The following is a 55,531-nucleotide window of genomic DNA, read 5'->3' as shown; positions in this document are numbered from 1 at the left end:
TAAATAATTCACTTTTGATTACAACAAAAAATATACCTAAAAATAAGTACTAACATGCTTTTAAAAATTAAAAAATTAAAATACATTAAATTAAAAAGTTTCAAATGCATTGAAATAAATTAAATTACAAATAAACCAATGGGGCCATACTAGTATATTATTCAGTTTAACTAACTATATAAGATATAATTATATAAAATCTATATGATCAATAATTTAGTTATTATACATTAGTATTACGTGTTATTATAAATTTATTATTTATATATTAGTGTTTATCAATGAGTGTTACATGTTATTATATATTAGTATTACAATGTTACATGTTATTATGCATTTTAATATTTATACATTAGTAATTTAGTGTTACATGGTAATAATATTGAAATAATATAATGTTTACATATACTAAATTATTATTAATCAATTTAGTCTATATATTATAGTATAAATATATTAGTTTATAATAATTAACCCATTGGGCCATGCTAGTATAGTATTGAGTTTAACTAACTATATAAGAATTTAAGATATAGTTATATAAAATCTATATAATCAATATTTTAGTTAGTATACATTAGTATTACATGTTATTATAAATTTATTATTTATATATTAGTATTTATCCATTAGTGTTATGTGTTATTATACACTAGTATTATAATGTTACATATTATTATGCATTTTAGTGTCTATGCATTAATAATTTTGTGTTACGTGGTAGTAATATTGAAATAGTATGATGTTTTATACACTAAACTATTACTAGTCAATTTAGTCTATATATTATAGTATAAATATATTATTTTATAATAATTAACCCATTGGGCCATACTAGTATATTATTGAGTTTAACTAATTATATAATAATTTAAAATATAGTTATATAAAATCTATATAATCAATACTTTAATTATTATACATTAGTATCACATGTTATTTTAAATTTATTATTTATATATTAGTGTTTATCTATTAGTATTACAATGTTTCATGTTATTATATATTTTGGTATTTATACATTATTATTAGATATTCTTATTTTTATATTTATATGATTAATATATAGAAAAACACGTATATTTTTATAAAATATGTACAATATCGGAGAGGAGTAGAAGTCGGATCAATGCAATCTCCACCTCTGATTCTGACTCCGACTTCAAGTGAAATCGGGGTCGAATTTTCGAATTTCTGTTCGACCATATATTTAAGTTTAGAGTGAATATTATTATATTAATAATGCTCCCATGAACAATTTTTATGGTATGGTTCGGGTATAACGTTATTTTTATTTTGAAATATTTAATAATTTTTCTTTTTTTAATTGTCTGATCAAATTATATAACCTATCTAATGAGGGAAAACTATACAATACCGAGTGTTTATATATAGTCCATATTATTAAGAAATCTTGTCATCATACCGTCCACATGATTTTTTTTTTTTTTTTGAAAGATACCGTCCACATGATTTGATATTATTAATTGGAATAAATCTTTATAAGTCAATGTGAAATCGGATTATAAATGAATCTATCTATTCGATAGCTTGTTAATCAAATTTGATATGTGAAAACAAATACCTACTCGATTAGTAAATAATACATACCTAACAAAACTCAACTCAATTTGACTAAGGCTCACTCGTTTATGCCCAAGTCGACTAGTTAATTTGACTCAATTAAAACTCATTCATATATTAATATATATATACACATATATATATATATATACACATAGATATGTATTAGCTAATAATATATATAGTACTTTTATAATTAAATATATAATATGTAACCTAATTACTTATGTCTATATATTAACTATACTTCATAGTTATATTCTATAATTTTTACAATAATTAGTCGATAATATTTAATAATTTTATATACTAGTATACGAGAACCATATATAAAATAGATATCTACTATCATACTATGTGTATATATTAATAATTATTATAGGCATATAATATATTATTATTATGGATAAATATCAATTAGTTAGATATTAATTATTTTTAAAATTTTAAAATATTATAATTTAAAAGAGGTTTTACTTATTATTTGTACAAATTCCATATTAGATTTTATTTATTTATCTAACTTATTAGTTAGTAGATCTTATTGGAAAAAAAAAACAATTTAAATTGAGCTCGAGACTTGAGTTGAGAATTTAGCTTACTAAGTCGAGCTCGAATAGAGAATAAATAAACATATTGAACTCAAACTCTAGTATTTTGAATCGAGCCAAACTCGGCAAGTTAAAGATTAGCTCAATTACAGCCCTAATGTAAAATTATTTTATAGTTATTATATTCTCAAGTTAATTTACAGAGTACACCATCATATCACTTAAATGGTAATACTTAATTTGTAAAATTAAAAATTTAAAGAGAAAATATAATTATAAGCATTATTTTTTACACATCGTTGATGTGAAAGCTTTCCACTATAGCTCCTCGCACCTCCTGGGCAACCCCTAGCCCCACCCCCATTTGCAGGGGCTAGGGGTGAGCACCGACTTTTTGGAGTCGGTATTGTCTTCTTCCGACTTCGACTTATTCGAGCGGAGTCGGAGTTAGGCTTTTTTATTGGATTTTTTTCCTTAATCTATTTAATATTTTAATTTTAAAATTTTGGACTTTAATCGGATTTGAGCTTCCAAATCAATTTTTTTTTAAACATAATTTCTAATTTCTAAATTATTTAACCAAATTTGTAAAAAGAAATCATTTACACAAGGATCCCTCATCCTTAGAACTTGATACACACAATAAAATCTTGAACACTGTAAAATAAAACAAAATTCAAACCTGCAACAATAAATTTTCCAACTATGATACACACATTAAAAATACATAACCAAAATTATAAATTAAAATCATTTATACAAAATTACAAATTAAAAATACATTACCAAAATTACAAACTAATTATCCATCATCATCTATTTTCTCAAATTATCCAACCAACTCATGGCTCATCATCCATCAAGTTATAATTCCATTAACAAGTTACAACTTACAACAAAAGAATCAATACAAATTGCAACGAATTTCATTCCAACTTATGCTTGAAGAAAAAAGAACAAAATTAGTATTACATGTTATAAGTTATTATAGAATCATAGATTGATTACTATAGTCTATACATTACTACTACATGGTATATTAGGTGCATTAGTGTTACATATTATTATAGTAAAAATGTATTATTTTAGGTAAATTTGTTCATACTAGTATTTAACTCACTATATAAGTTATAGTTATATAAAATATATATGATTAATGTATAAAGAATATAGATATTGTTATAATAATAATTAACTCATGCTAGTATATATCTTATTGAGTTTAACTAACTATATAAGATATAACTATATAAAATCTACATAATCAATACTTTAGTTGTTATTCATTAATATTACATGTTATTATAAATTTATTATTTCTATATTAGTATTTATCCATTGGTATTACATGTTATTATGCATTTTAGATTTTAGTGTTTATACATTATTATTACATGTTATTATATTTATATGATTAATATATAGAAAAGACATATATTTTTATTAAATATGTACAATATCATAGTGGAGTTAAAGTCGGTTCACCTCCCACCTCTGGCTCCGACTTTCTTTAGGAAAAAAATTCTGAATCCGACGAGCGGAGTTAAATTTATAGATTTCTGCTAAATCTTACAGGAGGCTTGGCCTCATCTAGATGTGGGGGACGGACTAGCCCCAGGATCATCTGCTGATTGCCCATGGCAAGAGAGAAAGAGTTTCCATAGAGAGCTTTTAGGAAGAGAGAGAGAGCGCTTCTAAAGAGAGATTCTTGGGGTTGGGGCGATGGCAAGATAAAGAAAGAATGACGACAACAACAACAGGACAAGATGAAAGAGAGACTGAAAGAGGAAAGAGGAAAGAGAGAGATCTACATAGGGAGGGGATGTTTTAAAACAAAACACTAGACAAAATGACGTATTTTTATCATATACATACATACACACATATATATATATATATATATATATATATTGGGCCCTGCGAGCAGGCCGGATGCTGCCCAACCCAAATTATCACATCAGCTATAGTATAAAATAATTGGTGATTTAGTTATTTTATTTTATTATATATATATATATATATATATATAATCGGTCTCATTATAAATGGTGTACTAACACACCAACATGTATATTGTAAAAACTCAATTTAAAATAGAAAATTATGTTTTCAAGTTGATACGTAAAAACATACAATAGAGTACTTACATAACATAATTTGATTTGGATTATAAAATTAAAAATTTGAATCTTATAAATGAAGTCTTACATTTTATGTAATGTAGATAGTATGCTCTATATACTAACATGAGAATATAATAACTCTTTTAAAATTTATCTTCTAAATCAAATTATGTTATATAAACACTTCATCAAATATACTATACACACGTGTTTGAAAATTTAAAATTTTTATTATTTTAATAAGACCAACTCGTCTTCATTCTATAATTATTTGATAATGAAAAATTATACTCATTGTCTCTACACATCACATACCATATATAATTTATTTATTTATTTTTGTTCTCTTATAAAATGTGTGGTGTATAGATGATGAGTAAAAAAATTTAATTAATTTCAGAAAAATAAAAATAATTTTAAAAAAATAAAAATAATTATGATGTGAGATATGTGTGATGATGAGTAGTAAAATTATTTGATAATTAATTAAGAAAAGTTAGAAGAATTTTCTTAATTTTGGGTAAAATGGATAGTATTCTTTTAAGATAAAACATGGGACCAAAACATAGAGAATAATTCATACTAGTATTACTACATCCACAAAAAAATTTCATAAAAATAATATCACAAATTAACGTGTTTGCATCTAATCTGTTAGATTTAATTTACAATAAAAATAATTTTATAATATAATGAATCACATTAAACTATATTAATTTATAATGTTACTTTTATATAATTTTTCGTTATTAGAATATTTTCCAATTTAAACAAGTAGAGAGAATATTTATTTAGAATAATTTACACAAAGTACATACTAATCAATGGAATCATAGACTGGACTTGTTGTCCATCCCTTTCCAATACGGTAAGCCCATTCATTTTCCCGCTGACGAGCCCACTTCCTTCTGGGCCATGACGAGCTCGGCAAGATGACAACGATGCCATTGCCAAGTACACCTCACGCACAGAGATCCGCGAGAACCAAATTCAAAGCCGGTCTGTAGAAGAATTCTACCATTCTAGTCAGAGAGTTGAGAGACAGCAGAAACAAATCCCTACCATGTGTCCAAGGGTTCTCGCTTGCATCCTCTGCTAAGAGCAATCGTTGAGTACACACAACCTTTCAAGTTTCGAGACAGAAAAAATGAGCGGCGACGATGCTAATCGGAACAAGGATAATCCCTGGCCGTTGCCGGACAGAGCCTCTCAAGAAAAAGAGGAATACACGAAGCTCTGGGGGTTTTTTCTCTTCAGTCTAATCGGCGCCACTGCCACTACTTTTGCCGTGAGTTATTTATATAATTCGATGTCTTTTCTTTTTTTTTTTCCTTCCTGGTGGTGTTTTTTTTTTTAAATGTTAATTAAAATTTCTTAGCGTAACATGTACAATACGTTTTGCTAACTTACAGGCTTTAAAATTAGCAAAAATAAACATTGCGTTGGAATGTTGAGTGAACCTGAATATAATCAGCAGCATTGTTTTGCTTTTTCGTGAAATTGATGGTCGGTTATACTATAAAACTTAAACGCCCTTTAAGCCATAGCTCTCTATCGTTTTGCTACCCTGCGATGTGTTCAACCAAATCTTAATGTTAGGGTTTGCTAACCTGCGATGCGTGATTAATCGGTTATTGGTTTTTTGGCTCGTAAAGTTAATATTCGGTGTCTGCGCTAGAGACTCGTATAAAAAAATTTGTTGGATTGTAGATGTTAAGGTGCTGGATGGAAACCATAGCTGAGGTATTTGTTTCCTCTTCCTTTTACATTGTAAACGATGAGGGACAAGTGTGCACGTTTAAGAATTTTTATGGCACTTTCATTGCTTTCTTTATTCACAACTGCTGCTTTTAAACGATTTGCAATTCTTTTTACTTGATGTACATTATGTTGCTTACCGAATATTATCTCATTATCTAGGAATGAATGCCAACGTCTTGGCTTAGTGAAAATAGAAAAAGAAAAAGAATGCTAATGTTTTGGATACATCTGAAAAAGTTTTATAATTATATGGTTCCATTATACAGTAGAAAAAAATAGTTATCATCCTGAGCACCTGATCATCCTGAGCACCTTATCAGGTGCTGTAATGTTTACTAACTGAGGCATCTTTGCTACATGAGATTATGAGAACTTTGCTTTTTTAGTATTCTTCACTTCGTACATTCTGTGAAGTACTTTTTTTTTTTTTTTTTAAATTTTTGTGGCTATTTGGTAGGTTGGCCAACTTCGGAGGACTGCTGATTGGATCTATGTTCAGGTGGTACACATGCTATGTTTCAAAATTTTCTATTATGCCAGGCCTGTGCTAGTGTTTCTCAGTCCCAAATCCTGGCAGTTCAGTTCTAGTTGTTATGATGTCTAATCCTTAATTTAACAAACTAGGGTCATGCTTGCTGGTTTTGCCTGCAGCTCATACGGAGCCATGCCTTCTGAAATAGAAAAGAGGAAAATTATGGAGATGTGTGTGTATGTGCAGTTGCACTGGGTTTTATTGAGGCTCTAGTTTATCAACTCTGTGTTGATTTGGTTGTAACAGCATAGTCCACCAGTTAATGTGTCCATGTCACTTATCAAAAAATAAAAAAAAGTGTCCATGTCAGCATTTCAAGATCAACTAACGTATATTAGGTTAATAAGCAATTCGTTTCAGTGTGGCAAATGATTTCTGAGTTACATATACTGTTCCCTTTAGCAAATTGCTTCTTTTTAGTCAGAAAAAAAAAAAAAAAAAACACATTGTAGAAGATATGTTTTGTTATTCATCTGTCTCTATATGCTAGCCAGGTTATATTATCCTCCCTTATCTGACTTACATGCAAGGTTGTTTCTTGTAATATATTGTTATCATCCATGCTACTTTTTCTACAAGGATCTTGCTGATAAATTTATTTGCAAGAGTGGTGGTTTCTGCTGACATTAAATTTTTGAATTGTTCTGGGGTCTGATTGCCTTTGTTGGGAAATAATACTTTTTTTTTTTTTTGATAAGTGAAAACAATACTTTGAATGACTATGTTTATTATGTTCTTGTTTACAATAAAAAAAATTTAATTTTAATTGTCAAAGAAAGAAAAATATAAATTTGAATGTACCGAGGAAAGCTGATCTTGTATTAACTGCACCACAAAAGCTGACCAGGTCACAACCATCGTGGAAAGGAGGAACTGGCAGTTCTTTCCGGTCAAGCTTTCAGGAGGAAGCACGGAAAAAGTATAATCGCCGCATTCAAGAGGAGTATGAAGAAGAAATGGAGAGAGTTGTGAGTTCTTTCAACCATTTTGTAACTTTTTCTAATGCATTTTTTCTTTATAACCTAAATTGCGATGATGAAACTAAAAAAAATTGTATTGTTAAATATCAACCATTTTGTAAACTTTTGTCTGTTGCAAATTCTCTCTTTATTAAGGGAAGTGTTATGATAAGCAGTGTAGAAGCTATCCAGTCAAATATTTGTAATGTTGTTCCTATTTTGAATATTGACTAGTGTTGGATGTGCAAAGAAGTGGGGAAATGGTTGGGCGAATTCTAACCGGAAAAGATCTCTCTATCATGTTGAGAAGAGAATCATTCGTTTGATTGATGAACCATGTGGGATAATTGACCTTCTTTGGATTTTCAGCAATTTTAAGTAACAATTCTATATAACTCGGCTATCGAAAACTGGCTGGTCATAGACTAGTGCATTCGGCAGTCTAAAATCAAGTTGCTAGTTAATCTCTCTGGTTGTGGTTGCATTTATTTATTCAACTTGACACGCAGGAATGATTTAGTGCATGGGGAGTGTTCTGGTAAACAGTAGAATAATTTATTATACAGTAAAAGTTCTTCCCCAACATTTTTCCAAACATACAAAACTCCTAATCAAATGTTTCACTTCTTCATTAAAAATAGATTATTTTAATAAAAGACGTCAATTTAAAATAAATAATAAATCATAAAACTTTCATCTTATCTTCATTTTTTAACTATTTATCAGGAACTTTCCAACTTTTTACATCCAAACATTATCTTACTCTTCTAGTGGCTCGGCTTGGCCTTACTCCCTTCTTGCGCTATTCCTTCCCACTTACAAGAGCAATTGATAATCTCGATAATCTTTCTGAATATCTATCATCGTGGGGTGATAAAATGATATTGCTGCCTTTTGATGTTTACTACATTCTCGCAACAGAGGTAGTTTTTTTCCTGTTTGTCAGAACCATGCTTGGCTAAATTTCTGAGTGAAATTCTATGTTTTGTTGGTTAGCTCACCTGGGGGTGTATAGAAATTGACGCCACCGGCCACCACCGACGGGAACCGACCAGCCACATTAGGTCAGCGTACCGTAGAATTTCTTCAAAACCAACCTACGTCGGTTCGGTAGCGGTTTGACCCTGTCTCAAATCGTTGAACCGGCCGACGTAATAAGTTATATATATTTTTGATTTATACCTTACTTAAACGATGCCGTTTCACTTAAATTAATATATGAAATTAGAAAAGAAACTAAATGAAACGGCGCCGTTTCACTCTAGGGTTTAAACTCCCTCACGCACACTTCTTTCTTCCTTAATTCTTTCTTCTCAGTTCTCTCTTTCACAATTTTCATCTCTCTCTCTCTCTCTCTCTCTCTCTCTGGCGTCATCGCCTGCAAATAGCCTCCGTCGCCATTGAAGACGCCGACGAACCGACCGGAGTGATGCCGAGACCAATGTAGACGGTTTTCTTCCCCTTCAACGGCTGGTTTCGGTCGACACTTTCATGATTTCAAGACATCGGTGCGGTTTCGGTTTTGGGGGAAAATCGCGCAGATACCTTTGGTTTTCACCCCTACTCATAGCCACTTAACTTTTTCTTCATTATGTTGATTTATTCTGGTCTTTTTCTCCTAAAGAAAAAAAGAACTTGTTATTGTATGACTCTTCTACTTATCAAAAAAAAAAAAAAATTGTATGACTCTTCTGCTCTTTGTAGGAACGTATAAGGCGGATGCAAAGTGTGTTCAACAGAGAGAGGAACAAATACAAAAGGGGCTATGAGAGCTGGAGGGAAAGTGGACCTGGTGCATATCATCAACATTTCCAGCGAGATGATTGGTATTGGAAAACCGATACGTCCCATAAATATCAGAGATCCACTTACAAGGAAACTCCTAGAGCAAGTGCTGGTTATTGGTTATCACATCATTATTCAGTTTTAGGTCTTAACAGGTGAGGATGTGTTGCTGAAACTTAGTTGCAATAAGTACTAGAAACTGTCTTCTCTTTGTTTTATTCTTATCAAGGTAGTATACCCTGCCTATCAAGCTGTCCAAAACAAAAATTATTGAAATTTTATCACACCATCATGATTCATGGAAACATCTTTAATGAAAAACTTAAAAACTTCTTTTTACTTTTTTTTATAAAAAAAGCCTCTTTAATGAAAAATGCTAGCCCATAAGTGATTCTGAGAAGTAGAGTTTATATCGAAGACTTGGGGATTGTTGGGTTTTTTCAATCCATCTTATGGCTCATTGGGAATTCTTTTCATCTATAGACAGATCTTGTCAAATATGCTGCTTTGGAAGGAGTAATGTTCTGTAGCAGTTAGTTTATCTTCTATTATTTGGCCATCTAGATAGGTATGGGTTGCGTAATCTTTAGTAGTGGCTGGAGAGAAAACATACTAAATCTGATCAATTGACACTCTTGACAGGTTCACATTACCCCCGTTTTGTCTTAGTATGTGAGAAGTACAGTGACCTTGCATCAACAAGAGAGTACATCAAAGTTCATAAGCATAAAATTTTTGACGCATAGTACTTCTAAGACCATAATACAATCTTTCTTCATGTGGTTGACCCAAATAATTTAACAAGAAACCTCCAGTAAAAATGGCGTATGCATGAGTAGATTAGAATCGTATTCTGAATTTTAGGGAGTTTGCAAGACTGTTGCTGATGTACCAGAATTCACTCTAGACATGCTAATGCACTTATGAAATCATATCAATCCATAGTATGAAAAGCTAATGCATTGGACAGCCATTCTTTTAATTAGATAAAATAAACCCAGTGATTGGCTTTCTTTGCAACAGGTGCAGAACAACACCATATACTGAAGCTGAGATTAAGGTATTCCTCAAATTCAACATGATATCTGTGGCATCTATGTTAGAATGCTGTAGGTTCTTTTATTTTTTGTTGTTGGGGAGGTGGTTTTTTTTTTTTTTTGGGGGGGGGGGGGGGGGGGGGATACGGAACAAATCTTAAACTACTTGCGAGCTATAACTTACATTAAAAAGGAGAAAAAACTACTTTGCCAGCTATAAGCTGTCATTGGGTTATATCATCCATCAAACAGTTACGATCAAAATTTAAAATCACCGTTTGATTTTCTTTTTGACTCGTAATTTGTTGGTGGATTTGAAGGTTCTTTAGGTGATAGGCTAATGAATTTCATGTTTGCAATCTTTGTACCATATGATTCTAATTATAGCTGGTTTATGGTATTACATAGTGGTTTCTGTTTGAGTGTAGTTTGATTTGGCAAGTTATATAAAAAATTTCCTGCAGGAACCTCTTATATGGTGATTTCAAGTCAGAACTTTCATAGAATCACACTGCCATTACTCTGTTTTGCACTTCTTTTTATCATTTTTTTACCTTTTCTATTCCCTTTTATACTTGCAGACAGCATTTAGGGCGAAGGCAAAGGAGTTTCACCCAGATCAGAATCAGGATAATAAAGGTGGGATGTGGTTGGCCATTACTTTATGCAACTGAGTAATCCGAGGCCGTTGGTTTTTTTTTTTTTTGTTAAATCTCTCCGGTTTAATTCTATTGCTCTTTTTTTATTCCAGAGGTTGCTGAGGCAAAGTTTAAAGAGGTGATGACGTCATATGAGGCCATTAAGGAAGAAAGAAAGAAATTTGCGTAAACCGCTCAAAATCCAGTAAGACTGGGAAGAATGCTGGGTATATACAGCTTGATTCAACCATTTATCAACACCATCAACCGGCGCTAGAAAAAATGGTTAAATTAAATAGAGATTATATGAATGTACAGGCTACATAGGTTGAAATGATTCCTTCTTTTCTCACATATAAGTTGTCTATTTATAGAGCCATGCCACCAATGCGTATCGCCAGTGTAATATGTGGTGTAACAAAATTCTAGGGTTTTTTTTAATATATATATATATTATAATTCTTTTAATGAAATAGTAAGTAATAATTCAATTATGATTTTTAGCTGTCTTACTCAGTACTAATGAACTAAAATAAAAGAAAGAATGGTCATTTTACTTATGAGAATAGCGTTTAGCCATGAAGTAAGCTCGAAGAGTTTATCTTATGGGCTCCCACAGCGTTATTAAAGCCGCATTTGAATGTTGAGTTGAGTTAAGTAAATAGAGTGAATTATATAAAATCTATTTAAAATAAGTTTAAATGTATTTTGATGATGTTAAGATGAGTTTAATATTATTTTTGAGAAATTGAAAAAAACTGTAAATTTTACATGTAAGAAAATTTTGATTTAAAATAAGTTTAATAATTTAAAAATTAAGATATTAGATTTAATTTAAAATTAATTAATTTCAACTGAATGTCGCCTAAATTTCACTTGACGATATTTATGGACATTTAGGAAAATTGTACTTTCTTTAAGCTGTTTAGTCAGTCCAAGTCCAACTGACTCTGGGCTCGAATGTAAATGTCAGATTGAGAAACAAACTATATATACTTGAAGAATAAGAAGGAACAAGTCCTACAACCGAAAAGCATATTGATACAAAATCTCATTTTCGAGGTATTGATACAGATTGGCCTGGCTGTCTCTAATGGTCCCTGCTAACAGGTGGAGCTCTGTAATAAGCTGGAACGGTTGCAGGGAAGAACATTTGCCTAACACCTTCTGCCTTGATTATGGGGAAGATGATTGCAGATGCACCCTGCAAGAGAAAACTCAAAAAAATTCATATATATATATATATATAGAGAGAGAGAGAGAGAGAGAAGCTCGTACTGACCGAAATTAATCTGGCTCCAATCCAGATGCGTGAGGGTGAAGGGAAGGGCACCAGTAAGCGGCCAACACCGTAAACTGCAACAGCGAAAAAATGGAGAACCAAGCTCAACGGGCGAGGGTTCAACCCCGAGAGTAGAGAAACTGGCCCCATTGAGAATACACCTCCAAGACTTAAATAGTCAAAGCAAGCCTGGCGCATTTCCTTCCTCGCTCGATCAGGTGATGCACAAAACACCTTGTACAAGGCCCCCGCCAAAGTATTAATTGTGGATGCCACCGGCTGCAATTGGAACATTTTAAGAGATTCTATGTTTACTTGAGAGAGGAAGTTATCTTAAAAATACAAATAATAATAATATAAACATTCATGTGAACGTGTTTTCCTGTTGCTACTAGCGAGTGGTAAAGTTCAAAGTAGAGGACCACTAACAGCTGCATATCATTCCAACTAACCTTACGCAAGGTGTAGAAGGATTCAAGATATTTGCAGAGTGTGCGCGCATCATTTAGGTCTCGCAAAGGCTTGAGCAGATCCCGCAGCACGACAATATCAGACAATGCTACCGTCATTCCTCCACCGGTTAATGGGTGGCGCATGTTAAATGCATCCCCCATTAACAAGGCTCCAGGAGTAGGATGGGGGTCAGCCGGCATACTTCGGTTCGGCATTGTCCGTATGTTACCTCCATCGACAGCAGCTACAAATGAATCATATATTTCAGAGGGAAGCTGCAATAGAAATGCACTTGGCCTATCAGATCTTTTGATTTTAAAACATGTCTCAAGGATGAAAAGGCTTAAAAAAATTAAGGAGGCTGAAACTAAATGGAAACGGGTGGAGCACTTGTATACCTGAGGGGCCACCATGTTCTTCAAATACTTTTCCATTTCACCATTTGCAATAGACGGAACTTTCTTTCCAGGTACATCAACCAGACATCGTACCTCTGTGCTACTAATAGGATAAAACAAAATGGGGGAAGGGTCTGCTAGTATGACATGCCCGTGATTTGCATATGGAAGTTCGCAATTCTCCAGAACCAAACCAACAAAAGACGAGGGCACATCAACCTGCAAAGAAAATATATACATGATTAGGTTTCTAAAACTATTTATAGTCGCAAACAGGGGATAAGCATTCTCAACCGGTGCATGCATATGTCAATGATGATAACTAAATTTTAAGATGTTAGGTACTGGGAAAACAAATATATATGAAGTTCGAGTTTTAGAAGTGCTTTATCCTCCATGGGTGAGATTAAGAGGGAACCAAACCTGAGGATTGCAAAGTGAGCGACGCAAATTTGAGAAACAGCCATCACAAACAATGGTTAGAGGTGCATTTGCTGTCAGTTCATTGCCATCTTTAGTCTTGTACTGCACACCTTTAACTGTTCCATTTTCTTCAAGCAAAGAAGTAACGGTTCCTTGCTCCAATCGAACACTGCAGAAGATTGAAAAAAGGAGGCATAAATACAAGAAGATCCTCTAACACAATAATATAGAAGAGAATTACTAACTATATCATGACACCAAGGCAACAGCGGTAAATGTGACTACAAAAAATAAAAAAGACTGGTATGTAACTTTGACCAAATTTTTGTAAAGTGGTTTTTACTCACACCCTAAGTGAGGAATGGATGTTATAGCTTGAATTATTTGCTAAAAAAAACTGATCAAGTCAACAATCAAATTGGGGAAAAAACCACTAGAAAACCCAAAAACTTGCATCAGAAAACCTCACGGATCATTTTCAAATCCTAAAGCTATAGGCATGCAGAAATTCTTGGTAATTAATTATTAATACGCAATGAGTAGTAAACCATTTAAAAGAAGGGAGTAAATATATAAACATCCTTCTGCACATCGGTAAAGGATTATAATTTTTACTTCGGAAGGGATGCAGCCTTCTCCCGCATCCTCTGTATGAATCGCCCATTGTGAAAGCTTCTTCCAGACACATCTGAGTGAAATTTCTCCAAGGGATAAGAGAGTCGGGTGTTTTTTCCATCCTTAAAAAGAGCATAACCAAACACTCGCTGAGCATCAATGTCCTCCACACAATCTGCAGTTGGAAATGATATATCTTTCATTCAACAACTGAAATCCTCGGTAATTGGGGGTAAAAACTCATTTCCGTGCATAGTCAATAAGCTTGAATTAAACCTACCTTCAAGCCCCAGCTCAATTAACTTGAGGTAGCCTCCAGGTTGTAGCAATTCGCCAACAATTCGGTCAGGCTCCGTTAAATCTCTTTCAATCACATGAACTCTACGTCCATCCTGCAACTTTGAAGTACAAAATCAATACCTGAAAAAATCTTCGCTGGGGAACCGTTTTATTGCTATAGAGACAAACTAACGGCTTAAATCCAAGATGAATATAGAGATCAACCTAAGGAGTATGAGTAATGTTACATGTAACATCACAATTAAAACACCCACATAATACAACAACTGATGTGGGAGACACATATTCGCCATAAAAATTTGAAATTTTAAATTTTAAATCAAACCATATTCTGCTTGCCAAATCATAACGTTACATGGATGTTACACTGGTGGTGTTACAAGTAGCATTAGTCACAGAATATATAATAGAAGTAGGACCTTGCATCGAGAGGGTTAGAGATTTAGGCATATGTTACAAGGTTTAAAAAGAGTGTTCTTTTCATTAGACAATCAAAATGTCGTTTGTATTATAAAAATTTATTTGAAAGTATGTTATTGAAATCCTAAGTAATTCACTTTTCTTTGAAAGAAACGTGATAAGATTGTACGCATGTAAAAATCAATACCTTAAATACTTTTATTTTTACTTTTAAAAATTTCTCAAAGACTCTTCATTTAACATTATTAAATGAAATACTTTTCCTTTTTATTATTTAACCCCACGCTTAATTTCCAAGCATAATCCAAGTCAAAGTATATAGACACTCTCAGATTATGGCAAGCGCCATAGTTAAAAGGATAAATTGTGTCATTAATCCTATGGTTAAAAGACCCACTTGTCTTTATACACAAATAGAAATTCGAAATAAGCCTTCAAACTTTCGAAGTATTAAAAGTTCAAATTCCCCGTTCCCGCTATGAGTCAAAAATGACTTCTACCGGAAATAGTTTTTACGTACAAGTCAGACCCCACTCATCACCCAAAATTTTACCTATTGAGTGATAATATACATTTAAGTTCTGTTTGGTCACTAAAAATTCTTAAATAAAAATTTTGAATTTTAAAATTAAATATTAAAATATTATATTTTAATATTATTATTATTTTAGAATTTGAAAAAGTAAGAAAAAAGTTCAATTGTTTATTATATTTTGCATGGAAATTTAGAAAAGTTGTAATAATGAGATGAAAATTTTATGTTTGAAATAAAAATTGTGTGGCCAAACAGTACTAGGGCCTCGTTTGATTACATAAATTATCTCATCTCATTTTATTTCATCTTATTATTATAATTTTCTCAAACTTTCATACAAAATACAATAAACAATTCAACTTTTTTTTAATCTAAAAATATATATATTATTAAAAAATTATATTTTAATAATATTTTATTCAATTTTAAACTTTCATCTTATCTGTATAACCAAACGGCCTTACGATCCTTCATATTTGATCAGCTCAACGAGGAAATAATGTAAAACTGATTAAAAGCCGACTTCCAACCTAGTGAAAGCTACAATCTGAGCTTAATTGTTTTTCAAGGTATAAGAATATAAACTCGGCGAATTGATTAGATCAACGACGCAATAATGTCAAACTGATTGTGTGTATCGTCGAATGCTTCTAATTTTTAAGGCCATATCTCTGACAGACAGAAAATTGAAATTGTCAACCACAAAGAGAAGGATCCAGCTAGCGAAAAATAACTATAATAAGATTTATGTAATGGAGACTCAAATATTCAGCAACGCCGTGAGAAAATAAATAAAAAACCACTACACAAACTCCATGTTTGCAACAACTTAATTCATTTGGTTGATCGAAACGCATATCAAAGGATATTTTGTAATTTTGAGATTTCTCTCCCAAACAAAAACGCATGTATAATGAGAAAACTCGAGTACAAATTACTTCGACGAGCTACATATTAAGAAAATTAGAAAAATCTATAGCTCATGGAAGACTGTCACAATTTAAAAAAAATATATATATATACAACAAGTAATTCGGCATATCGTATCTGTAAATTCTCTAAACAGTAAACACTCGGAAAAGAAAAACACCTAGTTTTGCATCGGAAAGTACAACACACGGCAGGACACAGTTTTTTATTCTTTTTCTAACAGAAACGAATTCTGTTGCCTTGATAATTTAAGCAAGCAAATCCAAAATCATTCGAGTTTCCAAATTCCAGCGCGAGTTTTCTCGTAAAGAACAGACAGAACGCCAAACATAAAAATGTATCAAGATTATATGATTTGTATGGATGCCAAGAAACTGCAAGAAAGCGAAAGAAAGGGAAGGAAAGCGAAAAAGAAAAAGAAAAGGCTGAGAACTAGAAAATATGATAATCACCTTGCCAAGAGTATGAGCGAGAGCGGAACCGGCGACTCCGGCTCCGACGATGATAACGTCGGCATCACCGTCAGTGGATCTGCATTCTCCTCTGGTGATCGTGGTGACCCTCTCCACGCCCTCGCTTCTCGTCTCCGAAGAAACTCTGCTGCGGTTCTTCTTGTCCACCAGAATGTAAAGCGCCACAAGCCCCATCAACACGGAGGCAAAACTCCACCCAAGCGCGTACGGATCCACCATTCTCCAAAATTCGAATCCTGGCACGGTACAGCACCGCGAGTCTTATCACGCGAACGCTCTCTCTCTCTCTCTCTCTCTCTCTCTCTCGCTCTCTGTATTGGTTTTCAATGAAATGAATCAACCGTTGATCCAAAGAATTCGAGGAATCTATGGGCAGATGTCCATCTATATTATATATAGGAAAATGATAGGGCCACCGATGGTGGCTCCGCTGGGGCCACTGCTGGCCTATTTTAATTTTTTTTTTATTTTTTTTTAATAATTAAGAAATTTTTTTTAATATTATTATAATTTTTTTATTTTTTTAAAAATATTTAAAAGTATTAAATAAATATTTTAAAAAAATTTATTTTTACCTAACGGAGCCACAAACGGTGCCTGTAGCACCGTCCTTGTATAGGAGGCCTCACCAATCAGGAGGACAATTCACGGACTCACGGCTCAAGGTCTATGTTTCCGTGCTAACTTACACCAGCCAAGCTGGGTGTTTTCCCTTAAGCTGCGCACCATTGTCCATTTGACTGCAATATCAATATGTGGTTACTACCTTTGGGAGCCAATATATAAAAATAAATAAAATACGAGTGTCCAAAAATAAATTAAAACACAAACAAAATTTCGAATTAATTAATTAATAAGATATATAATTAAAGAAGGCTATTTTTCATCCTAAATTCTATTATTTTTAGTCATATATAATGATTTTCATATTTCAAATAATTTCTACTCTCAAGTAATTAAGTGGCATATATTTGAGATTTATGGCACTATCATGTATGACTAAAAATTATAATAATATTACTGTATTTATCACAGCATCGTATGCTTTATATTTTAATGATAAATGTTGTAGGCAAAAAGAAATTTTATAAAAATGTCTATTTTAATTGGCATGATTGTTCACCGTAAATAATTTAAAGAATAAGTGGACGCCTCTGATTAAAAGCCATCTTTTTCTACCCATATCATCATCTATAGAAACAACGGGTATATAATCAAGGGGCCAGGATATATAAACTGGCATGCAAGTAAAAGTCCTCACCTTCAAAAAATTTATTATTATTATTATGAAAAATGATATTTGCAGTGATGAAATACATAAATATTGTGTAATTATTTTTTAAAAAATAAATAAATATAAGATCTACACGATAAAAACCAATTTTTTAATAGTAGAATACACTATTTCTTAAAATGATTGTACAGCTTACGCACTCCACAACTATATTTAGCATTAATTAGTTGCAATCGTGAATTTGTAAGTACTGTGTAATCATTTTAAAATAATTTAATAAATACGAGATTCATATAAAAAAATTAATTTTTTAATAATAAATCTCACTATTTTTCAAAATAATTATACGACACTTACGTACTTCATGATTATATGTAACATTAATCATCTATAATTATTCAATGGTTGCAAGTTTCCTTTAATTTGTTATGGAGTGACACAATGACCCCAAGAACAACATCACATAAATGAATGAAGTCAATGTGGAGTTATACATTTTATAAAGTACAATATTTTATAAATGTTAATTAATAAATCGTTGTCCCCTGATGATGTCTTTGTTCACGATCATCCTTTGATTTTTTTTTTTTCCCCCCTGTATGGTGATTTGAAGTTGCTCAGCGACTAGCGTCGGTCAAGGATTTTAAAAAAAAAAAAAAACAGCAACAACAACAACTGTGGTTATAAATAACCATTAACGCAAACAAGTCAAAAAATCATAAAATATAAACACCAAAGTAATCAATTTGGAAGGTAACAACCATAATGCTTTAAAAAAAAATAAAAAATACAAAACGCCGATCAATGCTGGAGATCATTGCCAAATATACATGCACGTAATTATTTGAATGAAGCACTGTCTGATCTGTCCCTAAATAAGTATCAGTGGGATACTGGTATTTGTCGTTTTCAGCTTGATTGGTTCAAGTAATTATACTTTATGTTAATTAATTAGTGTCGTTTTGGTCAAGCAAAAAGGTAGAAATTTGACAGGAACGAGTCCTTACCTACTACCATCGGGGAGCGTCATTTCTGTTTTCTAGTTTCGTAGCTCCATGTTTTCGTGTGTGTGTATATAATATATATAAAAGAAGTGTTACGTATTATATAAAAATAAATTTGTAAATTGACATATTATATAAAGTTTCGTTAATTTTAAAATTTATTTTATATAATTTTTTTTATGATTAAAATACCTTTTTCTATATATATCTACATATGTATCATAGAAAACGATTTATGATCAATGCAATAATTGTTTATTCTATTTTATCTTAATATGTAAATGCTAATGATACATCAATTGTTGAATTTATTATTATAAAAACCAATAATTGCTTCAGTGGTTGATGAGCAATACAAGTAGCATAACTCTATTGAATTACTTATAAAATTCATTTCATAAGAGGAAAAGATTTCCATCTCACTCTAGTTATGTCCATGTGGCATTGTTGATATGCTTGAATCCATTTTTTTTAAACAAACACTTTAAAGATTAAAGGGAAACTGCCAAGCAACTGAAGCAAGTTATGAGCATGCCTAGGAACCACAAATATATATATATATATATATAATCTTTATAATTATTTCATATTAATGTAAGTATATAGTTTGATTGGAAATAAATTTAATTTTTATAAAATTATTTTCATTTAATATAAGGTTGTATAAACCTGTAAATTAATCATTTTCCTTTATAAATTATATCTATATCCGAGAGTATGATAAATTTCCAAATGATGATATAGGATGCTCTCTAAATATGTCTCCAAAAGTGCTCATTGTGTATTTTATTTTTATTTAATGTAAAAAAATACACAAATTAACTAGTGGTAAATTTTTTAAACATTTGAAAAAAAAATTACACTAAGATTGCATTTGGATGCTAAACTGATTTGAGTTAATATATAAATAATAATATTATGTATATCCTATTAAAATGTATTTGAATGTAAATATGTCGATATATATTTAAATGTATGAATAGGTTGAGATAAGTTTTAATTTTTTATAAAAAAAAATAAAATAATGAATGTTATCGTTGATTGAGAAAAATTAACATCATTTCATATTCCAAACACAAGTGAGAGACACATTTGGAATTAGGGGGTGTAAGGAATTTGGTCTGGGGAAAAACTAACCGGACCGAACTCCAAACTAGTTGGTCATAATCCCATAAATTATAGACTAAAAATATTCAATCTAGTCCCGGAGTTTATATATTTTAGACTAGACCAGATTGGATCAAATTCTTATATATATTTTAAAAATATTTTTAATAATTTAATATACTATTTTTATATATAAGTTAATGATGTGATTTTTATCTAATTTATTATCAGTGGTCATATAAAACTATTTTTTTAATGAATTAGTTATATAATTCATATTAATAATTCATTTAGTTTGGCAATTTAAATAAAATAGCTTAATTAATTTATTTGGAAAAAAAAAGCATTTGAGCCAGATTGAACGTTTGGTTCCTATAGATGTTTGGTTCGGTCCAAAAAAAATGATGTACTAATTTTTGGTCAGGATCAATTTGCACCTCGAGGGATACAACTCATGATTCCACACCATTCATTTGATATATTTTAATATTATTTGTATTTTATTTTATTATTATTAAACTAATTGAGTTATTATATTTATTATTTATATACCACATATTTATTATAAAAAAAATATTTGATGTAGAAGGATGAAAAGTAAAATTACACCCCAGGTGCACATCTAAATTAACAGAAACTTTTTATTGATTTTAGAGTTTTGTTATATATAAATAAAGTTGTATATTAATATGCATATTAATATTAATTTTTTTATATTTAAAATTTAAATTAACATTATTTTTAATAAAATTTATTTTTTAATTAATTACATTTAATTAATACACAATTATTATTATAACTAAATTTTTTCATATTTTCATTGAACTACAAAACATTTCCTTTTCAGAAAAGCCAGTAGCCTAACAGCAAAGGGCGGTCTTCATAAAAATTACCGCGAACTTTACAATTTGGCACGCCGGGAGAGGCATACGACAAGTGGACTTAGCGGAGGGAGGGGAGAGGAGAGGAGGGAAAGGTGTGCAAGGGGAAGGAAGGAGTGAAATGAATTTAGAGTGCTCTGATCCCAGTCTCTGGAAAGAGGCTCTCTCGTCCTACTCAACTCGCATTCAATCCCTCAACAAACCCAATTTAATTTCCCTCGACGACTTCTACTGCAACCAACTCCCTCCAATTCTTCACCAACGAAACCCTAACCCCTACATCACCACCACTGAACTCTCCACTCTCATGCAATGGAAGCTCACGCGTGGCAAATGGAGGTACTCTCTCTCTCTCTCTCTCTCTCTCTCTCTCTCTCTCTCTCTCTCTCTCTCTCTCTCTCTCTCTCTCTCTCTCTCTCTCTATACATACATGCATATAGATTACCTTTTGCGTCTGAATATTATTGACCAGAATATTATATGTGAACTTCAGGCCGCGTTTGTTGGACTTCGTTTCTTCTTTGGATGAGGCCCTGGTGAAATCCACATCCCAAAAGGCATTTCAATCTCTTCCCGATGTCTCCAAGGCTGTGTCCGAGCTTACGGTGCTCAAAGGCGTTGGTCCTGCTACCGCCTCCGCTATTTTGGCCGCTTACGCCCCGGATTTGGCACCGTTCATGTCCGATGAGGTAAAATTCGAAATTCGATTGTAGTCAATATATGTATTGTTTCGGTCCATGTGCGTGATTAGGTACATCAGACACGAGTGAGTGAGTGATATCGACATAAGTTGGCTAAATTGTTAATTTTGGGGTTAAGATGGCGTCAAAATATGCTATACCACGGAAATTTCGTTGCTGTTTATCCTAGATTTTTAGGTGTAATTATCGATTTGTTGTAATGTTGGTGAAAAGGCTATGGCGGCGGCCCTTGGGAACTCAAAAGATTATTCACTCAAGCAGTACCTGCTGTTTGCTGATAAACTCCAGACTAAAGCAAAGGTCAGTGAATGTCCCTCGTTTAACAATATGTTTAATACTGGCAAGTGTATTAAGGGAAGAAAATACTCCAAGCAAGTCCTTGCCGTTATAAGTGACGCACGAGTTAAGGCCATTCGCCATTGTTGGATTGCAATAATCAACTATGACTATTTTGTTCGTCTACCAGTTTTTAGACAGGATGTGTTATTTATGCTACAGCTCGTTAGCTAATATTTCCACATAAAACACACACTAATCTCAAATGTATGGCAAGTATATTCTTTTTGTGACGTAACATTGAACATGTATTGTGTGCACAATTAATGGCACAGATCGAAAGACTAAAGAGAAGAAATATTCGGAGGATTTTTTCCTAATAAATCATAACAGGATGTTTACTTGTCCAAAATTAATTTTTGGCAAGCAGCTAGTCAAGAATAAGGCTGTTGTGGTGACAAGATTCTTTTTTACATCATAACCTTTCTTTGCTCTATTTTAAGGGTTGTTAAGGTGCAAACTTCTTGGGGAAACCATCACTCTTTATGTAAATAAAGTTATTGCTTACCAAAAGAATCCCTACATCAAAATAAAGTCATTTCATCGTTATAGGTGCAAACTTCTTGGGGAAACCATCACTCTTTATGCAAATAAAATTATTGCTTACCAAAAGAAGCCCTACATCAAAATAAAGTTATTTCATCACTAGAAGGCTTGGGATGTTGATCATCTGGTGAAACTGACACATTAGAAAACTAGGAACCAAAACTTTGAAATGTTTTACTTGGTGTAAGTGGCATTTCCCTATATAGACAAATGTAGTATAAGGTTGTGAGAGGATCTTTATAAGTGATGTTGATATGGGCTTTTTGTTCATATCAGCCTTGGTGGTGCTTGGGAGATAGTTTGGTGACAGGATATTAGTTGTGATGGTATCATAATATCAACATTTTCTGCAGAATCCTACGAGGCTGAACCTCTGCAACAATGATTGCTATTAACCATGTGATAAAACCGGATCATTTGGAGAGCAATGTTGTGGCTATTATTAGTTTGCTTACCCCATTGCTTCTCATGTCTCCTGGTGGATAATAGCTCTGATATTTGTGTCAGACATAGTGCTTTTGTTGTTATGGTTTTTAACTCAATGCTAATAGTGGGTCGGTAGTGCAATAGCAATGTTAGTTTTTGTGAATGATTAGTGTATATAAATACTAGTTCAGAGTGTCAGAGTCGGAGGCTAGTTTACACGCCAACTGCATCTCCGACCCTTCCCCTGCTGACCAACATTTGTCCCATAAACTGGAGCATGAGTTTCTCTTGGCTGTCTGGTAGTTTCTATTGGGATTTGGCCATTTTTGTTGCGAGTTTTTTCTGGGTGGTGAGGACCGGAGGGGGCTAAAATGTACTCTTTACGAAAGCAAAAAATGGACCTAAAAATGCAAGAGAATAGCTGGAAGGAGATAGGATCTACTGGGAATTTAGAGTGCCAGTGAGAATGGGAGGGAGGGATGCCCAACTGTGGTCTGGGGAGGGGGGGCAGGTGTCATTTGGGTTTTACAAGAGAGAAGCCTATGGAGAGCTTTTCTCTCTACTTGGTCTCGTGAGCCTTGATCCACTTCAATAAGTATTAATTATAGTTGTAGTTTAGTAAAATATACATACACTTTATTGAAAAAATTGCTTTTAATCAAAATTAAAATTCGGAGTTTGTCGATTTTGTGTCTGACTCCAACTCCAAGTTTGATTGGAGTGGAGTTGAATTTACTATTTTTTGCAAATTACTTCCTGTTTGTTTACTCCTACTAAAATTCAAATAATTTTTTTTTTTAATTTTTAAAATTCAAATAAAAATTTTCCCTCTATTTATATATTCAAACATGAAGTTCAGGATGTTAACTAAGAATTCTTTTTAGCTTCTAGATAATAGATATACAAATCTCAAAGCCTCACTATAGTAGTCCATCTGGCTGCTCTGGCTGAAATCATTACTCTTCATTCTCCTGTGCCCTCTAGCAATTGCACTCCTAAGACCATTACCATGTAGTTAGGTAGGGACATTCAATCCGTAGTGACGGGAAACTAGGAATGAATGGGGATCCGTATCAATAAAAAAAATTAAGAATGCACTTGCTCCATGTTGGTGCCTGCCTGTCAAATAAATTGTACCAACAATCAGAGTTGAAATGTTCCCCACTTTTATGGATAATGGCTGTCTTTTTAATTTCTGATGGAAGATCATATGCAGGAATTAAGTTCAGAAGGCGATACCTTCACTCCATCAGATGTAGAAAGGGCTTTGTGGAGTGTTGCTGTAGGGGCCAAGATTAATCCATGTAAAACCTCCAAGAGGAAGAGAAAAAGTTGATTTGGCGTCGAGGAAGTTGACCACAATGCATATCCAGTTTTTCTAAAATTATGTCCTCTGTAAGTCTTATATGTTCTTACAGCTTGTTCAAGGCCCTTACTCCTGACGGTTGTAAATTTTCCTTTACTTAATGCTGAACCTTTTTTCTTTTTACTATTATGGTTTCTAGCCCTTGCTATTATGGCTGCACTTAAAAAGTTTTAGACATTGTTGCTTTTTCCACTTCATTAAGAAAGAACATGAGAGTGCGAGTTTGATTGGTGTAGCTTTTCCCATAAAAGTGATGTTAGTTACAAGTCCCAAATGTACAATTTTTTTTTTTTTTTTTTAATTCTACATATCATAAAATTTGCATATGATGTTGAAAGTTCTATATGTTTTGCAATATTAATTACTAAGAAAAAATGCTATTTTCGAATTAGTGTGTAAAGTACACTTGGTAAATTGTTTACATGGTATAAGTTGATTTGGAATATAATTTTTAAAATTTGAATTTTATTAATTAAATTTTAATATTTAATTGATGTGGATAGTGTTGTTCTATACACCGATTTAAGAACAAATAACTCAATTATTAATATTTACTTGTGAGCCAAGTAAACTCAATTATCGACAAGGTAATGTCTCTTGATTTATCAATTTTCAGTTACATTTGTTCATGTTTTTAAAAAATTTTAAGTTAAAAAACTACTATGTGTCCTTTTATTAAAAAAATTTATTCTTCCATTAAAAAAAAAGAAAGAAAGTATGAACATTCTGTCCTTATTCTACCCTTCGTTAAAAAAAAAAGGCGCCTTTCAAGAAATCTGCACATGGGTGATGTTGTTGTTGTAGATTATAGGCATTATTTATTGATATCATCAGCAAGAAGTGGTTGCGGATGGGTGAGAATATACTGTTACTCGTGGATGACGGTGTTCTGATGTTCGTATCCTGTATCATGGCGTATGATTAATTTCAACTGCATAAAAGCAAAGTTCGGTTGGGTACAAACCTAGATTGTACATTAAATTGAGTGTTTTTAGATTTACATACGCTAGCTCAGTGTGAGCCCTGCATCCATCAATACCAACGAAGTTTATATATTTATACATCTATATGCCTTTATGCGTATGTAAGGGATAAAATACATCAGTTTTAAAATGATTAGCTCATTAAATGGTTATCCCTAGAAGACAAAAAAATAGAGAAAAATAGGACAGAATAAATGGAAAGGAATTTGTATGAGGAAAAGAAATGAGAGGACATAAATAAGGAGTGAGGTGACATAAAGTAAAGAGAATGTAAGAGATAAAAGATAGAGTACATGCAACTTCAAGAACTTTTGGTAAAGTTTCTCTAAGAATAGTTCTTCAACCTCAATATAGGGGTTCTATCGATAGGGTCTAGATATGAAGATAGACTTTTGAAATTTATTATATAATGAGGATGAAAGACTGTAAAATTAGTTTATTATAATAGATTTTCCTCTCTCCAAACTCTTGTGAACATAGGTTCAATGTCAAATCACGTAAATCTACATATTTATTTTTCTTTATTTTTCTTGTATTTATCTACTGTTATCGCTATAAATGTATGCACAAATACCGTACGAACGCACCAAACCATTGCTGGAGGTCCATGCAACACCAATTCAGGCATAGAATAACTTTAGCAGGGCTGATAATGGATGCTTATCCCCTCCAGATTTCTATGTCTTTTTTAGGCGCTAACAATATATATGTGTATCTATATATATATATATATATGTGTGTGTGTGTGTATGTATATTACACAGCGATCACACATCTAACATTCTACTTTATGACAGGTTAAACTTTTATACTTCCTCAAAGGGAACTCAAAGTAATAAGATGAAGGATTAAGATTCTGTTTGGGCATAATAAGTATTTTATTTCATATTTTTCATCTTATTTTATGATGATAATTTTTATAAATTTTTACATAAAATATAATAAATAATTTAACTTTTTTAAATTTTAAAATAATGATATTATTAAAAAAATATTATTTTAATAATATTTTATTTCATTCTATTTATAACTTTTATCTAAATCACTATTCAAATTGTTACTAAAAATGTTAGTAGATGAAAAGTAATATATATATATAGAGCTTGTCTTGTAGTGCTTCTTGAATCTTCTTTATGATTATATGTGAGGTGAGTCATCTCATGTCATAAATCAGAGTGAAAACTCAATAAAATCACTCTGTTACTTACGCATATGACTCATTCTTTTTTTTAAGACCTCTGCCATTCTCGTCATATACAAATCATATCAATTATTGAGTAAGTAGAATAAAATGCACACCTTGTCTCATGTGTCCTCACTAATCTTATATATAAGACAACACATAAAAAAATAGTACATTTACACCTAATTTCTACAAACTCTGTAAAGTCAGACACTGGTAATGTTTTTGTCTTAATTGCGACAATCCTCCATTTCATTGTCATTTATATATAATAATAAGTTGGTAATTTGCGTTATCGAGTCGAGTTTGTGTGGTTTAAAATCTGGTTTGTGTAGAATATAGATTGACCCTGATTCAAAATTATTTACTTAAACCAATAAAATCTTAATATACTAATTATATTTTGTTGTTATTTACTCGTCACGTAATTATAAAAACAAATGAAAAAAAATTACTATTCATTTTACATAATTTTTACATATTTTATTAATATGATTGATTATTTTATTTTATTTAAATATAAAATAATTATTTTAATCAATCACGTCAGTTGAATACACAATAAATATATAAAATTAACTATATATATATAACAATTGAAAATAACTACTCTTGCTGCTAAAAAAAACACGATGGCTTTAATTAACACCTTGTAATATGATAGGATAAAAAATAGATAGTAACAATGAATTGAATGAGACTCTTCCTATAAACAATAAAAAAATGTACATTAAAGATAAAATAATTTGTATTTGTCTTAAATAGATAAATTGCGCACAAGTCTTTGTTAAAAAAATAAATTCCATCTTAAAATGATATAAAAAAAACTATTCATTATTAATAAGAACCACTTTATTACAAAAAATTGTAAGAATAAAGTGTATATATATTTAATTATAATTTGACTAATATGTCTATTATGAAACGTGTCCGGTCTAGGTTTAAACCTAATTTATTTCTATATGCCAAGTACATTTATCCATTAAAGATTCCAACCTATCATTGTACAGCTAATCAAACTCTTTATACAGCTAATCAAACTTTTGATTTTTATCTTTTATCTTATCATTAAATTTGTTTAAATTTATATAAATAACTTTTTTAAATTCTAATTAAATATTTTTAAATTTTAAAATAATAATAATACTCAAATATAATATTTTAACTTTTCATCTCAACTTAAAATTCTCTTATTACTTTTTTAAATCTGCCCTTAATAAGTTATTGAATTTAAAGCGTGACAAATGGTCCTTTATTCACACGTAAACCCTTTGTAAACGGAAAAAAACAATCCGAAAGCAATCATTCGGAGGAGATCAGTTGTCATCCATTAGTTTTATTTCCGGTCAAATCCTGGACCCAGTTGTTGTGTGTGGAACAAGATGCTTATCTGACCATGAAGCAGAAACGCGTTTCTAAAGTTAATGCACAATTTTGACTCGATGTGAATAGTGGGACGTGTGATTTGATAGTGGCTGAATTGTAGAAAAATTATTGGAAAACACTAGTATCACATTTGGAATAGGAAAAGTGTAGCTACAAATATGTTCTAATTTATGCTTTAATCTAATATAATTAATTAAAAAATAAATTTTATTAAAAATAATATTAATTTAAATTTTAAATATGAAGTAATTAACATTGATATGTAGATTAATACATAATTTTACTTGTATGTAGTAAAACTTTTTAGAATATATCGTTCCACTTGACTGCTGGCTTTTTTTTAACTTAATAATTAAAAAAATAATTTAAGTATATTGATATATATTTTTTATTTTAATAAATAAGAATGTGATTAAAAAATATAAAAAAATAAAAAAAAAAATTGAGCAGCACATCCAACAATATACTCTAGGCTATAGTAGTCGCACCCAACTCTATTATTAAAAGTTGTTATTTTCACTTTAATTCAATCAAAATACCTTACCATCAACAGTTAATATATATTTTAAGAGATTATTATTTTTAATAATTTTAATATTAAAATTGCATAAGAGTGATAATTGTATTAATTTTTTAAAATTTTTTTAGCTATAAATAAATTTTATAAAAATAAATTTATAAATTAACGTGATTTGATATAATATAAAATAATTTTTATTATACAATAAATTTAACGGAACATGAAATAATTTATAACTTTATTTTTATAAAATATAGTAATATATGTAGTAGTAGTTTTTATATATATTGATATATTTGGAGAGTGGTTTCAAACCTAAAACCTTAATTTTAAATATTGAAAATTATGCCAATCAAGTTACATGATTTTGATGGCTTTAAACTTTTTATTTAAGACTTGCTAATCAATAAAAAATTAAAGTAATTCTATTGTATATAATTATATATATATATTTAGTTACATTTTATTAATATGATGGAATTTAATATTTATTTTTATATTAAAAAAATATAATTAATTATATCAATAAAATGTATCAAAATAAATATATAAAAATGATGGCAGAATTAAAAATTCTCGATTCTTTTAAACCTACTATTTCTAGATTAGAAACGTAGAAGGAGGTAGGTGGGTTACGAGCGGGGTGTGGTAGCGGAGATTGCGCGCAAATGCCTGCGAGCACGACAAGCTCCATTGCCGGCTGTGGTGGCCAGGTTGTTCCCCTGTGTCTCGTCTACACAGGACCACCGCTTCCACGTGTCCCATTGTTTGCTCGTGGTGTACTGTTCTTCACGTGCGGTTCGTTCGTCCCTCGTCTTCTGCTGTGTCGTGTCCAAAACTCACAAGCTACACCATCTACGTACACCTTCGACGAATCCCGTCGGTCAAACTTCTTAGGTCGATGGAGTCATGGACCCGAAATCCCTTTTCGCTCCCCCGAATCTCCTTAAGCATTAGCATTTATTTCTTTACATGCATCTTTAAAATCATAATTTTTAAAAATTAATTCTATATATAAAAAAAATTCTCATATTAAATTATACATTTTTAAACTAAATAATAATAAAATATTTTTTTTATATATTTTATAATTAACAATGTATTCAAAAATACAAATTTCATATATCTAAATATTACTAATTTTATATATTAAAATGACTACTTTTATTAATAAATATTAATATATATTAAAAAAAACATTTTGTATCATCAACTTAATATATTAAAATTATATTAATACAAATTTCACAAAATTAATTTTAATAGATAGGAGAGAGAAAAAATAATAAAATAATATTTAAATAGTAAATTGTGATTCTTCAAATTTAAATAAATATTATTCATAATTATATAAAATTTTAAAAATACATAATCTAATATAAATCAATTTAAAAAAATATTATTTAAATATAAAAATAATATAAAATCAGAAAATATATAGACCATTACCAATACTCTCAGATTCATGAAAGACACCTGAACAATTTAGTTCTTATTGAAATGTCCATTTTATCCCTTATCAGGTGTGTCCTCTTGCAGTTGAGTCATGAGTGAACAAAATTTTTGAATTTTGAATCGGCGCTCACGGTACTCACGTGGCTTCGCAATGAGTCGTTATTACCGCGAGAGATATACTCTAGTGCAGCTCGTCAGTATGAATGTTCGTCTAAAGACAAATCATTTACTGCAAATCAGGATGAGTGTAATAATTGGTGATCAATGGCGGACGTACTACAGTTCCGGATTTCCGTCGGCTAGTTTTCCTGAAATGACCCAAATGCCCTCCGATTGAAACTGTCGGTGGCCGCGAGGCTAATTTTGGCGATTAATATCTTATCTCATAACTTTTAGCACTAAATTTGGAGTATATCAAGTGCACCGGCAATAAGAGCGCGTGTGCTAGCTACATTTTAAAATGAATTAAAAAAAAATGGCAATTTTGTTGTTAAAAAATATACTAGAAAATTGTACAAAATAAATAAAATGAGACTTTCTCAAAATCTATATATCTTAGATGATAAAACTAAAACCGAAAACCAATTAAGATTTTTGCACGGGAGCTTATAAACTAATTCTTCGTCCAATCTCTCAACGTATATATTTGACTGAAAGAATAATGCCAGGTACACATTTTAAATAGATAAATTATATATAAATTTTTTGTAAAAAAATAGATTTTGAGACTTGTCTATTTAGAATTTATACAGTTTTATTTTTTTTGTGCTCTCATTTTATACTTGTTAAAAGGTGGCTTGAATCTTATTAAATAAACGTCTCTACAGACTTCTGGTTTGAGTGGTGTCTCAGTAACAAAGACACCACTATATCAAAGCTTCAACCCGTAAGTTCGTTTATCAATTGCTCGACAATAAGCTCAAACTAGACATAACTCGTGAGTTTGCTTTACACCTATGAGTTCGATCAACTTCAACTTAATAGGTAGCTCGAGCGTGATGCAAACCCTAATGTTTGCTCGCGTACCACTTGACACAGTAAAATTTTTTTAGAGCTCCCCCAATTTTAGCATAGATACAAACTATTTTAATTGTATTTGATACTTATTTTTGGCATTTAAGGAAGCCGTACACTTACAGTAGTGAGAATCTCAAAATTGTGTATTGAACTTTTGAGATTGAGAACTTCCTGATTATTTTTTGTACTCTACTTTTATTAATAGTAAATTCATTGAGATTGACTCCACCAGTAGACGTAAACTCACATTAAACAAAACCATTTAAGTATTGGTATTCTATGCGTGATTGTTGTATTTTTTTTTCTTTGTTTGCTTTCGTTATTTTACTTCAAGTTAACATTTGATAACTAATTAATCACAACAATACCATCATGGCTCAATTTAAGTGATGGTATTAAAATGGGAAAAATGAATTAATATGCCCTTAAATATATGCAGATATTATAACATTTAATATATCATTACATGTTTAATTTATTGAATATAAACTATTATCTTTGAAAAAGGTAATTACTAATTAGTGATTTTTAAACAAAAACCATCAACATATTCAATGAGCCAATTTAGAATATTAGTAAAATAAAAATCGAAGAAATTATCTTTGAGGATTGGGTTTATACGGTAGAAAGCATAACAGTAGTCATTAAATACCATAGAAAATTTACACTATCGGGGCGGGTTGAAATCATATTCTCCATTCCAAAATGTTGTAGACCAAAATTGAGTGATCCGTTGACTGTGTCTCGCACGTACTCAGACGGAGCGTGGATGGAAAACTGAAAAACAATCAGACTTGGAGCTTCCAGGGACTTGGTCATAAAATGACTTTCTAAATTGCTTCCACCAATTAAATGACAGAACATCAAAAACAAAAACGTTCAAAATACGACAGACAAATATTTTTTCACTTTCCTCGCTCCCATCATCACGCGGTTGGTTGTTACACGTTATACTCTCTGCCCGCTGCCCTTGTCCTTTTCTTTGAACCTTTCTAATTTTTACGGAATAAATTGTTTGAATTCCCACTTTGAAAAACCTTTCTGGAATTTTTTTTTTGTTGACCCGCCAAATAGAAAATAGAGGGCCGAAAGAAAACTCGGATATTTCTAGAGGGTTTAAGGCTTACCTGTTCGTTGGTTTTATTTGAATTTAAAAGAGTGGGTAGCGTCAAGAAAATTAAAAAAAAAAAAAAAAGAAGCTGTCTTTGTCGAAAATCTACTTTACAAATGTTACTTATTTGCCCATTTAAATTCGATAGCCCCATTATCATTTTTTTCTAATTAAATTTCAGAAATTAACCTAAAATTTCTTTCTTTCTCTCAGAAATAAAAAAGAAATTAAAAAAATCCATTTCGTAGCCCGAGAACGTGCTGTCTGCGTACATATTGTTTTTATTTTTTGGAATCAAAACCCAAAGACGTGTTGAGCTGTTACCACATCTCTGCGTACATCAATCGCTGTCTTCGTCTCTTCCTAACACAGCTTCTAATGACGTTTGCGACACCTTCTGTCGCAAGCTGTAAATTGAACGGGAGCTGCTTCTGAACTTATTCCGCTTTCAATACGAGTTTTAGCCCTTTATCTCTTCACTCCCTGTATCCATCCCTCTGAAATTAGCTCTCTCGTATGAGTATTCTCCGAATGTCAACCAGGATTTAGAGACGCCTCGTGCTGACTTTTTCTTCCCTTTCCTCCACTCGTTTGCATTTTTCTGACAATGAGATCAAAGACATAGCCTTTTCTTTTGTTTTTGTATATTCCGATAGTTTTGTTATTATCCTAGCCGCCTTGAAACCGAGGTTTAAGGGGGTCTCGTGTTTTGGAACTGTGAGATCGGACTCCCCAAAATGGCACCCTCGTTCGATTGGTGGGCGAAGCAGAGTCACAGGGGAACGCCGGTGGTGGTGAAGATGGAGAACCCCAATTGGTCCATGGTTGAGCTCGAGGGTCCATCCGAAGAAGACTTCCTCATCACGGCCGAGTCTCCCGGTTCGGGTCGCGTCAGAGACAAAGGCCACCGAGCCGGCAAGAACGCCAAGCAACTCACCTGGGTCCTGCTCCTCAAGGCCCATCGCGCCGCTGGCTGCCTCACCTCCATTGCCACCGCAATGTTCAGCCTCGCCGCCGCAATCCGGCGTCGGGTCTCATCGGGTCAGACCGACTCCGAAGACGCCGACGACGACCACGCTGCGGGATGCAGGGAGAAAGAGAACCCCACGGTGAAGACCAGGTTCTACTTCTGCATCAAAATGTTCCTCTGGCTCTCCGTGCTTTTGCTAGGGTTTGAGGTGGTTGCGTTCTACAAGGGTTGGCATCTCGGTGCTCCGCATTTCGAATTCCAGTTGCAGAGTCTGTGGGCAACCCCATTGGGGGTCAAGGGTATGTTCGACTGGATTTATTCTAGGTGGGTTTGGGTTCGGGTGGAGTACCTTGGTCCTCTCCTGCAATTCCTCGCGAATGCATGTACTGTGCTCTTCTTAATCCAGAGTCTGGATAGGCTAATTCTGTGTCTGGGATGCTTGTGGATCCGATTAAAGAAGATCAAACCGGTTGCCAAACAAGATGAAAGCGATAAGGATCTCGAATCGGGCGAGAATAATGGTTACTTCCCGATGGTCCTTGTTCAGATCCCCATGTGCAATGAAAAGGAGGTAAATAGAAGTTGGAAATTGAAATTGAAGTCCCTACTTCGGCTTTTCTAACTTTCGTAGCTTATCACTACTTAAACCTTGGAAAGCTTTTTCTGTTTTCGGTTTCTAATGTAACTCGGGGATGCTTTCGTTCAGGTATATCAGCAATCCATTGCTGCAGTGTGTAATTTAGACTGGCCAAAATCGAAGTTTCTGATTCAGATTCTAGATGATTCGGATGACCCAACGACGCAATTGCTGATCAAAGAGGAGGTCCATAAATGGCAGCAAGAGGGTGCCCACATTGTTTACCGGCATCGGGTGATCAGAGATGGGTACAAGGCTGGAAATCTCAAGTCCGCAATGAAATGTAGCTATGTTAAAGACTACGAGTTTGTTGCCATTTTCGATGCCGATTTCCAGCCCAACCCTGATTTCCTCCAACGAACAGTTCCACATTTTAAGGTACACGAGTTGCTAAAATTTCTGGACTCGGATGAGAATTCAAAAAGACAGCACGAGTGTAATGCTTATGTTTATCTTATGGTGACACAACAGGATAACGAAGAAGTAGGATTGGTTCAGGCAAGGTGGTCCTTTGTGAACAAGGACGAGAATCTGCTAACAAGGTTGCAGAACATTAACTTGGCCTTCCATTTTGAGGTAGAGCAGCAAGTGAATGGTCTTTTCATTAATTTCTTTGGGTTCAATGGCACCGCTGGTGTGTGGAGGATCAAGGCCTTGGAGGATGCTGGTGGGTGGCTGGAGAGGACCACCGTGGAGGACATGGATATTGCTGTCCGTGCTCATCTTAAGGGATGGAAATTCGTTTTCCTCAATGATGTCGAGGTACTACTTCCCTTAATTCGTTTATCTTGTTGAATTTGTATTTGTCCAAAAACAGTTCCTTTGAAATTGATAGTTACCTTCTTGCGTTTAACTTCAGTGTCAGTGCGAATTACCAGAATCTTATGAAGCTTACCGGAAACAACAGCATAGATGGCATTCTGGACCTATGCAGTTGTTTAGACTTTGTTTGCCCGATATAATGAGAGCTGAGGTATACTCGGGTTTGAGATTGTTCTTGCCTTATCCAATTTCATTTGTTTAAAATCATGACGGAATGTAATTGCTAACTTGGCTGTTCTCAATTTTGGCTTGATGCAGATAAATTTTGGGAAGAAATTCAACTTGATATTTCTCTTCTTCCTCCTTAGAAAACTGATACTGCCCTTCTATTCCTTCACCCTTTTCTGCATAATACTTCCTATGACAATGTTCATACCTGAGGCTGAGCTTCCTTCATGGGTTGTATGTTATATCCCAGCCACTATGTCTTTTCTTAATATCCTCCCAGCCCCAAAATCCTTCCCATTTATCGTCCCTTACCTTCTTTTCGAGAACACCATGTCGGTGACTAAGTTCAATGCCATGATTTCCGGCCTATTTCAGCTTGGAAGTGCTTATGAGTGGGTCGTTACTAAGAAATCTGGGCGTTCCTCTGAGGGTGATCTTGTCTCCTTGGTCGAGAAGGAGCCAAAACATCAACGTGGGTTCTCAGTGCCCAATCTAAAGGAAATGGAGGAGGAAATACTACAGCAAGAGCAAAAGGCTTCTCGAAAGAAGAAGCAGCATAACAGAATATATAGGAAGGAGCTAGCATTAGCTTTCCTTCTCCTAACAGCCTCAGCAAGGAGTCTCCTGTCGGCTCAGGGAATCCATTTCTACTTCTTGCTGTTTCAGGGGATATCATTCTTGTTGGTTGGTTTTGATTTGATTGGTGAACAGGTGGAATGAACAAGTACCGTGAGATTGTGCTGCTATTTATGGATGATATAAGTACAGGAAACATGGATGGACATGGAATGTGAGTATCGCCGACAGAAAACAGCAGTGGGGGAATCCACAGAGGAGACTGCATCCTTTCTGACTTGTCCTCCACCCTCTAGATCCCCACTCGGAATCCACCCAATACATGAAGAAATTGTGTTACAAGCTTGCACTGAAGAATGACTTTCATATGGAGAAAGACTCACGTTAGAAAATGATTAAGCTCTTCAATATATGTAAGGTTTCATTTTTCTATTCTGTAATTTTTTTTTTTGTTTTGATTCTTTTTTTTTTTTTGGGTCAATTCTTTTGTATGAACAATTGTCGTTCAAACATCATACAGATTTTAGTAACAGTTTTAGTGAGAATAGTGGCACTCCTCTTGGTGCTTCATATCTTTTCTCAATTGCTTGATAATGTTGTTGTGATTCCCATAATGAAAGAGAGTGGAATTTATTGCTTCTTTAGGCTTGGTTTCAATCTGATGCCGAGCGAACTATATTTTTAGTCCGTTATCACTTCAATTGCGAACATTTAGAGCATATCCACATTGATTTCTTTAAATTGCATTTCATTTTCATATTTAACTCATTTTATCAGAAGTTAGCCCGCATTAAATTAGTCAACCCTTTTTTATCCCAAATGAGTTACCGTAATTTCATCTTTTTCTTTAAATATGAAAAGTCTTATTGCAAGTCTATATTAATTATTTATTAATTTCATCTTTTTCTCTTATATTATTTTATTATATTTTGAGATTATTATATTATATATTGTTGGGTTGTGAAAATAAAAATGAATATAATTGTTGAAGGTTATTGAAGATAAGGAAAATAAAATAAAAAAGTAATAAAAAATATAAATTTATTCAAGAAATATAAATAATAAAAAATAATAATATTTAATTATTATAGAGAATGTGATGATTAATCTAATACAGATTTTAAGTATTGAATGATTAGTTAAAAATTAAAAAGTTATATATTTTTCAAATTTTGAAGTTTTTTGAAGTTTAGAATAGTCAATAGAATGGTAAGTCTCTTACAAGACTTTGCTTAGTGGCTCACATCATCCTTTCCCCCCTTCCCCTGTTTCCTCCCTATTTTTCAACGCACTGAAAAAGGAAAAAAGAAAACAAGAATGTCTCCATCTAATGGAAATGTCTCGTTTCATTTCATTATTAAAAATAAAATATAATAAGTAATTTATTTTTTTAAATTTTAAAATAATAATAATATTAAAAAATAATATTTTATTTAACTTTTATCTTAACTCATCTCATTTCAAATTATTTAGATCTAAACGGTACATGAATGTTATTTTTTTTATAAATAAGATAAATATTATTGATATAAATGAAATAGACATAATTTGTGTACACAGAAAGTATACATAAGAATACTTAAATATATTCTAAGAGTAATGAATTAAAAATAGGAAATCATTAACATTGTTTCCATTTAATACAATAGCAGAAAACCAAGGAGAAAAAAAATTCTCTAGCTCCGCCATTGTGAGTTCCTCCCGACACCTAGGTTCTGTTTGGCAAGTGAGATAAAAATTTTGAGTTTAAGATAAAATATTAAAATATTATATTTTAATATTATTATTGTTTTAGAATTTGAAAAAGTTAAGAAAAAATTAAATTATTTATTATATTTTATATAGAGATTTGGAAAAACTGTAATGATGAGATGAGAATTTTAAGTTTGAGATGAAAATTTTTATCTATCAAATGGAACCGAAATGTTGAGAGCTAGTGGCAAAGATAAGCCATCTTATGTCATTAGAGGTTGTTTTGGATCTTTTGGTCCTTCGGCAAGAATTTTCATCAAGAGAGCAATTTTCATCGAGAGAGCCACTTTCGTAAACAATTTTCCATCGTTGTGTGTTAGTTTAAGATATTACAATTACTAAAACTGCATTTAAATATTGAATTGAGCTAAATTTTTTATGAATGGTGGTGAGTTGAGTTGATAAAATGAGTTATGTGGAATCTATCTAAAATGAGTTTAATGTGTTTAGATGTTAATATGCGTTTAATACTATATATAAAAAGTTGAAAAAAATTGTGGGTCTCACGTATAAAGAAATATTGAGTTGAAAAAAGTTGTGGGTTTCATGTGTAAAGAGATTTTGAGTTGAGATTAATTTAAGAGTTGAATGTTTAAATGTTAGGTTCGACATAAAATTAAATTAAACTTAACTGAGCTTAGTTGAGTCTAATAACCAAACGTGTCCTAAGTAAGCAAACATTGAGGCATTATAAAATAAATAAAATCTTTAAAAGAGTGATAGGTTAGCCCCATGACTTTCAAGATTTTGAGTGGGCAACTTAATCTTTACTTCATATAAGTTTGATGTGATGATAATTGTTATATCATTTCTGATTTATATTTGAGAAATGTTTGCTTTACATATAAATCTTATAAAAGAAAGTTATACACTAACACAGTTAAATATGTAAAAATAAAAAATAAAGTTATTATAAAAATAGATATAACACATTGTATTAAATCATATCAGCGTGTAAACTTGTATAATATTTGTGTAGACCTCGTTCATTTTCACATATATGAGATGAGTTAAGATTAAAGTTAAATAAAATATTGTTAGAATATATATTTTTAATAGGAAAAATCCTCTTGCAAGCATATTTGATGCATCAATTCGTACACCAATATTGATATATAAAGCATATGTTTAACAAAACGATATAAATTGAAGAGGAAAATAATTTTTATGAGATAAAAGATTTTCTTCTTCTTTTAAAAATTTTTTAAAATAAAAAAATTATCGGTACACAAATTGGTACACAAAGTGTGCTTGTGCCTAGTAAAATTCTTTTTAATATTATTTTTGTTTTGGAACTTGAAAAAATTAAAATGTTTATTTTATTTATGTAACAATTTGAAAAAATTTTAATAATGAAATGAGTTAAAATGGTTTAAAAACAAACAAGGCCTTAATACTTCTCTTTTCGTTTAATAGTAACACAAATGAGATATGCACGACAATGAAAATTATATAACTAATAATAATATATAGATTTTAAAATATCAAAATCAGGGGTAAGGAGGTAACAATACTTGAAACTTAAGGGCATTTGAGCGGCTTTATTGTTGATGCCCACTTAATTTATATGAAGGTTGCCCGTTCAAATTTCAAGTATTCTACTAACAAAAATTTTATGTATAATCATTTTTATGTATTCTTTATACACTATATTAACGTGATTTCAGTTAAAGAGAAATCCTGATCTGGGACGCTGCCGGACCCGACCCCCCTTCCGGAGGAGGTTTTGTCATACAAGATAATGTGTCCTGTGAAGTCATTTAAATGTACCAAGCCAACTGATGTTCCTGTGAGGATAATTTTTTTTAAGCAAGTAGGGTTTGGTACCAACGAACCTTTCGACAGACCACAATTGCAATACGAGTTATGATCGAAATTGTTTCTTTAAATTCAGTACGTGAGCCTGAGGCCCGGCCCATTTGATATTATGATTGGTATTACAGAGTTTTTTTTATTAATTGATCTTGCTCATGTTTGGCAGATTTACTACATTAAATTCGTCAACTGGTTTCTGTCGGCAAACTTGTATGTTTTCCTTCCTCTTCTGAGGAGCTCCCTTCGGTTGCAGATCCACCATTTCTCTTCAAGTATGATTCCTCTCTCTCCCCTCCAAACCAATGTATTCTGCTTTCATTCTTCACATACTGCTGCATGGTTGGTGAAAAGAAGAAAAGGAAAAAAAACCAGCCGAAGGATTGTTGAATAATCATGGTGATATTTCTGTAATTAGGTATGTGCGTTTAGATCTCGATCTAGATAACAGTGTTGTTGCTTCATTGAACGTTGTGGGAAGTGAATTAACTGCAAATCGCCAATAGTATTATGACCCAAGTTGCATGCAGGCTCATACTGCAAGCCCAGATAATTGTTTTCAACATGCAGTAACACTTTCAACAGGTAATGCTTTGTAGAACCATTTCAAGAAGTAGAAGTTTCAAGAATGCAGGCTGTCTTAGAAACGCATATGCCATTTTATTGAAAAGGTAGCCCGCCTTGTGGGGGATGACACATAAATTAAAACAACCTCTGGTCCCATCTATATTCTCTTAACTTGATGTACCCTATAAACACACTTGATTTTCTTCCATGATTTCCTCAAAACTCTCACAAAGCTTCAAACATAATGGCTCTCATATACAGAAACAATTAGAAACAATAATCTTCACCAACCAAAGTCTCATTGTTTTTCTTGTCCGAATATACATGGTTTCTAATTCTAACAGGTCATCTTCTTCTGCTAAAAATTAGAAGAACAAGCATACAACTGATTATTCTTTGACCTATTTCTTTCCCCTTTTGTAATCGAGTTAAATTTGCAGTCAACTTGATATATTTTATATCTTGTTAGGAGGAAATCAACACTGCTCTCTTCCAATCATTAAAGCTCTGGTTTAAAATGCCCTGCGGAACATGATAATAGTATGTCAACATTAGAAGAATGTCGTAACCCCACTCTGCATCGATCTCAAATGAACCTCTGCAAATTACCATTTGATCCCAAATTGTCAACAGCTGGACAAGAATCAAATCCCACTTGGAAAAGACCATGGAGCTCATTGTCTAAGACAGTCTGCATGTAGAAAAAGATGCCTCATTTTAGTATTACAAGAAGAAAAAGGGCGTGCAACATGAATTGAAGAAATTAAACTCCACCTGCGGCAACAAAGGGTATTTTGGAGTTGTACTGGAGATACTAGGCAAGGTCCCTTGAAATGTTCCACGATGAAAACGGTGAGAGGAGCTCGATCCAGGAACAAATCCGAGAATAGCTCTGGTGTCACTCCGTGAATTAATTATCTACATGGGGAAATCTAAGATGAAGTTAAATTCGTCAACAAACATAATTCCCATACACGTCAAATCACCAATCAAGTTCAATAATAGGGTGATCTTGACTTACATCTTTTGACAGAATCTGTTCTATATCAACGTTCTGTTCAGGATTGACAGTGGCAAGTTTCATTGACAAAAACTGCAACATGATAGCAAGCACATTTTCACCGAATATTAGAGCACTCAAGAGCCACACCATCACGGTTTTAAAATTGATTTGCATTTGTAAATGAGCAGACATTTCTCGATGAAAATATCTCCCAAAGTAATTATAGTACAAGAATATAGTTGAACCTAAACTCTTGTTTCATCTATAGTCAGAGCAACTTTCTGTCAAAAAAAAGTAGGTACTAAGTTGTTAAAAGAGAGAATATCATCATCTGGTATTGAAGTAGCAATATGGGACCACGGATAAAAAAAGAAACTAGTGATATAAGATCAATTGAACAGGCTTGAGTCCAGTTCCCATTGGATATATGTCACTGTCCCATTGGATTTATGCAACCTTTGACTCTTTGGTTTTGAAACATACCGTGGGAAAGAAATGAACAAGTTCCTAATCTTTTAGAGTTGCAAAATAGCATACCTCAACTTGTTGTTGTAGTGACTGCACGTAGTTGATAATCTCGTCAAGCATTACTGCCTTCCCAGTAATCTAAAACAGTAAATAGCATCAAATTAATAAGTACACAAAGGAAGATAAGAGATCACTCTGATTTGTTTACCGATCAAGAGAGAGAGAGAGAGAGAGAGAGAGAGAGAGAGAGAGAGAGATCATTCTGAAGCTTGACACACTCCGATTACCTTATTGCATCCGGGTACAAGTTCTTGAAGCAATCTCATCCTCTCACTAATTTTTTCTCGTCTGACCTGAAAGCCAGATAGTTCTATCATTCCAAGCTAATAACAAAGAAAAAACTTTTCTTAGAAGTATTTAACATGTTAATAAGAAGGTACCCTTTCGGCAAGGCTATGACTGTTTGTGGCCTGGCCCCTTCGTGCTCTAACATGAATATAATTTTCTTTAAAACCATCTGCACTGGAAGCATTTTTACCTTGTTTTCCCGTTTGTTTACCACGAAAATTTGAACCTGGGTTTTGTTCAGTTATAGGTTTCTTTTCATCTGGTTCTTTTTGAACATCGGAGCTCTGACCAGACAGATCCTTCTCCATCTCCCCCTCAGCATTCTACCGCGGACAACAAAGCACTTTCACTCTTTTGGTAATAAAAAAGCAAAAGGCCAGAAAATCTTCAAGATCCTAAATGTTGTAATAGTATATAACTCAAGTTACCTGTTGCGGGCTGACTGGCGAATTGTTATAATCAGACACTCGTTTCCTTCTCTTTGCATTAGGTGAAGATCCTACAGCACCCTCTCCTGAGATTTGGCGATCATCCTGAGACAGTGCACCATATGTTGAAGGTCGTCCAGTGTCACCCTCTTTACTTGAGGCATAATTCTGAGGACACTCAGAATTAGCAATCTGGCTACACTCGGGAACGCCAAAGGAATTAACCATATCTGAGAAGCTGCCACTTCCAAGGCACGGAAGCTTTGGCACAAGTTCAACAAAGGTGGAACTGGATGGATACTGTACCAGGTGGGATGTGCCACTAATTCCCTGATTTTCCAGATCAATAGGGTAGGGAGTACTGGAAAATTCTCTGTCAGAAACCATGGAAGAGCCCCCAAAATTTTCATTGTGGCTCAATGAAACGAGTGGATCCCAACCGGAACTAAAGAAAGGATCAGCTCCATTTGAATGTTTATACATGGAGACAGAGTTCATAATCATTCCTGAAACCTTTTCAGGCAGTGGGTTTGTGCCCAATCCTGAAGATGGACATTGGAGGATACCCTCATTTTCACGACCATCCATCTCCTAAATTGAGAAGCTACACCGACAGAACTAGGAAACTCACTTGTATCCTAAGCAAGAGAATCCCCGACCAAACAGTTGCTTCAGACCAGGACTAAAACAAATGAAGCTATAAAACTAAGGTAAAGTGGGTTTGACCAAAATTGACCGGTGATATCTTGCAGGACTCAACAAGGAACGAGAAACCTTGGCAGCTTTATAGAACTCATAGGGTGTAAAGCGAAAGAAGCCTCTTATTGCAGCATCCTATAGACACAAAGTAAAAGGACCAATCCAAATCTGTCAGGCATAAAATCTAAACGGCACCAGCAAATTACCTCTTCCTTTCGAAAACCCTAGGATCGAGCCTATCCAATTCTAAGGAAAAAGGACCATGCTTCCCAGACAGGAAAGTGAACCTTTCAGAGCATAAAGTAGACTCAGACAAGCGACGGCATCAGCTAATTAACAGCTCGACAGACTAGCGAAAAGAGAGCAGATTCCCTTTTCCTCTTTTGTTTATGGGAATTGGGAGAACTGAATTTTTCATGTCCTCCACTCAATCAATCATCATTGCGTTTGCCAAAAAAGAAATCAATGTGATTGATTTAAGCAAGCTCGGATCTTTTCAAAGAAATGCTTGATTGAGAAGGATCACTTCAAGTTTCAAGCAATGAAAATCTGGTATTTGAAGTCGTGCCCAGGGAAATCCAAATGAAGAAATAACCAGTTCAAGTTTTGAAATCAAAAGGCCCAACAAACCCAAGAACCACTAGACCAGGAGTTGCAGAAACCCTTTTGACAGATTCTCAGATAAGTACCAAAAGAAGAACAGAAAGCATCAAATTTTTGCTATAATTGTGCACTAACTGAAATGGGGCAGTGTTTTAGCACTGAACCCCGAATTGGGTATTTGGTTGTACCTTCAAGAGCATCGAATGCTCTCTTAAAATTCGACAAGAGAATCCAAATTCACCACTTGGGTACCTGCTTAAACGAGCAGAGGAAGTATCAAATATCAACTTTAACAGATCATATACAATCTAGTGAGCTCTTAGGCTAGAGACAGAGAGGAGAGGTAGACAGAGAGGAGAGGCTTTGCATACCTGCCTCAGCCATGGAGTGACATGTAAGGTTTTAAAAGACAAAACTACTGCCAAATGCTCTTCAGTTGTAGGTGAATTATTACAGAACCTAATCACTTATCCCTTCCACTGCTTTCCAACTTCACTCCCGTAATTTCTCTCACTCTAATCTTGGATTATAATATTATCGTTATGTACTCTGAATCTTCGCCATATTTTAATTTTTTTCCCTCTCAGAGGAATTCTTTGGAGAGGTGCTTCCCTTCAAGACCAAGTTTGCTTGCTTGCTTATTTGACATGGTACTTTTTTTTACTGACACACTTTGCCAACTATTCCAACAGACCTCTCTTGGCTGTTACACACTCATTTTTCTCAGTGCCAACTAAACCCCCACCCCAATTTATACTGAGAAATCCATTTATGCACCTAACCTCCATCATCCTCCATGTACACTACCATCCATCACAGGAATTTTCACATCTCTCATCTAGACCACCAAACTGTGGACAACATAGATTTCCCTTAAAAAAAAATATATATCATCTGTCTCAATTCTCAAACGTGTTCGTGCAAACTTGATGATACATTTGAACAAGTGTACGGCTGTGATTAGACAACAAGGATGAATACCCGTGGTTGCAGGACAGAGAAGACTTGCTCTTTGTCTCCCTACATTTTAATATCTTGTGCAAGCAGCAATCTTTTTCTTTTACTTTTTAGGGGCTTCGGGTCTCAGGAACATAAGGAATAATGGAATCTAATCATCAAATTTTACCTATTTGTCATTGTACGGGTTCCAGCTGTATATGTGCGTTTTTTTTTTTCCGTCCCTGAGCAGCTGTATATTATGTGCATTGCCTGTTCAAAGCCTCGGCCAACTAATCTGGTCAACCTCTTGTCCGGTTGTGATCCTGCTGGAAATAGATCAAATTATTCCGAAATTAACGGCTAATTGTCTTCCAACCCCAAGTTGTGATCCAGTGCAAGACACCGCTTACAGCTCGTTTGAAGGTGAATTGTGATAAGATAAAAATTAAAAATTAAATAAAATATTATTTTTTTAAAAAATTAAATTATTTATTATATTTTATTTAGAAGTTTAAAAAAATTATAATGTTCAGATTAAATGAATTAAATGATTTTATTGTCTAAACAAGACCTTAAAAAAAATTTACTTTCACCATATACTAAAATATAAAGAAATATTTTATTTTATTTTATTTTTTCTAAATTTCTTATAATTATTTCATAGGCTCTATAATTTTGAACTAATTACTAATCTTTGTGAGTTATGAAACATTATGCATATATTAATTAGGGGCGAAAATGGATAATATCAACAAGATTTTTGATAAAAATAACCGTCGACCAATTGAAGTCATTTTCATGGAAGAACTAACCAGACCGGTCAATGGGGAGGAAAAATATCAAACTTATTGATTTCGGCAATTCTCAATCAATTGCATAGAGCTTCGTCTAAGAAAGGAGAGAAATATATAAGAAAAGGAAACATGAAGACGACCGGTTAAAATCAAATGATGTCATTCGGTTTAATACCAAATAGAGCCGTTTGACTTATATATTTTTTTAATATGTTACGAGTAAAATAATGTCGCTTAAAATAAATATAAATATATATCTAGTCAGTTGGTTCAACGATTTAAAATACATTCAAATTGGAATCAAATCTGCCGATGTTGGTTTTGAGATATTTTTGTAACCGGCCGACCAGTTCACTACCAATTTCAGCTGATTCCGTACTCTCACAGCCGGTTTTTGCACACCCCTAATACAAATATATTGTTAAAGTAATATCATTTAGTAAATAAACTCCTTGTTAATCTATCCAAAACAATATTAAAACTTTGTTAGAGCAAAAAAATCTTATATACTAGATAAGCTTGTTTCAGACAGTCCAGAAATTTCTCAACTTAATTCTGCATAAATAAATATATTGATCTCTCAAATAATATTTGTAAACTTTAAAAAACGATAGTATAAAAAAAAAACAACTAAAAAATGCAGTTTATTTTCTAAAAAAACTATTGATAAAGATTGAAATGATCTTTGATTTGTTGGGTGAAAAAGGGTCCCATGTGTGTCCTGCATGGTGCATAGTCAAGGAGAATCTCTGGAAATTATGATTGAGATGGTACACCAAACTTATCAACGTGGGTACTCGGGCCAAATCATTCTTCACAGTACCTCCCTTCCTATGTGCCCTTGGGGCCTTCTACCAGCCGCATGGAAGTGGAAAATCTATCCAAAACCTCTTGATGCCAGCCTTGATTTCTTCTTTCATCTTTTCTTTTTCCTATTACTGTGACCATATCTATTCAAATGCTGTGCCAACTGCGAAGCAGATATTCAACGAGACTCACACATGTGTACGGATTAATATGTTGTTCTCACTATTTTCCATGGGAGACAGTTGCTATACATATATATAAATATATATATAATGTTCACATTGAGGAACCCAGTCGTTTCCCGACCTCAAAAATTGACACATAGCCAATGGTTTTGATCCAAGGTTTTTTTTATTTTTTTTAACAGCTTGATCGAAGGGTTTGAGTTCAATTCTTCCAAGGCTGTAAACTAATCAACTATTGCTAAAAAAGTAATATTATTAAAAAATATTATTACACGTGACTTGCACGCTTTAACCTTTATCTAATATTATTAAAAAATAATTTATACAGGAGTTTGAGGATGGTGAAACAAGTGTCAATCATAGTTAAAAGTAGAATTAGATCATAAAAGGAGGTTTATACTTTTTATGGGTCTTATATTTTGAAAGGGTCTTATGCTAAACTTGCACGTCTTAGACTTACATCCTAATATTATACCTGGCCTTTATCTCAATTCCAAAAGGTTCAAAATTAAAATAAAAGAAAGTAGAAACCCTGCCCATCTAGGATTTTGATGATGGTGTAGTCACAATTAGTCAACAATTATTCGTGTTCTGTAATCAGGATTATATTCAAAGAAAGCTATGGGTTACATAATAATATAGAAAGAGCATTGACCCACAAATATCGGTCGATTCTATTTATTAGTGGGCATTGGGCAGGTTAGAGACCTCAGAAATGTGTTGCATGTGTTAAACATCACTGAAACCAGTAGAGCAAATTATAAAAATAAAGCAAGAGGGCCCTTCATCACGCGTGCAGCTTGCATTGAGCTTGCGGTGGACCTAATCCTCCCCTGTGGTCCTCACTAAATCCTAATTAGCAATGATGGGTTTGATACCTAAGAGAAGAATCTCTCAAGATTTTTTTGCCTCTTGAATGATTTATTTATTTTTTTTCCCCAACCCCAATTTATCTCCATAATAATATCGACTTAGTACCTTTATTTAGGATAAATTAATCACTTTTTTTTTTTAATTATTTGTTTTCTAAAGTTGACAGCCCATGCTTGATGCTCACTTACACACTCTTTTTGGCCAGGAAGATTTATACTTTTAATGAAACTTTTGCTTCTTTACAAAAAGTTGCCAACCCATCCTTTTTCACTGTGCAAAAGTCATCTAAACACCAGCTAACAATTAAGCTTACCCTATTCATAAAAAGTTAGCGTCTAGATGGTAAATACTTCACTTGCAGTAAAATTTAAAATTCATAAATAAAAAAACACACAAATACATTATTTTATTAGTTTATATGTCTGATTTTTATATTAAAAAATAATATTTACAGTGGCGATGGGAATATTGGAGTCTTCAGCACTCTTTTACAGATGCTAAGTGTCTCTAAACCACATATCCTCCAATGAAACAGATGGAAGCATGCGCGGAACGCAGTAATGATCATCCAATTAATCTTTAAAAAAATTAAAGCAGAAAGGCTGCTGTAAACGAAGATGAAGAAAATCAATGATGCCTGGTGCTATGGGATGCAACTGATCATCAGACCCACATGGCGGCTTAGACCCAAATAATCATTATAAACCATCTATCGATATCGATGTTTCCACATCAAGAAGTTTCTGCACTGCTAAATGCGCAAGAATATTGGTACCCTCTCTGACATACAGAAATAACTTCGAACAGGCTTAAAAATAATAGATATTGCGGCTTTATCCAATATCTGCCATCAATCGGCAGCAAAGATCGAGGATCGACTTGTAAGAAAAGGTTGCCTCTGCGACTAGAACAAAGTAACAATATATTTGTGTTTCGGACATAATGATTAGTTTAGATATGGAACTTCACCTCCTGGAGGTTGCACAAATCATATTTCTTGGTGAGACAACGCAGAAACTTACTTGCTCCGCCAATCCCCCACCATTTTATTTTCTTTCGTTGGAGTTGCAATCACGCTAGCATATTCCATTACAGCGACAACATTAGACTAGACAAATGATCTAGCAGTTCTGACAACAGCTAGATGACATATGGTCTGATTCTTAATCTAATTCGAAATCTTCACCTTTTTATATAAAAAAATGATCTAACAGATTCAAAATTTGACTAAAAGTTATTCAAATTTTACATCACCCTCGTTAGACTAAAATTGATAAATATTTTCTCTTCATATATGCCATCTTTTATCTTAATTTTACTAATTAATATAGTTTGTTAATTAACATAATATCCTCTAATTTTCTTTTATGATAACTGTGCAATCAAAAAAGAGAAATTATAATATGTACATAATTCATACTTCCTTTAAAAAAATCAATAAATTTAAGACTCACATGTAAAAATTATTTTTTTAATAAATATGCTAGTTTTGTATATTTTAAAATTGAATCTCATTAGCTGCATTACCATTCAAGTAAATGTGCCTGGGTTACTGATGAGTTAGATTCCTTTATTAGCCTTTGAACTTAATGACTTATTTTCGAACAGAAAAGGCTACAATCTTTTTTTTTTTTAATTTTAAGAAAAAGATGATACCCTAATTTTATTGATTATCTTTACTTGTAACAGATGAAAACCGTGATTACAACCTGATGCATGGTTTATGATGAACAAAAATATCAAAACTTAAGCATCAAAAACAAAATCATCAAAATCTAAACAAATTATAGGACTAATCAAAACAGAACCCAAAAAACAACCCTAGACAAAAGATAAAACCCACAAGAAAAAACAAAAAACCATTAAGGATAAGTCAATTGGAACCAAATAAAACAAACCTGAATAACACTACATTGTCCGCGGATATGGAAGACCAAATCTATCCATACGAAAAAGACCCAGTAACTTGCTAGGTAACACATCACGGTCATCTAACCAGTCCAAAATAGAACCCCTAGCTCCTTGCTTAGCCAAAAAATCAATTACAACATTGTCTTCCTAAAAAACATGTTTCACCGTGTACTCCATGCAAGAAAGATAAACATGTAGTTCATTCCAAAAGTCTTCTAAATACTAAATATTACAGTTTCCTTTATTGATCCAATTGACAAGAAGTTGAAAGTCAGTCTCAATCTCTATTTGATAAAACCCAACATGATGACAACGATGTATCCCTTCAAACAAGCTTCTTATCTCTACAAAATTATTGAAACCCTGACCAAAAAACACAGAATAAACCCAAGTAATTTACCACCATCATTGTGAAGAACACCTCCCACTGCAGCCGAGCTAGGAATACCAATACTACTACCGTTAATATTAAGCTTCACCCAACCTTGTTGAGGGCGAATCCACATCACCACATGAACCTTTTTAGGACTAGGAGATAAAATATGAATGTCCAAACGATTTAAAATAGCCACATTCTTGTTGGAGATCCTGGAAACTTTCACAAACTAAGTCATGATCTTACGGATCCATATTTTAATAACATGACAAACTAACTCAACTGTGTCGTCCTAGCTTTATAACGTCTATTTCAAAGCTTTCAAGAGATTATAGAATGAAGAATACCAAAAATAATTCTCATTTGGGAAGACTTACCAGTACAACTGAACCAAAAATTGATTTGCTCTTTCTAAATTTGAAAAACACCCATATGCACCTTAAATTAATCACAGCCAGATGCCAAAGTTGTCTTGCAAAATCACCAGAGCATAGAACACGATTCAGATCCTCTGTATGACCACAACAGTTACATTTAGAAATCATGGGCATTCCAACTCTTTTGATCTTTTCATCAACACTCAAACAATTATAATACACCTTTCACATTATAATAGATATCTTCTTAAGAATATTAGTATGCCAAACCCATTGAGCCCAAGGCAAAGGAGGCGCATGAACCCTAATACAGTCCCAAGCACCCTTAGTAATAAAGTTTCCAGCATCATCCTTCAACCACATTAAGACATCCTGACCATCTTTTCTTCTAGCCAAGAATTGATACAAGTCATTAGCTTTTTATTGACCCACAAGCCCCAAAGAAAAAGCCCACTCATTTTCAAGCTAACAACCTTTAATTTTCAATAAAGGGTTATCGATGATAGGATAAAGACCACAAAGGGGACCTTCCTCTGCCCAATTTTCATACCAAAAAAAAAAATTCCCGTCTCTGATAGACCATTTAGAACTATTCAAAACCTCAAGAATATTACTAGCAACAGATGTCCAAAAATGAGTCCCCTTAGTAGGCATCACAAGGGATAAATGATTACCTTTAGCATACTTACCTCTAAAGAAATCAACCCACAAATACTGTCCCTTAATGAGACTCCAAGCCTTAACAAGACTCCAAGCCAACTTCCAATGTAAAGCCTTTTGAATACCCTCGTAATCCCTGATACCCAAACCCCCTTCATCCATAGGTCTGCAAATATGATTCCAATAAATCTATTTTATTTTACCTTTACCATTATATTCACCATCAAATAAAGAACTTAAGAGTTTGTTCAAGGTCTTAATAACAACCTTAGGAACATGTAACATAGCAAGAAGATGAATGGCCATACTCGTAAGAACATGAAGGAGAATAATAGTTCGGCCACCTACAGAGAGCAATTTCATTTTTGAGCCTGCAATTTTCATTTTCTAGCCTACACTCTTAGGCTTATTTAAATACAAAAACGGTTACATCTCATCTCATAATTAAAATTTTTACAAATTTTCATACAAAATATAATAAATAATTCAATATTTTTAAATTTTAAAATAATAATAATATTAAAAATAATATTTTATTTAATTTTTATCTTTCATCTAAACTCATTTCATCTCTTCTCACTATTCAAACTACACCTTATTGTTGTCGATAGTACTACCTGTAATAGGAATAGCTATGGTTTTTCACATTACTTTTCGAGTTTTCAGTTTTATTTGCTCCCTGTTATATACAGGAGAAATGTTTAGTCACAAAAGTATTTCACTAATTTAAGTTAACAAATTAATGTGAGTTGATATATTAGATCATATTGTAAAATTACTTTTATTATAAAATATATTTAACATAGTACATGAAGTTACGTCAATTTATAAGTTTATTTTTATTAAAAAAAAGTTGTGGTTGTGACTCTTTCCATAACATATATTGAGACTTTTCCTCCATCCAGGAAATTTCATAAAATTTCCCAGGTCCAATCTCCTCTCTTTATTTTTTATTTTTTCAAAAACTGTCAACTAAATCCAACTATCTAAATTCTTCGTGAAACTCTAGTCTCTAATTAATTACGTAGATAAAAACATGCATTTTAAGTTTTTAAGATAATGTCTTGACACAGATTGTACATGTTCACTGCAAACTCGTTACTGCAAGAATTTATCTCAAATAGATATTGTGCAGAATTGACAAACCAGCAAACGACTCCACTCCAAGGACGTTAAATATTCAATGTGAAGTCATTGGGCCCAATCCAAGTCGTGGACAGTTGGCTTTCCTGGATGCAAGAGTTAGATCTCTTATTAGGCTGAATGCATGAAGCCTAAACATGAAGCCCGGGATAGTCCGATGCGTATATGGGCTTGTGTATGCTGGAAACATCCAGGTTCATACTTTATCGGAATTTCGCTAGGACAGAATCAAGTGGTCCGCCGTTCACATAGAATTCTGTAGCGAATTATAAATACAAAGATCCTTGAACAAGTCTCGACGTGATTTTTGAGTGATATAGGATGATGCATGAGATCTATCTTTATTCTTCTGATGATAAGTTTCATAACGCACGTAAGCATCATATAAAAGGGAAAATACTAAAATAGGGCAAAAAAAACCTTGCAAAAAAGGTTCATGACAATATCTTTTAATACCAAAAAAAAATGGAAGATAATTTGAAATATTAGCCATTATAAATTATCCAGTTAAGGGCTGTTACCCTCACATACCCCTGGACAAGGGATGCCCCAGCCCCGGCCGGGGAACAGATTGGCCCCCGGGTCTGTCTGCCCTTGTGGACCTCAATGGGCCCAAAATCCATTTTTCGAGCCTAATTCACCAAAATCTTATTCGAATGACAATTAAATACATAAAACATATAATTCAAATTAAAAGCAAAAAACATAAAATTAAATTATCTCTAATAAAGTTGCTAAGTCCTAAATTCTAACCAATAATTCTAAGTTATTACAAGTAATACAGACAATTATACATTAATCTAAAACTATTATAAATAATATAAAAATATTACAAATTGTTAGATAAATTTAATGAATAACAATGTTTCAAAAATTAAAATACATCTTAAAAAAAGTAAATGAAGGAACTGCCAAGAACATAAGCTTGTAGCTCAATGAGATGGTTACTTCAATTGGCAAGTGACATTATAAAACCTGAAAAGAAAAAAGGAAAAAAAATGAGAATATGAATAACAATGTTTCAATAATTGAAATACACCTTAAAAAATGTAAACAAAAGTAATAGCAAGGTGAGATGGTTATTCCAAGTGCCAAGTGGAATTATAAAACTTGAAAAGATAGAAAAAATCTCTTTTTCTAAAATTATCCTTAGACAATTGGATTTTAAGTTTATCAAATAAATATAACACAATCTAGTATAAGCAAAAGCAAAATAATGAATTAAGACAGATTATCGCTTTCATGCTAATCAACATTATCCACCTCGTAGCTCTCCCCAAAGTCTAGAATCCAATGTTTTAAATTCCATTCCAACGATCATTTTGGATTAAGTACTGCAACGAAATATTTTGGAACCAATGTGTTTTTATGTACCGTTTTAGAATTAACCATTTATACTGAAAACATTAAAAAAAAAGTAGTGATATTAGTGTGAAATTATAATATATAAAAAAAATTACAAACTTAAGCTGAGACACAAAGAATTTAAAAAAAAAAAAAAGAGTATACAAATTATTTAAATTTGAAACTCCGAAATTACTTGGTTTCAATTTTAAAGTTTCAAAATTAAAACTCCAATCTAAATCAGGCTAGGGTTTCCTAATGAGCCCCCAAATCTAATTTCGGGTTTCAAACCCATCATATAAAATATTAATTCAAGGGTTCGGATTTAATTTATGCTAACGCTTTAATCTGGAATCCTAATCAACAATATTGAACAAACGCAAACATCAATCAATCACATTTTCCACAACATCCAAAACACAATTTCATACTCAAAATCCAATGAAATAATGTGTAACACACTGCTCCCCGAATTTAAAAATAAAATCACGTTTAAAAATTTTTTAAAGCCAAAGTGATACTACTCAACCATGACTAAAACAATATTTTCTTTTATTTTGAAGGAAACGCCAAGTATAAAAATTTCTTAATAAATAGAGTTGTTTTGTATTAAAATACTGAAATTATAAATGAAAGAGTGTGTAGAAGCATTTATTAAAACTTTTGAAAATCTGTTCCATAAAAACTGTAAATTAAAATCTCTGCATATAATCTAGGCCACTATTATACCTCCTTAGACTAAGTCACATCCTGCAGCTATACTTGCATAAATATTCTAATATTGGGTGGTTTAAAAAGATAAAAATAAACTAAAATGAGTTGATGACTCGGTAAGAAACTCATCATAACGTAAAACATACTTAAAATAAGATTTTTCATAAAATATTTCATGCTGATAACGTAAAATCATGATCATTCATATGTATGCTTATGTCATGCATGACTTATCTTAGATTATCTGACTTATCATACTCATCTTACCGGCCCACACACTTAATATTGTATACAAAGTTATGCACCGACCCCACATCCCACAGTTGCGAAGTGAGCCGCTAATAATATTCTAGCATATTATAGTGGACAATGCTTAGATATGTGGCTTGCACATTCACCTATAAATTCAATTGGTACCATGCATCTGAATGACCATTTTATTGACTAATATGATCTTATCCTATATTTAATCACAAGAAAGTTTACTTGTTTTATGCAATATGAAATGCATAATACGTATATAATTATAATATGTGAAATAAAACATGATAAATAATGTATTGGCAAATATCATAACATGCGTGGTACATAACATCGACAATTCCAATTAACTGGTTTTAACAATAATATATATAACTAGCTAACATGTGTTAATTCTACTTTTATGATCAAACCACTTACTTTGTAGTGTTGATCCCTAAAATATTCGACATAAAATGTTTTTTCCAAATAACATGCATAAAGGAGATATTTATAGAGAAATTTGGAAGAGGGTGATGACCAGTTTGAATTGAACTCGATTAATATATGTGGTGAAACTAATATGCCAAGCACTCAATTGTAATTATCTAAGAGGAGAGTTTGAATTTAAAAACACGATTTAGTAGTTTATTCAATATAGAATTGACAGTAATTGAAACTGTATATGAGAATTTAATAAGTGATGATTTTAAATTGACATAAATTTCTAATGGCCAATTTTTAAATTGTAAAAGGAGTCTAACCCGTTCAATAAATAATAAATGTGATTTAATTTAGTTATTGAGTCTAATTAAAATTCTTAATTAATCTCAATAATTTATCACTCATAAATTTATTCAATATGATTCATTAAATATAATTTAATCTCAATAAAAATTATCAGTATTCCGACCTTAACAATGTAACCTACACATTCAACATTATCTAAAGCATTCACGACGAGCAATATTAAATATCGTAAAGTGGACGCAATCTTCGGATAGAGAATTACATTGGGAAAACTAATATGGTAATAAAATCCCTGGCTTTATTACCGTTTTACATCTCCTTTTTTTTTTTCTTTTTATTATTTTATTGTAGATTAAAAATTTTAAAACATGACCTTCTTATACAATTAAAAATAAATAAATTCAATCAATCAACTAATCATATAATTTAATTGAAAATAAATTTAATTTAATAAAAATTGGATCAAAGAGTAAAAGAATTTCAATTTTTATAAAATTGGATTATGTTAATTGATTAAATTTATTTTCTTTTATATTATAAATTTTTAATTCAAATTCAAAGAGTAAAAGAAAAAAACTGAATAGTAAAATAATAGTAAAATAAGCCCCGTTTGGATCGAGAGTTGATCTCAAGTTCTCAACTTATTTTATCTAATTATTATAACTTTTTAAAATTTTTATACAAAATATAATAAAAAATTTAATATTTTCAAATTACAAATTAATAATATTAAAAAATAATATTTTATTTAATTTTTAATTTTATCATAATTTATCTCATTTTAACCCACCGTCCAAATCTAATGAAAGAGAATATTACCCAAACTAATATAACAATTAAAAATTATATGTATTGTTATTTTATGCATTTTTTATATACTTTATTAATATAATTTATTTTATATTAAAAAATTAATGTAATTAATTATATCATTAAATGTATAAAAAATATGTAAAATTAATTATAATTATCAGTTCTCTATAACAATTTGGTCAAGATTAAGGATGCAGAGGAAAAAATGCGGAATAACGATACTTTACAGCTCATTGACAATCAGTTTACAGCCTAAATAATGAAAAAATAATAAAAAAGTGATACTAAAAGCATCTTATAATTTTATAAGATATATACTTTTTTTTATTTATAAACTGCTTTTAAACCAGTTGGAGCCTATCATCGTCCAAAAATGCGTGGGTTAGACTTTGGAGATCAGGAAAGATAAATGTGCAGAGTACAGTGGATTCCCGCTGCTAGATTCTGTGACACTCTTATCTCTATGAGCCTCTTACCTTTCTCTCTACGGTCTGACGACAAGAGTCACGACACTTACGGCTGGACTGAAACACGAGACGACAGATATGCATTAGAGGACCCAGGAAATGCCAGGTCGGACTACTGTAGCTACAAGTAATAGCCGGATCACGAGGCGAAATGTCAGGGCCCTAAGATCCGCAGTTAGATACGTGACTTGGACAGCTCCCTCCATTTTCCATGCTCAATCTCTCTCTCG

General features: G+C 32.4%; 5 protein-coding genes across 9 annotated transcripts; 3 read left to right on the top strand and 2 right to left on the bottom strand.

Moving 5' to 3' along the window:
* The first annotated feature begins 5,225 nt into the window (after positions 1-5,225).
* On the top strand, positions 5,226-11,443 carry LOC122274157. Of its 2 annotated transcripts, XM_043083128.1 has the most exons (7): positions 5,227-5,546; positions 6,477-6,518; positions 7,391-7,519; positions 9,215-9,450; positions 10,319-10,355; positions 10,914-10,971; positions 11,084-11,443. In XM_043083128.1, exons 1-7 carry the CDS (start codon positions 5,406-5,408, stop codon positions 11,158-11,160), a joined length of 720 nt encoding a protein of 239 aa, XP_042939062.1. In that variant the 5' UTR covers positions 5,227-5,405; the 3' UTR covers positions 11,161-11,443. The 2 variants fall into 2 exon arrangements, with proteins under 2 accessions (XP_042939063.1, XP_042939062.1); XM_043083129.1 differs by lacking the exon at positions 6,477-6,518 and having other exon boundaries at positions 5,226-5,546.
* Positions 11,444-11,798: 355 nt separating this feature from the next.
* Positions 11,799-17,147, bottom strand: LOC122317948 (squalene monooxygenase SE1-like). Its single transcript, XM_043135033.1, has 8 exons — positions 16,779-17,147; positions 14,422-14,533; positions 14,142-14,316; positions 13,527-13,695; positions 13,104-13,322; positions 12,705-12,980; positions 12,253-12,531; positions 11,799-12,174 (listed from the first exon to the last, which is right to left on the bottom strand). Exons 1-8 carry the CDS (start codon positions 17,016-17,018, stop codon positions 12,061-12,063), a joined length of 1,584 nt encoding a protein of 527 aa, XP_042990967.1. The 5' UTR covers positions 17,019-17,147; the 3' UTR covers positions 11,799-12,060.
* Positions 17,148-21,039: 3,892 nt separating this feature from the next.
* On the top strand, positions 21,040-24,666 carry LOC122274227. Of its 2 annotated transcripts, XM_043083243.1 has the most exons (4): positions 21,043-21,364; positions 21,519-21,714; positions 21,940-22,026; positions 24,251-24,666. In XM_043083243.1, the coding sequence occupies exons 1-4, from the start codon at positions 21,147-21,149 to the stop codon at positions 24,368-24,370; spliced, it is 621 nt and encodes a 206-aa protein (XP_042939177.1). In that variant the 5' UTR covers positions 21,043-21,146; the 3' UTR covers positions 24,371-24,666. The 2 variants fall into 2 exon arrangements, with proteins under 2 accessions (XP_042939178.1, XP_042939177.1); XM_043083244.1 differs by lacking the exon at positions 21,940-22,026 and having other exon boundaries at positions 21,040-21,364.
* A 7,699-nt stretch (positions 24,667-32,365) lies between these two features.
* Positions 32,366-35,872, top strand: LOC122318902 (probable xyloglucan glycosyltransferase 12). The gene is made up of 5 exons (XM_043136644.1): positions 32,366-33,596; positions 33,732-34,040; positions 34,134-34,424; positions 34,522-34,635; positions 34,743-35,872. Exons 1-5 carry the CDS (start codon positions 32,793-32,795, stop codon positions 35,370-35,372), a joined length of 2,148 nt encoding a protein of 715 aa, XP_042992578.1. The 5' UTR covers positions 32,366-32,792; the 3' UTR covers positions 35,373-35,872.
* Positions 35,873-39,428: 3,556 nt separating this feature from the next.
* Positions 39,429-43,622, bottom strand: LOC122318969 (transcription factor bHLH74-like). Of its 3 annotated transcripts, XM_043136773.1 has the most exons (9): positions 43,280-43,618; positions 41,607-43,160; positions 41,271-41,501; positions 41,118-41,183; positions 40,900-40,968; positions 40,381-40,452; positions 40,134-40,277; positions 39,969-40,050; positions 39,429-39,881 (listed from the first exon to the last, which is right to left on the bottom strand). In XM_043136773.1, exons 2-9 carry the CDS (start codon positions 42,192-42,194, stop codon positions 39,859-39,861), a joined length of 1,275 nt encoding a protein of 424 aa, XP_042992707.1. In that variant the 5' UTR covers positions 42,195-43,160; positions 43,280-43,618; the 3' UTR covers positions 39,429-39,858. The 3 variants fall into 3 exon arrangements, with proteins under 3 accessions (XP_042992707.1, XP_042992708.1, XP_042992709.1); XM_043136774.1 differs by lacking the exon at positions 43,280-43,618 and having other exon boundaries at positions 41,607-43,273; XM_043136775.1 differs by lacking the exons at positions 39,429-39,881; positions 39,969-40,050 and having other exon boundaries at positions 40,157-40,291; positions 43,280-43,622.
* Between the last annotated feature and the right edge of the window lie 11,909 nt (positions 43,623-55,531).

Source organism: Carya illinoinensis, chromosome 8 (assembly GCF_018687715.1).
Source record: "Carya illinoinensis cultivar Pawnee chromosome 8, C.illinoinensisPawnee_v1, whole genome shotgun sequence".
Taxonomy (NCBI): domain Eukaryota; kingdom Viridiplantae; phylum Streptophyta; class Magnoliopsida; order Fagales; family Juglandaceae; genus Carya; species Carya illinoinensis.
The sequence above is the reverse complement of the archived record's forward strand: the minus strand, read 5'-3'. Positions and strand labels throughout refer to the sequence as shown.

Excerpts from the sequence above, each read along its gene's own strand:
- LOC122274157 (XM_043083128.1), top strand. The coding sequence starts at position 5,406 with ATGAGCGGCGACGATGCTAATCGGAACAAGGATAATCCCTGGCCGTTG. Across the intron at positions 5,547-6,476 it reads CCACTGCCACTACTTTTGCC|GTTGGCCAACTTCGGAGGAC; the intron begins GTGAGTTATTTA and ends GCTATTTGGTAG. Across the intron at positions 10,972-11,083 it reads TCAGAATCAGGATAATAAAG|AGGTTGCTGAGGCAAAGTTT; the intron begins GTGGGATGTGGT and ends TTTTTATTCCAG.
- LOC122317948 (XM_043135033.1), bottom strand. The coding sequence starts at position 17,018 with ATGGTGGATCCGTACGCGCTTGGGTGGAGTTTTGCCTCCGTGTTGATG. Across the intron at positions 14,534-16,778 it reads TCGCTCATACTCTTGGCAAG|GATGGACGTAGAGTTCATGT; the intron begins GTGATTATCATA and ends TCAAAGTTGCAG. Across the intron at positions 12,981-13,103 it reads AGAACATGGTGGCCCCTCAG|CTTCCCTCTGAAATATATGA; the intron begins GTATACAAGTGC and ends TTTCTATTGCAG.
- LOC122274227 (XM_043083243.1), top strand. The coding sequence starts at position 21,147 with ATGAATTTAGAGTGCTCTGATCCCAGTCTCTGGAAAGAGGCTCTCTCG. Across the intron at positions 21,365-21,518 it reads CTCACGCGTGGCAAATGGAG|GCCGCGTTTGTTGGACTTCG; the intron begins GTACTCTCTCTC and ends TGTGAACTTCAG. Across the intron at positions 21,715-21,939 it reads CACCGTTCATGTCCGATGAG|GCTATGGCGGCGGCCCTTGG; the intron begins GTAAAATTCGAA and ends GTTGGTGAAAAG.
- LOC122318902 (XM_043136644.1), top strand. The coding sequence starts at position 32,793 with ATGGCACCCTCGTTCGATTGGTGGGCGAAGCAGAGTCACAGGGGAACG. Across the intron at positions 34,041-34,133 it reads GAACAGTTCCACATTTTAAG|GATAACGAAGAAGTAGGATT; the intron begins GTACACGAGTTG and ends GTGACACAACAG. Across the intron at positions 34,636-34,742 it reads CCGATATAATGAGAGCTGAG|ATAAATTTTGGGAAGAAATT; the intron begins GTATACTCGGGT and ends GGCTTGATGCAG.
- LOC122318969 (XM_043136773.1), bottom strand. The coding sequence starts at position 42,194 with ATGGATGGTCGTGAAAATGAGGGTATCCTCCAATGTCCATCTTCAGGA. Across the intron at positions 41,502-41,606 it reads CGCCAGTCAGCCCGCAACAG|AATGCTGAGGGGGAGATGGA; the intron begins GTAACTTGAGTT and ends TGTCCGCGGTAG. Across the intron at positions 40,278-40,380 it reads AACAGATTCTGTCAAAAGAT|ATAATTAATTCACGGAGTGA; the intron begins GTAAGTCAAGAT and ends TTCCCCATGTAG.